This window comes from Dromiciops gliroides, chromosome 2, assembly GCF_019393635.1.
Source record: "Dromiciops gliroides isolate mDroGli1 chromosome 2, mDroGli1.pri, whole genome shotgun sequence".
Taxonomy (NCBI): domain Eukaryota; kingdom Metazoa; phylum Chordata; class Mammalia; order Microbiotheria; family Microbiotheriidae; genus Dromiciops; species Dromiciops gliroides.
Genome location: NC_057862.1, coordinates 514,988,221 through 515,060,309, shown reverse-complemented (window position 1 = coordinate 515,060,309; position 72,089 = coordinate 514,988,221).

Sequence of the window (72,089 nt, the reverse complement as noted above, 5' to 3'; positions counted from 1 at the left end):
AACATCTCAAATTGGAGGTCCTATAGACAACATAAGCTTAACATGTCAAAAATGTAACTCATATTTCCTTTCAAATTCTTCTCTCTTCTTAACTTCCCTATTACTGAATATATACCACTATCCTCCTACTCACCCAGGATCATAACTTAGGTGTCATCATATATCTCTTACTATCTCTCAACAACCAATCAAATCTTTTGCTAAGTCCTGTCCATTTTATTTTTGTAACATCTTCTCTCCTCTGGCACTGTCGTCATTATCATAGCGCAGGTTCTCATTACCTCACAGATAATTTCAATGCAAATTTTGTTAATCTCCTTGCTTTATGTCTCTCTTTACTTTAGTCCTTCTTTTTTGTGAGGCAATTTGGGTTAAGTGACCTGCCCAGGGTCACACAGCTAGTAAGTGTTAAGTGTCTGAGGCCAGATTTGAACTCAGGTCCTCCTGAATCCAGGGCCAGTGCTCTATCCACTGCACCAGCTAGCTGCCCCTAGTCCTTCTTTTAATTCTGTCATCCATATGTTCTTCCTAAACATCAGGGTAGTCAATGATGTCCACCTATTCAATAAATTCCAATGACTCCCTATCACTTCTAGGTTAAAATATCAAACACTCTTTAACATTCTCATAGCTTATTCAGCCTTACATATGCTTTGGAATCTAATGACACTGGGCTCCTTGCTATTTCTCAAGCAGGAAACTCCATCTCCCAACTCCTGCTACTTTTTACTAGTAGTTTCTTTTGCCTGGAATTATCTCCCTCTTTTTGTCCTCCTCCTGGCTTTCTAGGCTTCTTTTATGTCCTACCTAAAATGCCATCTTCTAAAAGACTTTTCCATATTGATATTAGTTCCTTCTCTATCTTATCTCTTAGTTATCCTGCACATAATTTGTTTTTGCATGGTTGTTTGTGTCTTGGCTTTCCAATTATACTATGAGATATTTGAGAACAGGGAATACCCTTGGCTTTCCTTTGTTTCTGCCATGCTTAGCCCCATGCTTGGCACAAATAAGAACTTAATAAATAATTATTGATTGCTAACTGGACAACAATGGGATCAATGAGAATCTTATGAAAATGCAACTATTCGTGCATGTTCAATGTATTTCTTATTTTTTTCTTACTAGATGGAAGATGACTTCATGATCCACAAGCCAAGCACCTGGGGAAGACAAAAAAAGATGTCAATTTAGTCAGTCTCCATGTATCTGAAGGTACTAGATAACTTAAGGGGAGATAAATCTATTTAATTATTTCAGGAGAGCCACTTTTTATGATATTTGGCCAAAGGCCATTCCAGATGAGTAAAGGCTTAGACAGAGCCTCCAAACAATGTAAAAATTTTGCTTACGTTTGAAGAGCATAGAAATTCATGACAAGAAGCTCACTTCCAGGTAATCAAATCTAATGAGCATTTACCAATTGCTTTCTATGTGTCAGGATTGACTGAAGAGTGGCTTAACAAAAACTTGACAATTAATGTGATAGGACATTAATACATTATAAGAAAGGACAAGGATGAAGAAAAAAAAACTTGAGAAAATTGGTATTAACTGATCCAAAGTGAATTAAATGGAACTAAGAGTCTAATTTGCATAATTTTCTTAGTAATGAAAAGTAAAACAACACTGAGATATATCTGAATTCTGATTAGAAAAATAACTAAGCTTGAATTTATAAGAATAAATGTGAAAGATATATCCTATAATGCAGGATAATGATCATTGGGCACTATGGATATGGGGACCTAGGTTGTCAGATATAGCCAAAACATTAGATTTATTTTTGTTATTTGTTAAAAGTGTTGGAGTTCTATAGTGTGGAGGATTAGTGGGAAGTGACAGAATTAAAAAAAAGAGATCATTAAATTTACTTTAAAGTATAAGTGAAATATAGGGAATATTATCAACCATAGACTTTGTAAACAACTAATAAAAAGGTTTAAATTCAATTCTAATCAACTATATTCATAGCTATGCACCAGATCATAATTTCTAGAGTACAAAAGTTTAAAGAGAAAAAAAAAAGAGATTTCTTGTCCTTAGGAATTTTATAAGTATTCTAAGTCCAAAGCCCTAATTAGACAATGAGATGTAAACAATAAGAAAGCTCAGTGTTTGCCATCAAGGAGTTTACAACCTAGTAGGTGAGATAAGAAATGTAAACAAACAAAAAATAACCTAAAAATCTATTTAAAAATAATATGCTAAAATAGTAAGGCCAAGTCACTGTGTTTAGGGAGCTAACAATCTAATAGGAGAGATAAGACATATAAACCAATAATCATAAAACAAATTTAAAATGACAAGTGCAAAGGAGAAGTACATACAAAGTATACCACTAGTGTTTCCATGAAGAAAAATATAGGAAAACCTCCATAGAAGAGGTAACACCAAAGTGTGTGTTACAACAGGAAGTGGGGATGTCAATAGGAAGAAATGAGGAGACAATTCCACTCAAGATTTATACAAGAACATTTCATAAACAAAGGTATAGAAAGAAGAGAGGCCAGGAAGAAATCCAGGGAAAAGGAGAATAAAGGAGCAAAGTTTGGTAGGAGTATAGCATACATGAATATAAATAAGTTGAGATAGAAGTAGAAATTTAGTCTGAACTGACAAAGTTAGTAGAATACCTTGCTTGGTAGCTGTTTAGGCTATATTCTCATAGGTTAGATGAATATAAGTACAGAGAGGAAATGAATTTCAAAGGTCTCTAACAGTCCTAGGAGTCTAAGATTACATCTGTTTACATATGCAAGTATGTAAATCCAACAAGTTGTTATTTTTTTTTTCCTACCTGCTTCCCACTTGCCATAGAGTATGATGACAGCTTTGACTGATGTTAATTTACCAGTTGTTTCTGATTAGGTGGATTGCATTCTGAATGTATTTAAGTGTAATTTATTTCTAGTAAAACTACTCATTAACATTAGTGAGATCAGCACTTCCAATTTCATAACCTTTTTTGGAGTGGGTGGAGGTGACATCTATGTTCCGGGTGGTTGTTGCCAATTGGGGAGCCACGAGTAATTTTTGAGTCTGGCTCATTGTTCTAAGGATGGTAGTAAGAGTCCACTGACACTGGATCAGATACTCTTTAAATACAGTGTTGTGTTTTTGTTTTGTTTTTCTTCCAATAAATCAGAAGTAAAACAGTGAAGAGCTTACCTAGTATATACTTATAATAGCATTGCTGCATTGTTTTATGAAGCCATAACCCACCTCCTTGGTGTATTAACTGTGAACTTGATGGCTGACTTTTCAGCACTACGTTACCAAGTTATTGTGCCATAAAGTAGTGTAACAGTGCAGTTATTGGCAATATCTGATGCCCTTGGAAAACAATTTTAACCTGAGTATTTAAAAAAAGAGTTTTCAAGAGAATGATACAGAGCAGGAAGGCAAGTATATATGAAAAATGAGATCAAGGTATTTTGGAGGAGTGGGAGAATTTCAAAGGCTCAAAGTCAGTGTTTTGCAATCATTGATTGCTTTGTAATCACATTTTTATATTTCACTTTAGAGGGATTCCAGACCAATGGATCAAGATCTACTTGCTGCCACATCAGAGTTTAGGAACCAGGATTGAATCCTGGCCTTGCTTTTTACTACTTGTCTAGCTTCAGGCAAGACACATTCCCCTTTTATTCATGTTTTCACTTTTATAAATATTTAAAGTAGACATTCCATAAAATTCCTTACATCATTAAATCCCATCAATCTAGGTGTAGTTGCTATGGTGCCCCCCATATTCTTTCTTGCTCATCTCTCTTTCCCTGGTTTTCTAGGATTTTCACATCAGTACAATATTTCTGGCTTAGCATAGCTCATAGGTTCTCCTTTTGGAACCTCTGTCCTTCAAATTTCCTCCTATCTTCTTCTTCCCCATCCTTCTACCCTCTAGGATATTATGGGGACCAATTTTTGATTGGGGAGTGTTAGCTAAGTGGCTCACCACAATATAGGGGCAAGGAAGGAGACCAGCAGCCTCCCTCAAAACAGAATAGGATTTATTTTAACAAGAATGAACTTAAAAAAAAACACAAATAGGATCAGTAGGATCAAGGGAAAGGAAATAAAATGGGGAAAGGGAAATCATAAAACCTGAAGAAATACCACCGCCCAGGAATCAGCTGAGAATACACAGCAGAGCTCTTGTCACCTTCCAGTGTCCAGCTAGAATGGCGAATTCTTCTCCCCCAATCCCAGAAACCCCATAGCCCCCAGGTAATTGGATGGCCACTCTGACAGTCACATGACTGCCCTCACTAGGCTTCCAATCATTATAATTTTGCCAGGCCCATGTAGGCATGGGCGAATAGTGATGATGTGAGGTGCCAGTGCTATGGCAACGGCTACAACCAGTGGGTGAAGCAACATGTGGTTTGCGGAGCCCCAGGCTAGTGTGCACGGGGGCATAAAAACCTCAAATAACAATTAATTCTTTACAATATCAAGGGTATGGGGAAGGGGGAAATAGTGGCTATTTATACAAAGTTTAGGGACTTATCCTGATCAAGGAAGTGCTCACTAGTGACTTGTTATATCAATTACTCACATCTTTGAGATGAATTTATGGTTTTGCTTATTTTGATTGTGAATTCTGTATTTGTTTGTTACAAATGTTCTAATCAGAGCTACCATATTTTCTTTTCTAAAGGGCAGTCTAAAATGGAGTCAGGAGCAATTGGGTTAAGTTCCTACCCTTGATACATACTAGCTGTGTGTTCCTTACTGGATAATATAACATCTAAGTGATCTTCTATGAATATAAATTATGAAGGAGCTAGATGAAGGGAATTCTCATAATGGAAATAACTACATTAAGGAAATCATAGGATTACAGATTTAGAAATAGGAATCATTTTTGCATTCACCTAGTTCAAATTCTACTTTTACAGATGAGGAAACTGAGACACAGACTTGCCCAAGGTCATATAAGGACAGAAGCATCATAGATGGGATATGAATGAATACCATCTATTTCCAAACATGTATTAAAAAAATCAGGAAGAAAGATGATTAAGTATTTTTAACTTGAAACTGTTAACAAACATGGAAATTTCATGTTATGAGAAAAATGATTTTATATGAAGACCCAAATTTCTATTCCATACACCTTTTATAAAGTATAAAATTCAATACATTAATTTCGAATCCATCCAGCTTGTCTCCATCTCCATGTGAACATCCTTTGCTTTTGTAAATTTTAAAATACTTCAAGAGCATTTCTTTTCTTCTTCCACCTCTCCCTCTCCTACTCCTCCTCTTCCTCCTCCTCCTCATCTCTTTCTCTCTCTTTCTCTCTGTCTCTGTCTCTCTGTGTGTCTCTGTGTCTCTTTCTCTCTCTTCCTTCTATTACCATAGTTTCTCTATATGTATCTGTATAAGTGGCCTCTCAGATCTTTTATATATGTTTAATTATTTGTAATGTATCTCTTCTCACTTGGTAATTTTCATAATATGCAAAGAAAAATGCTAATGTTTTATGTTAGCTTAAGTGTATATTTTTATATTTTATTGGTTTATTTCATATCTTTCTATTTTTCTGAAGCATTAATAGCTCCATTTAATTTTAGTTGAATTCTAATGTACCCTAAATAGACCCCTATATCATCTGTGAAAAGAATTTTTTAAAACGAGTTTCCCTGTTGCTTATGATTATTCTGTCAGTTGCTTTGTTTTCTCTTATTGTTGTAGGTAGCCTTTCTAGAACTATACATCTTTCTAGAACTGTACAACTTCCCTTAATCTTATTGGAAAATTTTTTAGTGTTCCTTCACTGCATATAATGTTGAATCTTGGTTTTATTCAGCTATTATTTACCATATTAAGGAAAAATAAACTAATTCTTCTGCTTTTCATTTTTTTTCTCCTCAGCAATGTGTAGTACTTTGTCAAAAGAATTTTCTGAATCTGTTTTTGAGGGTAGTATTTATTTTTACAATATTTAAATACTTGTTTGAATTCATTTGTGAATACATCTAGTCCTGTATTTTTTTTTAATTCTCTTTTGGAGTTCATTTCTTTTTTGCTTGTTCAATTTCTTTTTTTCTGAGATGGGAATTTTGTTCCTGGGTCAGGCTATCTCCTTTCTTTCAGTGTTGGATGCTGTGGTTAGTTCCTACTTGGTTCTGAAGTGAATTTTCTAGGCTCCTGATAATAACTCTTCTTTTTCTGTAGTCTTGAGCTTTTGATGAAGGTTCATTTTGGAGATTCTTTTTGGACTTTCTGATCAATATGGAATCTCCTGGTATTTTATAGATCTTTGCCAAAGTAGGTTCATCTGTGAACTTTCATTGCTACCTTATTGACAAGAAATGTGGAGTGATAGGTATTAATAATAAATAGTTTTGAAATGGGCATTCTAACATAATAATTAAAATAACAATTTTATTTCCTCTATTACTTTTTTATATTTTTGCAACAGTGACTCTGCAAAATAGGTTAATATAAGTATTTTAATTTTATACATGAGGAAAACCTAACTTAAAATCTTGCCCAATACCATATACCTAAAAAGTGTTGGAGTCAGAATCTGAAACACCTCTGTATTTATGTCCACGTACTTTTCACTATGCTGTTCTCTGTTATGCTGAGCTACTGCTTAGCAATATTGAAATCAAGCTTCTGGTCCTGTGTCGGCTACTCTATAATGTGACTTTAGTCATTTTACCTTTGGAACCTTCAGTTTTATCGCCTATAAAATGATGGTTTTAGATAAGATGACTTGTAAAGTTCCTGTCAACTTTAACATTCTGTTTCTAAATATCCATTACAATCTGCTAGATTATGAAAAGTGAAACAAATTATAATATTTTTCCTTGTGTTTTTTTTACCTTAGGAACTCTGAGAAGATCATGAAGTTTCATCACCATAATTTTCCTCCTGTGAGGTCAAAAATATTCTAACTACCATTCTGTAATTAGGTTCAGATGCATCAAAATATGTTAAAAGGAATGCCAAAGATCACTGGGTAAACTCTAAGAATCATATTTATAGAGCCCAAAAGGGCTTCAGAGGTAGTTGAGTTCACTTTTTTTTTTCCAGATGAAGAAACCAAGGCCTAGGGAAGTTAAGGATTTTGCTCAATGTTACATGTGTTGTGGTATCAGAGTCAGGATTGGAAAACAAATCCTCTGATTTCTAGAATCATAATCTTTTCCTACTGTACTACATTGTCTCCAAATCATACCTTGAAGAATTATTCTCTTTTCTTGGAAGTTTTTACCTACTTAGAATATTTGTTTGAATGTCCCAACTACCAAAGAGGACAATGTAATATCATGCCTGATGTCACCTAATGTGGGAGTAGTTCAGAATTAATCCTAGAATTATTCATTATCATAATGGAGAAAAACTTTTTACCCACCAACCAAAACAAATCTTTTATGGACATAGCAAACCAAACCTTCCACTCAAGTTCTCATTCTCACATGAAGACGGCCTCAGGTTCACTAAGACTGAGCACTGACACTGGAAAGGAAGAATCAACTGAAAAAGTTTCCAGTATTGATGAAATGTTTCCAAAGACCACAAATATAAAGCTCAAAGGGCCCTGAGAGTGTTTTTACTCCAATTTTCTTATTTTAAATTTAAGGACAAAACCCAAGGATATTAATTAAATTACCCTAGATCACAAGAGTATAACAGGAAAAAAAAATTGCACTCAGGTACTTCAGCTTCAGGACTGGCTTTCTTTTTGTGTATTCCACTCATTTATCTTGTGCCAGTACGAGCCAAGCAAAATTTGGAATTTTTTATAACAATTGTAACCTAACATTAATGATTTTTAGATTAAGAACCAAAGAGATTTGTGATCTATATCAGTGGAAGAAATAAAGACAGAAAGGAAATCATAAGCATTGAATCACTGAATAAGAGTTTGGTATGTTTTTTTGACAGTGGCATGGAAAGACTGGGTTACAGGAGGGGGCGCACATTTTCCAAAGTATTGTTTCAAAGATTAAAAACATCTGACCAACCACATGCAATTTCATTTGTCTAAATGACATCCCATTTTGGTGCCTTTTCAACTCTTTTTTTTAATGGAATCCTTAATAAATCTCTTTTATTTTTGAACCTGATTTTATAATGTAACTGGAAGTCAACTAGTGTAAAATCAGAAGAGAGCTAGGGAAAACTGAAAAATATTCCAAGATTCAAAGGAATTAAAATTCTAACATGGGTATTTCAAGCACCATAGAAGTTGTGTATGTGGGGGTGAGCATATATGTGTAGTTGTGAAGCAGTTAGAGTGAGTGTAGAATGAAAGGTATTTTGTGACTAATAGCTGTTCCCATCAAACCTACTCTTAAGTGGTCACTCTGCTTACCTGTAACAAAATGGTATTTACATGGGATTTTCTTGGGTTTCTAATGAAGTGATAAAGTAATGAAGTCAATCAAATAAGAAAAGTACTTATTTAGTATTTACTTTGTACCAAGCTCACTGTACATACAAAGGGAAAAACCTTCTTTGCAATTTATGGTATTAGAGTTACCTTGACTCTAGATCCTAAAGGATTTATCCAGGCTCACAAATCCAGTCAGGTCTTCCTGGCTTTCATACCACCACATTATTCACTGTGCCACACTATATCTTTTTTTTTTCTTATTGGTTGTAATTTTTCAGGAAGTCGTCATTTCCCTTATACATATAGCTAGTGCATAGTTTGTCTTGATAAAGACCAGGCGAGTGGTTGTGTTAATAATTGGTATATCATGATGGACAAATCAGTAGTGAACAAACATATGTGCTACAGAATCTTGAAGGAGAGAAAACTAAGGTTGCACATCTCATGTAAAATGTTTGAGACTATACTGTGCAAGACATTTATAAAAAATGATTGGTGTTGATGGTATTCAACTCATAGAGCTCCTCTCCTACCCATTCTCAGACATTAAAAAATCATTTATTAAGCAATATGCTGGGCACTGAGGAGATAAATAGATATGCAGATATATACCTTATGTAGATGTATACATATATGTATATATACAATGCACATATACTTATATGTGAAGTATATTGTATATGTACAGATATACATGCACAGAAATTCATTTATGTGAACATATATGCATATGTGCATGTATACACAAATAAATTAATTCATATTTATACATACATATACACACCCACATGAAGAAATTCATTTCATACATTGGAAACTAAATTTCATGCTAACTTGGGATCTCTATCACATTGTTATTTTCAGTTGTTACTTTTTATATTTTCCATCTGTTTCAGTCATTAACTTTATCAATAAATAATTATTTTTAAGCATCTGGTACATATCAGGTGCTGAGCTAGGTGATGAGAATATGAAAACATAGAATGATAGCACCCACATTTTAATAAGGGAAATAATAAATACATATACAAGTATATACAGAATAATTAGAAACCAAATAAAAATAAATACAAAGTAGTGAAATACAAAGTAATTTGGAAGAGGGTTTGTAGAGTAAAGAAAGGATTCTTACATGATGTTTGAGCTGTATCTTGAAGGAAATAGGGATTCTTTGAAGCATAAGTGGTAAGGAGGGAGTATATATGTAATATATAATATTATATACATATACACATACATGTACTTACAAATATGTGTTTGGATGCATGCATGCATATATACATGTGTGTATGTATATATGAGATCTAGTCTCACCCACTCTGTGTAACTGATGTCCATGTGTTTCCATAAGTTTGACTCATTGCTTTCTCTTAACATTTTAAGGATATCAAGGGAGCATTTGGGTTGACTATCATCCCTCCAGGTAGCCAGCCTATGCATTCTTCCAGGTATAAATTTTCCTGATAATATATTTTTGTACTTCTTTAAAGTTTGTCTTTGATTATGTACTATAAAATATTTTTCACTTTGCATAAATGAAGTATCTGCCAACTGGGGTAGGGCCATGCTACCAGGAGCTGGGGAGGTGGAGAGAGTTGTGAACCTACTCTAGAGCTGGCTTGAATTTAGAGGTAGTCCATTACCATGGAGATCTTTTCAGGGAAATATGAACTGAAGTTATAGACAAGAGAAAAAGAAACATTCTATAGTGAAAAAACCCAAAACATTCAAAGTGATAAAATAGAAAGATTTGAGTTTGACCAAAATCACTTTCCTTCTTGGGGCATCATTTCCTTTTTCTGTACAATAAGGTGATATAGAAGCTAGAGGACCTATAAATTTCCATCCAGCTCTAAATACTATAGAGCCAAATCTAAGAATCATTCCCAGGGAAAATCAAAGGGAACTTGTATGGTGTGAGCTGAAGTTTGGAAGCGTAAGGAATTAATTGTTATTTGGGGTTTCTATGACTCATCTTTGGCTAAAATTAGAAACCCCGGTGCATGCCCAAGCGAGCTGACCTCATGTTGGACACCCACATGCATACATGGGACTGGCTAAATTATAATGACGACAAGTCAGGTGGTCTTTGGCATCTGGAAGCTGGCCACCTTGAAGCTGTAGAACTGCCTGCTAGTTTTGCCAATCAAAGTTGCCAGCCAATTAGAGAGCTCACTCCTCCCTGGCTTTCTCCCCAAATCTCCACAAACCCAGAAAACAGGGCCTACTACACACACAGCCCCAAGCTAATTGGCTGGCAACTTTGATGGGTTTCTATGACCCAAAGATGGGTCATAGAAACCCCAAATCACAATTCCCTACAGAAGACAATTTACAGTTATTAACATGTGGTAATTAATATGTGCATTTCCTTATGCTGTTCTTCCATTGTTAAACCACTTATATGAAACTTGCCCACCAAAATCGAAGATACCTAGGTCAACTTATCCACCCATGACCTTTTGCCCAAACTCTATCAAGTGCCTTGTATTGAAAATCTCCTTTGGGATGTCCCCTAGGTATTTCAAGATTAAGATGTCTAAGACATTTAATATGAATGTTAATACAGTATTTTTTGACAAACCATGTCCTCTCCTGCACTTTTTGCCTGAGAAAGGGAGCACTGTCCTTCTGATTACTCAGGTTCTTAAACTCACAGTTATACTTGATTCCTCTCTCTCTTTCTCTTGATTCCTTTCAATTAGAGTTTGCAATTGATTGGATATGAAGTATTCTTCATATCCAATCAATTGTCAAGTCTTGTTGATATTACCATCACAATATCACTCATATCTATCACTTCTCACCATTCTCATTAACAGCATTCCAAACCCTTATCTCTTCATTCCTAGATTATTGCAGCCACTTTTAGTTAGTTTCCATACCTCAAATATTTTACCTTCCAAACTTTAATATAGCTGTTGAATTGAAATCCCTAAAATATTGCTTTGAGTATTTCAATCCCTGGCTCACAAATCTCTACTAGGTCCCTATAGCATCTAAGATAAAATGTAAACTCTTCTGTTTGGCATTCAAAATCCTTTATAACCTAGTTCCATTTTTTCAGTTTTATTGAATATTATGGTATTTTCCACACTTTAAAGTTTCAGTTAACACGGTCGGTTGCTGTTTTTTTTTTTGTTTTTGTTTTGTGTTGTTGTTGGTGGTGGTTTTTGTTTGTTTGGTTGTTTTTGTTTGCAGGGCAATGAGGGTTAAGTGACTTGCCCAGGGTCACACAGCTAATTACGTGTCAAGTGTCTGAGGCTGGATTTGAACTCAGGTCCTCCTGAATCCAAGGCCAGTGCTTTATCCACTGTGCCACCTAGCTATCCCCGATTGCTGTTTTTCATGCACAATATTCTATGCCTTGCCTTTGGGCCTTTTCTTAGGTTGTTCCCTATTCCAGGAACAAACTCCCTGCTCATTTTCACTTTGGAAAATCCCTAAATTCCAGAACAAGCTCAAAAAATCTACTAACTCTCTCTCTCTCTCTCTCTCTCTGCCTCTCACTCTCCCCCATACATAGATACACACACATCACTATATGTATGTATACAATATGTATTCATTTACCAAATATTTATTACTAATTTATTGTTGAAAGAAATTATTGTTTTGCTATTATATTAACAACTAATTATTATTATTTTTATTTCCTTTATTTCCTCATTCAGGAACCAACCCCTGTAGGTTAATAAGCCAGTCACTGAAGGATATGGCTGAACAGATGGGACTTCACTAATCTTCTAGGTTCCTTGATCTTGGGCAGGTCCCCATCCAAGAGAACTAACTTCTGTTTAGAATTTAAATGAAATCCAGTCTAGTTAAATGCTTGCCCTTAGGAAATAAGTTGATTTCATTGCATCTGTCCATTAAAGTTTAGGTTGATCCAGTATGAGAAATAATTATTTTGGACCCCTACTCTATTGCAATCAGTATTAATGAGTTTGAAATGGTTCTGTAGGGGTAGTTATTATGAGGTATATATATTAGGCCCCAGAGCTGTGAATTGCAGTTTGTAAGTTCACTTGCAGGACAATAAATAAAGGTCTTCCACCTCTGTTTTTCCTTGTTATGGTGACCAAGCCCAGTGTGGTGGAGGTGACTCAATAAGGTGGAAAATCCTCCAACTTATTTTTGTACCTCTGGACCACTCTCTCTTGTCCAACATAAGAAAGTATCATCTCATGGTCATGAGGCTATCTAACCAATAGATAACCAATTTCCTGTTTCTTCCCAAACCCTGCTGTCTTACCATTTTTGTTTATTTTTGCTTATATGGCATATGTCAACCAATGTAATTCTATGCTTTGTATAGTCAAGTAATAGATCTGGTATAAAATTTTATAAGGTCCTGGAAGAAGGGGCATTTCACATTGTGCAGAAAATCTGAGGTCCACTTCATTGGAGGGAACCATGGACCTTTAATAAGGTTCCATTGGCTCAGAGACCTGTCTCAGTCTCTTTTATGGTATGCTGGACATTTTTTATCTCCATACCAGCTCATGAAGGAGAAAACCAGAGTGGTCTGGGTGGAGATGAATTGCTCTTTCCAGATTACAAGAAGCAGCTGAGTCTCATGATGAAGCCATGTTCTCAAATGGAGGAACTGAAGAATTTTAGCCCACCTCCTCATTTAAATGTTCACCAATCAGGTTTGAGTTCTTCTGAAAGGAGCATATTATAAATTACAAAATATTTTGTATAATGTATAATTTAAATGATATAATTATAAATTATAAATTGTTTTATTATAAATATGTAATTGATATACTTTATTTTTATAGACTATGTAGAAATTATAAATCCACATATAAATTTTAATTTATAGTTTTGTATGTTATAACATATGTAACTAGTTTTAAGTACTCATGTTGTTTTCAGTGAATACAAAATAGACTTCTCTGGGTCAAGGAGTGTGCATAGCACACAATAGGTACTCGACTGGTGTTTGATTAATTGTATATTTAAAAAATGAATTTTGAATACAACAAACTCTACTGAGATGAAAGCCATTAGAGAGAATATATGTTCTGATGGTAAAAAGGAAGAAAAGAAGGAAGCAATGAATGAAGAAAGGAAACATTTACCATGTACGTACTATGTACCAAGCACAGTGCTAAGTCCAGGGGATAAAAATACAAGCAAAAAGAAACAGTCATTGCCTCAAGGAGCTTACATTCTAATGGGGAAAGAGGAACCTACAACTGAGCTCTTCCCATAGTCTCCCTCCTCTTCTCTAGTGATAACCTCACTTCTTACCTGAATATCTTTGATCAATGTATAGAGATCAGATCCTTTCAAATGTTGCTTGGTGGGGTGTAGAATTTCAGAGGTTCCAGAGCTAAGTAACAGTGGTGGGGGAAGAAAAATTGTAAACAGCTGCTATTGTTTGTATTGGGAAAAGAGATCCTCTTGATTTAGGATAGATAATGTGATGTTTTTCTCTCATTCTAACTCAGGAAGCCTCTGCCTCAAATGGAATTCTTCTGGCCTTCTGGCCTTCTCTAGCAGATGTCCCAGTTCCTGGCTGTGCTCCTTGTCTCGGGGTGCTTAGCTTTGGGCCTGGCACAGGGAGACCACAGTTTCCAACACCACTTCAATGACTTTCACCTGTAAATCTCTCCTTTAGATCTTATGTTGCAGGGTTTGCTCCTACCTAGGGCCGGAAGCCTCTTCTGTGCACCCCTTCTGGACCAGTTGAACTGCCTTCAGCTGAATCCCAACCTGACCCAATGATTCCTGGGTCTTTTCCATCTACTGCCTCAACTGCCAGGCCTCCTCACTCAGTGGAATCTACTCTGCCTCCCCTTATTACCACATCCTCTTGAATGAACCTCAGTTGTAGCTCTTTATCTAAACTGTTCCTTTATTCTCTTAGTTTCTACAAGATGTAAAGGGGGACAGAACAGGTAGAGAAGGTAACATGTATGTCCACTTGCTGGTTCTAACCTTTGGGGTACATCTGGCTTGATGTCTGTGAATTTCCTTACCCTAAATAATGAAGGCTATAGTAGGGAAAAATAAGGAAACACAACGCATAACAGGCAGAAGGAAAGTGAAGTGAGGGGGAAGGAAGGGAAAATGAAAGTACCTTGCACTTATATAATGTTTAAAATCCAGAAATTCAGGAAGAGATGGGAGGAAAATGAAGGCAAGCCAACCTGGTCTTCTCCACAAATTTGAGGTTTAAGGAGAAATTAAGCAATAGGAGACCTGTGGCAGGTTTTGCAGAGGGATAGTTCAGGGTAATCAGGCAATAGTGTTGATGGGTTGTTCTAGATTTAAGAGGACTCAGGGTCTGAGGGAAATCCTAGAATAAATCAGCAGTAGAGATGACATGATTTTGAAATCAGGAGAATTCAGGAATGAAGCAAGTGAACATGGGGTCAGAATTACCTGGCTTCCAGTCACCATTCCAGCACTTTCTAGTTATAAATATTGATAATTAATCCATTTTCTCTCTGTAAGCCTTTATTTTTTCATTTGAAGAATTAATACTACCCATACTACCTCCATCATTTCAAGGTGAGTTAAAGAAGTCACTGAAAGAATTATACAGATGAAAATTATTATTCAGTATGAATTTCTATCCCATAGAATTTGCATTATATAATAAAATCTGTTAATATTACTTTATATATTTAGTTCACATATTTAACTATTTCTTTTCCTGAATATTTGCCTTTCTCAATCCTTCTTATAAATGGTGCAGCTACTAGATTTCCCTATCTTCCTTCTTTACATAGACTTTACATGCATTTACATAGATTTTACATGCCTTTATATAGATTAGTATATTATATTCCTTAATTTTACAAAAAGAAATAAACTGATTTTACCAAAGTTTTCAAATCCCCCAAAAGTCATATAACTTATGAGCATTTTTGATAAAAGACCACTGTATTTTCAGTGCACAATACCATCTGCAGCATGATTTGGTGGATGTGTTATCACTATTTCCCTCAAACTCTCTTGGGACCACTCAAGAAGGGTTTATGTCAACTCGAATCTGGAGCTCTTCCCAAGCTCATTAGCTTCCCCTCAGTTTTGATTTAAAGAAAAAAACTGCTCTCACTGCTGCCTTTACATTGTTTCTAGGTTTATAAATCCCATAGAGCATCTCAAGAATTTCCTCTGATGACTTAAACCATGGATTATGCCACACAGTGTGGAACCAACTTTTAAAAAGGTGATTTGTATCTCAAATATACTAAAAATTGTATGATAAAAGGAAAAGTTTAAACCAATTGCCAAAGAAACAATCTCCACTCCCAAAGGAATTCAATACAGTACAGACTTCAATTTTTATTCCATTCCATTTATGTATAAAGCTTGATATTTTCACAATTCAACTTTTCATTTCTGTGCTAGTCCCTCTTTCCCCTGCTTTTTTTTTTTTTGCTTATGTTTAGGACCCAATACCAATGAACAATATTTATTGAATAGCTCCCGAATAATAATAATAATAATAATGATAGTTATTGTAAATAGTAATAATATCTAATTGATACATAGTGCTTTTCAATTGAAATGGATCCTCTATTATATAATTTCATCCTCAAAATGACCTGATGAGATAGTGAGCTTTTATAGATCAGCAAACTAAGGCTCAGAGGGGTGATGCATCTCAGTGTGAGAATCAGGGAGCCACCCCACTGCTGGGAAAGACATTGTGAGTACCAGGGCAGTGCCACCCCAAGGAGAAAGCATATGACTAGTATCTGGAAGTTACATCTCTTCAAAGAACCACCTGTAAGTCATGTTAATCAATGCTACCAGCCAATTAGCTTGGAGTTGTGTTTGGGGACCACCCCTCTCATGGTCCCAGGGGGAGCTTCCACTCTAGGAGAACAGGGGATCTTTCTTTTTCTGTTGGAGGTCATGGGAGTGGCTGCAGGGTCAAAGTATCTAGGCTTTTTCTTTCTGACCTCCATGTTTTCTTCCTCTCTCTTTTGCTAACTTCTCATATACTTTAAAAAATGCTTGGGGCAGCTAGGTGGCGCAGTGGATAGAGCACCAGCCCTGGATTCAGGAGTACCTGAGTTCAAATCTGGCCTCAGACACTTAACACTTACTAGCTGTGTGACCCTGGGCAAGTCACTTAACCCCAACTGCCTCACTAAAAAAAAAAAAAACAAACCAAACAAAGATGCTTAATCCCCAAAGACTGGTGCTATGAGCTTCTAATTTAAGGTGACCACACATTACATTTTAGTCATAACAGTTAGATTTTTAAACATCACATCATCCACCCACAGGCAAGGCTCATTGTTGTTTGTTTTGTTTTTGTTTTACTTATCATAGTGCACACTTAGTAAGTGCTTAATAAATGCTTATGGACTAAATGACCCAAAGTCAAAAAAGTTGTAGTGGCAATGCTAAGACAAGGACATACAACCACATACACAGAGAGAGGGGAAGGAAGGAAGGAAGGAAGGAAGGAAGGAAGGAAGGAAGGAAGGAAGGAAGGAAGGAAGGAAGGAAGGAAGGAAGGAAGGAAGGAAGGAAGGAAGGAAGGAAGGAAGGAAGGAAGGAAGGAAGAGAGGGAAGGAGGAGATTTATTAAAAATTTAATATGTACAAGGCACTGTATTAATTCCAGAGGAAACAAATACTGGCAAAAAAAGAAAGTCATTGTTCCCAAGGAGCTTACATTATAATTTGGGAAGACAACACATAAAAAGGAGCTGAAAATTGAGGGGAGAGGGAGAGGAAGGAAAATGAAGGTACCAAGCACTAAGGTATGATTTTGAATCCCTGTAATTCATCAACAGGAATAGGAGCAAAATGAAAGCAGGGCAGCCTGGGTCCCCTTAAAAAAACAAAAAAACAAACAAAAAAAAACAGTGCTAAAGGTAAATTTGCCTTCTGTCTTTGTGCCTGTCTCTTTCTCTCTCTCATATACACACATATACATACACAGAGAGTGCAGTTTTCCGATGTCCTCATTGCAGCAAGAGCTGCAGATCCCGTATCGGACTGCACAGCCACACTGTGTCCTGCGGCTCTTCAATGTGCTGGTCCATGGTCGTCCGCTTCTGGTGGAAGCCTACTATACATACACATATACACCCATACACATGGGTATATAATTACATTTATGCACTTATATTTCTATATCTATCTATAAACATATCTATATATCACTCCCCTTCTAAGTCTAAGATGCTAGACTTGGAATATTTTATATATAATTTTATCCATTCATAAAACTATTTATTATAAATGTAATACTTTCCAGTATTTCATATCTTTCTAGATAGCTTTCCCTGATTGCCCCCAGGAAAAACATTATAATGCAATGGATTTAGAGTGAGAGGAACTGGGTTCAAATCTCAGTTCTGTTGCTCACTTTCTGTGTGATCCTGGTTAAGTCAATCAATCATTATGTGCCTCAGTGTTTTTGGCTACAAAATGAGGGCATTGGATGAAATGATTTCTTACCTCTTTCTCCTATCTACATTACTACAAATTGAATTCAGCTTTTAACCAAATGTGGTAAGCCCTCCCTTCACCCGACATCATGAGAGAACAAAATGGGTAGAAGATGGTATTGTCCCACACCTTAAACATTTTTTTCTTAATCCATTTCTCTGTTGATTTTTCTCATTGGTCCTACAAACAACTTAGAAACATTGTTATTCTCATTTGTACTTCACTCTACCAATTTGGCTATATTTTAATACAATCTCAATGAAAGTTCTCCACAGAATTACTTTATTTATTTATTTACTTGCTTGCTTGTTTATCTATCTATCTATCTATCTATCTATCTATCTATCTATCTATCTATCTATCTATCTATCTATCTATCCATTCATTCATTCATTTATTTTAGTACAATAAGGATAAGTGGTGATGAAGCAGGATGCTCAAGCTCTTCACCCAGCTTCCAAAGGGCTCTGGTTGTTGATGAGCCAGCTCCAGTAGGAAATCATTTACTTCTAAAGATAGTCTCAGCAGCAGTTTTCAGCGAGCTGAAGCCTGTATACCTTCTGCTATCCAAATTTCTTATGAGGAAAAGGATGGGTAGAGAAGTGAGTGCTCAGAGACTGTAAGTAATTGGTCCGAAGTTATGCAGAATCCAGTTTAGAGCCAGAAATAGAAGTCCTGACTCAAGTCCATTGTTCAAACCATTAGACTCAGTGTTCATAGTCTCTAAGGGACCAGCTGTTCTAAGACAAGACTTTAAGTTGGGATATAGAACTCCTTGACACCTACCATCAGACAGTGCAAAATTCTCCAGGCATCTTCATATTAAGGGCTGGACATCAAAGAAATCAAGCTATACACCTGGGAGAATTATAATAAAAGTGGAATTGGCAAAAGGGCAATGAGGAGCGATTCTAGCACCTGGGACCAATTCAGCTTGAGTGAGAAGGTAGAGTGGTATTTAAGGTATGGCTTCTCCTATGTTTGAGTGAATATACTGGGGAAAGAGCCTTTAGAAATTGAAGGAAATAAAGAACTGGGAGGCTAGGTTGAGTGAAGGGAGCTGGGCTTGAGGCAAGAAGATGAGTTGGAAAGTTGAGTGACATGGTGATCCATAGATGACATTAGAAAAGATCTGGAAAGGGTGAGGAAAACATTAAAGAAAGAGAGGTAATTGATGAAAAATGAGGGCAAAATATTCTTAAAGTGTCAGTGGGAAACAAGTAATATGCTTATTCCTTCTGGCTCTGTGTGAAAGGAGAGAGGTGGGGGGGGGAGAGAGAGAGAGAGAGAGAGAGAGAGAGAGAGAGAGAGAGAGAGAGAGAGAGAGAGAGAGAGAAGCAATTAAAATACATTTTGTGTGTGGTACTGTGCTAAGACCTGGGAATACAAAATAATCAAAGAAAGGCAGTCCTTACCCTCAAGGACCTTACATTCTCATGGGAGAAGATGGCACATAGATGGGAACTGGAAGGCAGGAAATGTGGAACATACCCATGTGAGCATGATAGAAGGAGAAACAGAAATAAATTTGCCAACAAAAAAAAATTAATAGTTCCCTAGGCTCCCATGAATAGTGGCATTGAAATTACTATTTTCTATGTCATTTTGAAATCAGGCATTATTATGAAACACTATGATTATGTCATAAAATATTTTATCCTTCATTTCAAGGGATGAGCATACTTATTGTTGTTCAATCACATCCAACTCTTCCTAACCCCATTGAGAGTTCTCTTATTAAATATACTGGAAATGTTTGATATTTCCTTCTCTAGCTCATATTACAGGTGAAGAAACTGAAGTAAACAGGGTTAAGTGATTTGTCTAGGGTCTCACAGATAATAAGTGTCTGAGACAAGATTTTAACTCAGGAAGATGAGTCTTCTTGACTGCAAGTCCAATAGTATCCACTGTGCCTCCTAGCTTCCCCTTCCTTAAAAATAAAAATAAAAACACAACAATTTTAAAATACTCAACATTTATTCCATGGTTTTAGCTTCTTTTCTAGACAGTGATTCTATTCTTAATCACCTATTCTTAGGATCTTGAGTTGGTGCTGGATGCTTTGGAGCACATAGGAGATTATGATCAAGATTATGGCTATGCCTATTATGCAGAAAATCACAGCATGAAAGAAAATACATATTCAACCATCAGGGTTTCCTTGGGTTGTAGCTGCCACTGCTTGAATTAAGTACAGGACCAGTGTACAGTGTTTTTGGCTTAGAATACTGTGAATGGAATTGGCCTGTCCTGAAGGCCACATCATCTTGAAACAATGGTTATACCTCATCAAGGACTGAAGGAAATTTCCCCAAAATTTTTACCATCTGAAAAAAGGGGAGGGCATTACTTCCTACCAGGTTTCTGTTTAATTGGCCCGATTTTTTTTATTAGGATTTTTCATTTTGCTGCTTTAAGGGGCAAAATTTTACTATCATATCATTAATGTTATTTCTTTCCCTTAACATCAATTTTCTCAGTATTTAGAATTTATTTGTGAATGTTTCAATTCTTATTTTCTTATGGTGAGGAATAGAGGTGCTTGGCATAGACTCCTAATAAGAAGGCAATATGATTTATTGAAAAGAGACCTGCCCTTTGACCCAGTACTACCCCACTACTAGTTCTCTATCTCAAAGAGATCATAAAAAAGTTTTCCCTTTTCCGGCCCCACGTGTACAAAAAATATTTAAAGCAGTTCTTTTTGTGGTGGCAAATAATTAAAAATTGAGGGGAAGCCTATTAATTGTGGAATGGCTGAACAAGTTGTGGTATATGAATGTAATGGAATACTATTATACTATAAGAAATGATGAGCAGGCAGATTTCAGAAAAACCTGAAAGGACTGAAGTGATCCGATGCTGAGTGAAGTGAGCAGAACCAGGATAAAATTGTACATAATAACAGCAACATTCTAAGATGGTCAAATGTGATAGACTTAGCTCTTCTCAGCTATTGCTGATCCAATGATCAGCAATTACAAAGGACTCATGATGGAAAATGCTATCCACATCCAGAAAAAAGAACTGTGTAATCTGAATGCAGATTGAACCTTATTATTTCTACTTTTGAGGGTTTTTTTGTGGTTTTCCTTTGTGTTCTAATTCTTTTTTCACAATATCACTAATGCATAAATAAGTTAAGTGTGATTATACATGTATAACCTATATCAGATTACTTTCTATCTTGGGGAAGATGGAAGGGAAGGAGAAAAATTTGGAACTCAAAATGTTCTAAAAACAAATGTTGGACTCTATCTTTGCATGTAACTGGAAAAAACAAAATAGTGTTGATTGAAAAAAAAGAAAATAAGACAGCCCTAAACTTGACTTCAGTTATGTTCCTTATTAGTTATGTAATCTTCCACAATCACTTGACCTCTGTGGAGCTTAGATTCCTAGATTCGTCATCTATAAAATATTGGTAATATTATTTAATTGATCTACCTAAAAGGTGCTGTGAGGAAAGCATTGTGACTCTTTTTCAAAGGCAATGAGGGTTAAGTGACTTGCCCAGGTCACACAGCTAGTAATTGTCAAGTTTCCAAGACCAGATTGGAACTCAGGTCCTCCTGATCACAAGGCCATTGCTTTAACCACTGCACCACCTAGTTGCCCTAGCACTGTGACTCTTAATGAGATGTGTAAATGTCAGTTGGTGCTGATGACAATGGTGACAATAATAATAACATTTGCAAATTGCCAAAGAAGAAGAATGCAGCCCTTTTCTTCTATATCCTGGTATTCCTTTCAAATAGCCAAAATATTTTTTTTCTGTTTTCATTTGAGTTCATGATATGTGAGGATTTATTTTTATTAAACTTAAAATTATTCCTTGCAAATCCTTGCTGGGATTGCAAAGACATAGGCCTAGGGAAGAAGCTTCTTTCTTTAATCATTTTGGAAACTCTTCAACTGACCACTACGCAATTATATTGTACATTCACATGTCTACAAAATTTAAGTTCTAGGATATTTCTTTATATTTCTTTTGAGTCTTAAGCTGGGTACTAGATGAAATGTCATGTCTGATTTAGTTTAAATTGGCTCTTATACGTACCTTCTTTAACATGTAAGTGTTACATGACTAATTTTACAATTATGTTAAATACATTCATTCAAAATAGAACCCATATTAAAATACAAATTCATTCATATTTATGAAAATCTTAGAATGATACAAAAGGAAAAACAAAAGTTGATTACAATTTGCCACCATGCCCTTATAAAATATTGTCATGGCAAATCATTTGCTCATTTGAAAAATGGTTATAAAGAAATCTATGCAGAACAGAAAGCAATGCTCTTAGGAACCTTTGCCCTCAAAGAACTTAGAATCTAATACTGAAGAATCAATAAATACAGACATAATTCTGATAAAATATAATAAGTATATTATCCCTGTCATTTAGCACAGTGACTGACACATAGTAGATACTTCATTATTGTATGATCAGTTGTGTGCATAAGGATTAGTGAATTGAAACAACCTCTAGGAATAGTTAAACTTTCAAGTGTGCTGATAATGTATTAAACATTACCAGACCTTCATATCAGTTTTTTCAACAAATAATGGTGACTTTTTTTGGCTTTATTTAAATTCAATACAGATTAAATTCAACTGATTAAATTAAGACACAAAACTATCTCTAAAAGTAATTAGATTATTATTTTTTTCTTTTTCTCTGGGTATTTGAGGATAGGCAAAATATGTGGATTAATTACAGCAAATTTTGTGCAATATAATGAAAGAAAAATACTTTCTAGGTACAATCAATACTAGGGTTAGTGATATCCAATAGTTGTACAATTTTCTTTAATAATGAAAACACATAGCTACTCCCACAAATCTTAGATTATTAAAAATAATTCCTAAGATACTATTTCAGTCTTAATGCTTTTTTTTCTCTCTGTTGTCTGCCCTTCCTTTTCATTTATTACTGCAGTTCATGGTCACTAGAAAATTTTCTTGTTTTAACAGCTATTTTCAGTTGAAGAGCAATGTCTTATTGTTCTAAGAAATAAAGTCATTTCTCTAGTAGGCTCAGCATTAAAATGCAAAAATCTACTTTGTTATTAGTGAGATTGTTCATAATGCCCTATATCTTTGTGGAGGAAAAGGCAAAGAAAAAGAAAATGCATATAATCTTTCATGTTTGTTTCTTTATAAAAAGCAATTAAATATATGAATATATATTTCTGTGTGTAGCATCTATACATTGTGTAAGATCTATTATATATGTGTGTGTGTGTATATATATATACATATATACATATATATATGTGTATATATATATATATTTGTGTATGTGTATAGGTATAGGCATAGGTATAGGTGCTCATATAGGTTTAGGTATAGGTATGTATTCAAATATGTACCTATGTATACTCTCCATATCATAGATTTTAACATGGATTCTGCCAGGATATTCCAGCATAGCACAAACTTTAACAAGTTCTACCAAATTGGTAAGGCTTCACACATATATTGAGTGATAGGTTCTATGTCTCTTGACCAAAAACTAGCCACACTACATTTAGAAATGTTCATCACCTCTAGTGTTTATCCAGCATATAATGAACACTTTGGTCATGTTAACAATTGAAGAAAAGAAAAATGTGCTTTTATAGTGCAAGTGAAAGAGTGATATGCAAAGGAGCAAGGGGATTCTAAGAATCACTATTTGTAGGAAATCTATAAGTGGGAATTTGTATTTCAACATTTTGATAGAAAACCTTATCCATAGAAGACTTGGTAAAGAATTTGCGCACCTTTAGTAGAGCTGCCAGAAAGTTTGCCCAGCTTCAGTACCTATGGGAAGCAAGGGATTCCATTGCAGTAAGCAGCTTGTCCTGGAAAATGTCTGTGTATACTTGTGCAACAAGAGTAATAACAACTTTAGTGACCACACAGGAATGATTGTGCAAAGGAGAGGAATGGACAATAGACACTGAAAGTTTTATTTTTCCAGACCCTGAATATATTAACACTCTTATACAAATCCATTCGCTTCCCTAGAGTAACGAACCCCATGTGACCCTCAAAATCTGGGACACTTATTATGATTGTTTATTAGACACAGGAGCCTCTAAATCAGTCTTAGTGAGTAAACCAGACCCTTGATGCAATGCTATTGGATCTTTAAATGAGGCAGGAGCCACTGTACAAGCTGGTCCTTTAGATTTTTCCTTGCATGATTTAAGTCCTGGAGACAATGTATATTAAAATTTGGTAGCGGACCAGTAGAACCCAGCCTGCTTGGAAGGGACCTTTTCAGGTACTATTGAAAGCTCCTACTGCTATTAAAATTGGAGGAAAAAAATCTTGGATTCATTGTTCCCATGTAAAGCCTGAACCACTTGTAGGTAAAGAAATTTCAGATAAAACTAAACAAGCAGCTAAAGAGCAAAGAAACCAAATGGAGCCTATAGTAATAGACAGTTCAAATATGCAAATCTTATCACTCAGTTGCAAACTCTGGGACTCAAACTTTGTAAGTATCAGGAGATGGAAACTGTCTCTTCAGAACCCTTAGAGACTAGTTAGAAGATCATTCAAAAAACCATATCAAACACAGACAAGAAACTGCTAATTATATGCTCAGTCATATAAAAAGACTTTGACCCTTTTACAGAAAATTATATTCCCTTTGAAAAATATGTTACTGATTTGAAAAAAAAAAGCTGGTACTTTTGTTGGGAATGACGCAATTGTAGCCTTTGCAAAACATAGCCAACTGAATGTAATTATTCATCAGCTCAATAAACCCCTGTGGAAAATTTGTGGTACAGACAAAGCCAATGCTAAAGAACTCCATATTTCCTATCATAACAATCATTTTGACAGCATTAGAAGAATCAATGATAATTCAGAAACCCCTGCCACTTTAGCATACAGAGAATTGGGGAACCAATTAAAAAAAATGTGATGTACCCCAAATTCTAGCAATACAAGCTCTTACGTTTAACAAGCTTTTCCTTCTACAGGTTAAAAAAAAAAAACTCCACCAAGAGCACATGGCTCTTTCACTGTTTGAGGTTTTATTTCCTTTTGATAACTTGATTATCACTTCAAGTATCTGTCATTGTCATTGTACTAGATGGAGAATTCATGGACAAGATGATGTGGTTTACTATCTTAATGAAGATTCTGTAATAATGTTTAATATTATCAACCATTTACTTTCATTTATCATTGTGACTATGTATACTCTAGGTATAGTTTGGGATTATTGCGTATATTACAAGTATATCCTCAGTTATGAAGCCTAACACACATTTTTGCCATCATATTGTCTTTGGTGAAATTAATGTGAGATCTATGAATTATGGAAACTCACCATTTAAGAGACTAATTGCTCTTACACTGAGCTTAACAGAGATGGTTCAACTCCATGATGCAGGCCCTGAAGAGGATATATGTACAACAGGAGGAGTGGAGAGATACAGGTAAGATGCCCTGATGGAGACTAAGAAAACATCCTTTCAGTGAAACCTGGAGGTGGGATTCTCTTAGTCCAAATCCATTCAGGAAGTCCATGGTTTGCTGATGATAGTGGCTATGTAGAGTACAATCACTGGACATAGTCCATCTTCTTCCTCTCTCCCTCCAAAAGTGGCCTGGTGTCATGGAAACTCCAACACATGCATCTGGTTCAACTTGACATAGCTTCTTCACTCTATCTGGTGGCATGGTCAGAATCCATCCACCTGGGGGCCTAGCACAATTACTGGATGTCTATGGTACCACAGCATGTAGTATGGTAACCTTCCCATAACATTTTCAGGTGTCATCATGGACATAATACTAAACTTGGCCTTGATCCAGACACATGGTGGTAAAAAGTGTTAAAAAACCAGGATATAAACCTTTGTCTTAATTGGTATCATAACTGCCTCAACTCTGTATTGCATATAGGTATAAGTATTCTCCAAGGGGGGGGAATATAATATGCTTTATGTATGAAAGTTTAATTTTATCCTATATGGGTTATATTTTGAAGAACTCTCACTGTTTAATTTGATCACTGACAATGCTATACTAAAGATTACTGGAAATCCAGCAGTAAAATAGCTAAAGAAGTAAAAGTATCCAGAGACAACCAGAATCCAGACCAGAATCCAGACTCCCTGATGGAATCTTAACACTCAACAAAGAGAAGATTTCAAGGACTCCAAATGAACATTTTTGTTTTTTTCCTTCTGTTACTATATACACCATCTGTAATATGTATCTTCTGCAGAGGCTTTCCCTCTGTAGACATTGTCAAAACGAGAATCCATGAGGAACTGCCCCTCCCCGCCTCCCAGGCAAAATTTTTCCTTCCTCCCTTTCCTATATTGATATTAGCATATTGTTTGTTAGCATAGGTTATCTTATTCTGTTATTTTTTACTGCTTCATCAAGGAAACACCCCATGTTTTTAATGAAGCACAGGGGGGAATGTAAGGAATTAATTGTGATTTGGAGTTTTTATAACCCCATCTTTGCTTCATCATGGTCAGACAGAAAAGATGCAAGCTTTAAAAGCCTAAGTGAAGATGGGTTTGTACTTTAAGATATTATGGAACAAACAACACAAAGAATATTTATTGAGTCAAAGTAACAAACTAAAGTACCTAAGCCCCACTTAGGAGTTCCCCCACTCCCACATGGGCCTGGCCAAATTATAGTGGGGACAGCCCAGGGGGTATGTTAAACCAATTGGAGACTCAGCATTGATATAGAACCACCGTGCCAGTGAGAGAGGCAGGAAGGGGAAAGAAAGTAGTACTCAGAGATAGTGAAGAAAGAGAGAGAGAGGAGCTGGTGTTTGTGGTTTTCAGACCTAACCAGGAGACACTGCAAAGCTGGTTCTTCTTAGAACTGCAGATCTCAGGTAGTGTTGCATTTGTGTTCCTTGCAGTGAGTCTGGTGCATTAATCCAGCTGAGATAGAAGCAAGTTTAGTGTTTGAGTTAGTTTTTGCCAGACCCAAGTTTTTCTGAGTAGCCTAGGAAGTAAAGCTTACTCAAGGTACCTGGGGCCTTTTTACCCTAGAGATTATATTCTAATTTTCTCTATCCCCTTTCTCATTATACCTGGTTTTATTAACTTCACTTCTGTTGTAAATTTTGTAACCATTAATAAAACCTGATTTGTTTGTGAAAAAGAGGCTGTTAATCTCCTTTCATATTAGTCTGGGAGACATATCTAAAAAACAGGCAGTTTGGACAAGGGGAAACTCTGGACCTAGAGGTCCCCCCATTATTTTCTGAACCCTAATTTTATGGTGACCCACCCAATTAACTCTCTCCATACTGAATTTGGCCCTTACGAGAGTAAGTTGATTTTTTGTTTTTTACCATTAGGTAAATATAACTTTAAACTTAGTAAATCCAATGTTAAGATGGATAAAGTGGAGGGCAGCAGAAAGATAAGTGAATACATAAATTTAACAAATGAATAAGTTGGAGAAATATGAATTTGAGATAAAAAATCAAGAGGAAAAAGGCTTACAGAATACATGCAAGCCTCACAGTTTTATATAATGAATATTTTTATTAATCAGTCAACAAGAATTTATTATGTGACAAGCAATGGCTAGACCTTTGGGATCCCAAGATAAAAGTAAAATAGATCTTATCCTTAGGGAGCTATTATTTTATAAGAGAACTGGGGAAAATGAAACTAGTGGAAACTGAACACCATCAATTAAAATTACAATGATTATAACTTAATGGATGAAAAAGGCATAATAACTAAAGTGGAAGTCATTTCTGAATTAATCATATGTGTATAGTTGGGAAATGGATTCCTTAGATCCAAGATAAAATCAGACCAAAGAAGAAGATCAAGTTGATTAAAATGTACCTTTACTTAATTACAATAGTCATAAACAGAACATTTTTTAAAAACCAATTTTATTTGAAAAATGGGAAATGAATAAAAGAAAACACATTTACTCTTTTTATTTTTTCTTTGCCTCTTATTTTTTTTGGTGGGGCAATCAGGGTTAAGTGACTTGTCCAGGGTCACACAGCTAGTAAGTGTCAAGTGTCTGAGGTCATGTTTGAACACAGGTCCTCTTGAATCCAGGGCTGGTGCTTTATTCACCGTGCCATCTAGCTGCCCCCCAGATTTACTCTTAATTTTTCTTAGAGAAGCAGAGTGCTACAATTGTCATGAAAATCAAAGACCAGCATACCTTAAACTGTATTGTTTTCAATATGAATTTATACCATATACACTCAGATATATATGTTATATATAACATATATGCACATACATATATTTACATATAATAAGAGCTACATGTACATATACATATATATACATACATATATATATGTATACACACACATGTAGCTCTTATTGGCTTCATTGTTTCAACCACTTTTTCAACATATTTATATCATACAGAAGGTACCAGGATGCTGATTTCAAATTTAGTGCTTTTGTAATGTTTCATAATGATAATTATACTACAGAAATAAATGCACATATACATGTGTATGCTTGCTTATGTGTATATGGGAAGTGTTTGAGAGGGAACTTCTTCACAAGCTGGGAAGTTGAACTAAATGATCATTCTGTTACTAAATGATCAGTCTATTACAACTCCAAAATTCTTTAATTATACTCTATTCCAAAATTAGAAAACATATTTTCAGTTCATTAGCTTTAATTTTTTGACCATGCCACCTCTGAATATAATATCTGTCTGCTAAACTTCCAGGACTCCATAATAATTACTCTTTTGCTGAAATTAATGTTACTTACATGATAAAAGTAGAGACTTATTTGAGCTTGTTAATATAATTGAAAAAGAATTCAGTAAATATGGTTTAGAATTATATGCACTGCTTATGAGGTTTGAGAGAACATTTCTATGCAAGTGTCATGAAACTGGAGTGAATGATGAAGGATTATATCTATAAAACATAATTTAGGAGGAACGACAATAACAACAAATCTTGGCTTCTGCTATTCCACCAGGAGAATTCATGTCTACCATTGTAAAATTCAATAATTTCATCACAACAAAATTCTTTTGAATTGGGTAGCCATCTGCCTTTGTGGAAAGAATAATGAATTTAGAATCAGAAGACTGGGATTGCAATCTTTGATCTGCTCCTTACTAACTCTGAAACTGAATGCTACTTAGTTTATATGAGCCTCACTTCATTGCTCTCTTCAATCCCTTCTAATTTTAAATTAACGATCCCTCCAAATGTATATCTTTATGATTTTTGTGGTGCATGCTAATTGTAGCTCCTTGATAATGGGCATTATATGTATGTCTATGTCCTAAAATTAATAGTAACATTTATTTAGCACATTAAGGCTTTCAAGGTGCTTTGCATGTACTTTGCAGCTCATTCGATCCTCATATTTTTGTTAAGTAAGCAATAAGATACTATTTCCCCTATTTTACAGGTAAGGAAACTGAGAATCAGAGAAGCTAGGTAATGTTCATGGTCATACAAATACTAAGTGTTGGAAAACACCTGAATATACATCTTTCCTGGCTCCAAGTCCAGAATTCTTTTGACCTAACCACTTTGCATCTCATCTAGGAACCATGGTGCTTTTTAAAACTAGGATTAAAACCAATTAATAGTAAAGAATTAATGACTTAATTCAACATTTGAAAGCACATGCTTTATGTGCAATAAAATGTGTTAGCCTCTGGTGTTACCAGGATCACATACATATTTTGGTCTGAAAGAGTTGGTAGTTTAAGGGAAATAAGAAAATAATAAAAAGTTAAAAGTTGTTTTACTTATGCTAAATGCATCAGAAGGGATCACATTAAATGTTATGAGATATTTTAAAAAGTTCACTTACATTGGAAAAATCAGGTAAAACTCAGTAATTGAGGTACACTAAGTCTAGATATTAAAATAAAAGAATAGGTAAGATCTGAGGAGACAATTTTAGGATGAGACTATTTTTGTCTGGATGGGTGAAGAGTATATATACAAGTCATTCCCCCATTGAGAAATGGTCAAAGGGTATGAACAGAGAGTTTTCAGATGAAGAAATTAAATCTATCTACATATCTGCAGCCATATGTCAAAAAAAATTTTCAATCACTAATGATTAGAGGAATGCAGATTAAAACTACTCTGATGTACCACCTCAGTCCTATCCAACTGGCTAATGATAAATTTTGGAGAAGATGTGGGAAAATTGGAACACTAATGCACTGTTGGTGGAACTGTGAATTGATCAAACCATTCTGGACAGTGATTTGGAACCATGCCAAAAAGACTATGAAAATGTGCATAACCTTTGACCCAGCAATACCACTACTAGGTCTATATCCCAAAGAGATCATAAAAAAGGGAAAAAGACTCACAGGAACAAAAAGTATTTATAACTGTATTTTTTTGTTGTGTCAAAGAATTGGTAATTGAGGGAATGCCCATCAATTGGGGAATGGAAGAACAAGTCGTGGTATATGAATGTAATGTAATATTATTGTGCTATAACAAACAATAACCAAATGAAGTTCAGAGAATACCTGGAAAGACCTACATAAATTGATGATGAGTGAAATGACAAGAACCAAGAGAACATTGTACACAATATTATCAACATTGTGTGATGATCAACTTAATTCTTTTCAGCAATACAATTGTCAAAGACAATGCCAAAAGACTCATGGTGGAAAATGTTCTCCACATTCAGAAAAAAAGCACTATGTAGTCTGAGTGTTTATTGAAGCAGAACATTTTCACTTTTGTTGTTACTTTTGTTGTTGTTGTTTAATTCTTTCTTCTGTTTTTTTTCCTTTTGTTCTGATTGTTCTCTTACAACATGACTAAAGCAAAAATGTATTTAACATGACTGTAATGTATAACCTATATCAGAGTGAATGCTGGCTTCAGGAGGGGGGAGGTAAGGGAGGGTTGGAAAATTTTGCAACTCAAAAAAAATCTGTATATGTAACTTAAAAAATAAATGTAAAATAAAATTAGCTTGTTAAAAGGGGAGGGGGAAGTTTCCTTCCTTATAATTTCCAATTGATCCAGTGCCTATTATTCTGTACATCCCTTTTCCTTACTGTTGGTAGTAAGGCTTTCTACAAAGTAAGTTTTAATAAAAATTTTACTTGTCTTCAACTTTTTGGATGTCTCTCACATAGGAGAAATAGTAGACATGTTTCAATTTTCTTTACTCCAGAGGTCAGATCTGGGAGAAATGGTTGGAAGATGCAGAAAGCACATTTTATGTAAGGAACAACTTACATTAGAGCTAGTCAAAAGTAGAATGGCTAACCTTGGGAGGATAGTGGCTTTTCTCTTACTGAATGACTTCAGGCAAAAGATGGATTAATATTTATTAGAGATGTTATAAAATAAATTAATTTACAAGTAGAGTTGGAAGACATAGTCTCTGATATCCAGCTCTGAGACTCTATATGTATCTTTGGAAATATTGAAAAAAAGAACTAGCAGATCAATAAAGTGTGTCAATACCTTTGTTCTAGTATCTACTTTAAAACTCAATTGACAACTTTTATGTTTAAATTTCTATCCCTTAGAGATGGGTAACAGTGTTTACCATTCACTATTGTGTCTGATAAATTAATATTCTACTTCTTGCCAAATGATATTCAATTATTTTGTTATAAATTTGATAATCAAGAGCTGTATTAAATTGTCATAGCGAGGAAGGTACATAACATTCTTAAAGAAATAAGTATTATAGTAAATAACTGATTTTTATGATACTCACAAAAGGAGTGGTGTTTGTGTGTGTTTGTGTGTCTTTGTGTACATTAATACACATAAGTTCACTTTTAAAATTTTTTTTTCACATTAGTCAGGTTGTGAAAGAAAACAGAGACAAAAAATACTTTAGAAAAAGAAACTTAAAAAAAATGCTTCAATTTGCATTCAGACACCATAATTTCTTTCTCTGGAGATGGACTGCATTTTTCATAATTCCTTCAGAGTTGTGTTGGATCATTGTATTGCTGAAAATAGCTAAATCCTTCACAGCTGATCATCTTAAAATATTGCTGCTTTTATGTATATGTTTCCTTTCACTTTGCATCAGCAAATGTAAGTCTTTCCAGGTTTTTCTGGTAGCATCCTGCTCATCATTTCTTATAGTACAATAGTGTCCCATCATAATTTCATCACAAAATTTGTTCAGTCATTTCCCAATTAATGTACATATACTCAATTTTGAATACAACTTTTTGTTTTTTATCTCTTTTGGATACCAACCTAGTAGTCTTACTAGGTCAAAGAGAATGCATGGTGTTATATCCCTTTGGCAATAATTCCAAATTGCTGTAGAGAATTGAGTTAGAGTATATTTTTTCATATGTCTATAGGGAGCTTTGGTTATTTCATTTGAAAAATTCATATCTTTTGTTCATCTATCAGTTGGGGAATGGCTCTTATTTTAATGAATTTGACTCAGTTCTCTTTGTGTTTGAGAAATGAGGCCTTTCAGACAAACTTGTTTCATTTTTTTCATAATTACTATTGATAACTGTATTTCCCTCCCTCCTATTCCATTCCAATGCCATTTACTCTATTTCTATCTTCTTTCACCCTGTCCCTCCTCAAAAGTATTTTGCTTTTGACTGCCCCCTCCCTGAAACTGCCCTCCCTTCTATCAACCCCATTTCCCCTTATCTCCTTCCCGTACTACTTTTCAGCAAGGTAAAATATAGTAATATATCCAATTGAGTGTATTTCAGCCAGTTTTGATGAGAGCAAGGTTCACTCATTCCCCAGGCCCTCCTCCATGTTGCCCTCCACTGTATAAGCTTTTTCTTATTTATTTTATGTGAGCTACTTTACCCCTTTCCACCTCCTATGTTCCCTTTCTCCCAGTGTATTACTCTCTTCCATTGATTTTATTTTGTTAAAGATATCATCCCTTCATATTCAACTCACATTTGTGCCCTCTGTCTAAAAATACTGCATCCTGGTACCCTAATTATGAGAAAGTTCTTATGAGCTACAAGAATCATCTTCCCATGTAGGATTGTAAACAGTTTAAACTTTTAATATCCCTTATGGTGTTTTTTTCCTGTTTACCTTTTTATGCTTTTCTAGGGTATTATATTTGAAAGTCAAATTTTCTATTCAGCTCAGGCATTTTCACCAAGAATGCCTGAAAGTCCTCTCTTTCATTGAATTCCCATTTTTCCCCCAGAGGGACTATACTTGAGTTTGCTGGGTAGAAGATTCTTGGTTGTAATACCAGTTCCTTTGCCCTCTCGAATATCATATTCCAAGTCTTTTGATCCTTTAATGTAGAAACTGCTAGATTTTTGTGTTATCATGAGTGTGGCTCCAAGATACTTGAATTGCTTCTTTCTGGCTGCTTGCAATATTTTCTCTTTGATATGGGAACTATGGAATTTGGCTATAATATTCCTGGGAATTTATATTTTGGGATCTCTTTCAGGAGGTGATCAATGGATTCTTTCAATTTGTATTTCACCTTCTGCTTCTAGAATATCAGGGCAATTTTCCTGACAATTTCTTGTAATATGTTATCTAAGTTCTTTTTTTTTTTTATCATGGCTTTCAGGTTGTGCAATAATTTTCAAATTATCTCTCCTGGATGTATTTTCCAAGTCAGTTGTTTTTCCAATGAGATATTTGACATTGCCTTCCATTTGTTCATTCTTTTGGCTTTACTTAATTTGCCTGATTTCTCATAAAGTCATTAGCTTTCTTTGCTCAATCCAAATTTTTAAGGAATTCTTTTCTTCAGAGAACTTTTGTACCTCCTTTACCATTAGGTGAATTCAGCTTTTTAACTTGTTGACATTTTTTCATCAGTTTTTTTTTTGTATCACTCTCATTTCTCTTTCCATTTTTTCCTCTATCTCTCTTACTTTATTTTTAAAGTCCTTTTTGAGCCATTCTATGGTCTGAGACCAATTCCTATTTTTCTTGCGAGTTTTGCATTTTGGAGCATTGACTTTGTTATCTTCTTCTGAGGGTATATTTTGATACTCCTTGTCACCACAGAAACTTGCTAGGGCCAGCATTTTTTTTTGTTTGCTCATTTTCCCAGTCTATTTCTTGAAGTTTAACTCTTTGTTAAAGTGGGACACTGCTTCCAGGGTGGACGGCACACTATCCCAAGCTTCAGGAGGTTTGAGCAGCTGTTTTCAGAGATACTACTAGGAATTTGTAAGTCCTTAGTTCTTCCAAGGTGGTATGATTTAAGGAGAGGTATGTTTACCATTATTATGGCATGTGCTCTTGTCTGCAAACAATCATAGGCCTGCTTTTCTACCTTGAAACTATGAGCAGTCTCCTGCTCCACTATTGATGCAAACTCCGGTGTGCTTGTGCTCCTCCTTGCCTGGAACCACGTACCCCCAAGACTGTGACTTGAATCTGAGTATGGCCCAAAGAACAAAGTCCTGCCCCAGTGCTAGCAGAGAGACCCATGTAATCTCCCTCTCAATCTGCTCAACCCCCTTAGTATCTGTGGGATGAGTTCCATAAGCAATTACTGCCACTGTTTATTCACAGGCTCTGGAGGTCTGTTCCAGTCTTGCTGGGGCTGGGGCTGCACCAGTGCGGCCTACACTGGTCTGCACTCCACTCTCACCTTGGTACAACAGACCTTTCCTGCTGACTTTCTAAGTTGTCTTTGACTGCAAAATGATTTCACTCTGTGCTTTTGTGGGCTCTGTTGCTCCAGGAATTGCCTTATGGCATTCTTTGAATGTATTTGGAGGGATCTTTGGTAGAGCTCAATCAAGTCATTGCATTTCCTCCATTATCTTTGCTCCACCTCTATTAAATATTTGTGAATGGGTCTGAAGGCTTCACCAGGCAGCTAGGTGGCACAGTGGATAGAGCACTGGCCCTGGATTCAGGAGGACCTGAGTTCAAATCCGGCCTCAGAAACTTGACAAATTACTAGCTGTGTGATCCTGGGCAAGACATGTAACCCCAATTGCCACACACACACACAAAAAAAACCCTGGTCTAAAGTCACTCCTTCTTTCATCTCTGGACACCCACTCCTGACTCTCCATTCTTCCCACAATTTCCCCAGATGGGTAAATTTTCTCCCCACCATTAATTTTCATCTTTTTCTGTAAAAAAAAAATGTATTATCTCTCCATTAGAATATATAGAATTGAATGAAAGTTTCTTGAATGCAGAGACAACCTTTCTTTTTTGCTTCTAATGGTATTCTTAGAATTTAGCACAGTATCGGGCAATACTGAATGCTAAATAAATGCTTTTCAATGGAATTGATTGATTTGGTTATTTGGCTGAAATGTTTACACATTTGCTTTAAATATCTAGGTTTGACACCTTATAACTGACTTTAAATACTTTGGAATGATTTGACATATTTTCTCCTTAGACCTCTACCCTTCATATATTGTGCTTATCCTGATATTCTGACATAAGATATATAATATGACAGAGTAAATGCAAACAGCAATAATAATGACAATAACAAATCATAATTATATCACACGTTTATGTTGGAAAAGTGTATTCCTCATGATTTGATGGGTAGGTATAATGAATATATTTATTTAAATAAAGTCTTACAAACAATATTTAGGTCATGCTTCTATAAAGTCTTTTGGATAATAAAGTACTTTCTTCATATAATCCAAACAATTCTACATGGGAATTCTAGGGAAAAAAAGGAAGCCTGCTTGAGCAGCACACAAGGAAAAAGCCTATTCTCCTCCTCAGATACAGTCTCCTCATCATGTTGGCAGGTGGGATGAATCCTTTGTACTATACATTCCACAAAGATAGTGTTGGTTGTTAAAGTAGACAATTAAACAGAAACACATAATATACAGATTTGAGGAAGATGACCCTTTCTTTGTTCCTGAGGTTTCTAGTAAATAGTCCCAAATTGTGTTTAATAAAAACCTTGCTTCTTATTTGTCTTATAGGAGTATGACTTAGCATGGACTGAAGGTGTCCTGGAGTCATAGTCCTTTATTATAATAGCTTCCAATTTCACTGTCTTCTGTTTTTCTTTTGAATTCTTCTCCCTGTGTCAATGCACAAAACAGATATGGTGCCAGTCAGTACCTTATTTTTCTCAGGCCCTTGTTTGATTTGTAAGCATTCCTGATGATTCCGTTCAGCATCCATTTGGGACACCGAATCAGTTGTATTGATTTTCTCATTGTGTAAATTTTTTTGGTCAGCAGGGCTTCTGTGAGGCCCAGTTTAACTTTCTCTTTTACTTAGCTTCTGACTTACCATCAATCTTTTCAGAGAAACTGGTGCATGAGAGTGCTGAATTGTGATACTGATATGCATTTTCCTCTCTCTCTCTCTCTCTCTCTCTCTCTCTCTCTCTCTCTCTCTCTCTCTCTCTCTCTCTCCCTCCCTCCCTACCAACAAAATAAAATATTTTTTTGCCAAAACACTTCATTTACAACGAAGGCAATAATAAAAAGCAATAAGGCAATGTTCTTTAAAGATTAAAAAAGTCTTCCTGTGCCAGGATGGCTGAGGGAGGAAGCAGCCCACTGAAATTATCCCAGATTACCCCTCAAAACTAACATAAAACTGCCTCTAAAGCATCCCAGGAAGAAGGAGGGGAGAAATTGAATGGGGTGAATTGTCCCCCTCACACACACACACACACACACACACACACACACAGAAATAAAAGAACTATCATAATGGAGGGGAAGATGGGGGGGCATGAGGAAAAAGTAAACCTTATTCTCATCAAAATCAAATAACAAACACATTCAGTCAGATATAGACATTGATCTCACCTTGTAAGGAATTTTAAAAAGGGATGGTGTTAATAGAAGGGGATACAATGGAGGAGATATTGAGGAAGGCAGGGATCACAAGTAAAACAGTTGTGAGGAGAGGGTAGGGGTCATATTAGGGAAATAAATAGGTTGAAAATAACGTGGAGAGAAATAAGCAGTTTGTCATCATAACTATTAATGTGAATGGAATGAACTCACACACTAAATGCAAGGAGATGGAATGGATTAAAAACCAAAATCTTAGAATATGTTGTTTAAAAGAAACTCATTCAAAGCAGAGAGATACACACAGGGTACATTTAAGGGGCTGGAACAGAATCTTTTATGTTTCAATTGAAGCAAAGAAAGCAGGGATAGCAATTACGATTCCAGACAAAGCAATAGCCAAAATGGATCTGGTTAAAAGAGATAAATAAGGAAACGATATCTTGCTGAAAGGTACCATAGAGAATGAAGTCATATCAATAGTAAACATATATGCACCAAATGGTATAGCATCTACATTTTTGAAAAAGTAGAATGAGTTACAGGATGAAATAGATAATAAAACTATCCTAAAGGGGACCTTAACCTTCACCTCTCAGACCTGGATAAATCTAACCAAAAAGTAATCAAGAAAGAAGTTAAAGAAATTAATAAAATTCTTTAAAACTTAAATATGATAGATTTCTGGAGAAAATTGAATGAGAATATAAAGGAATATACCTTCTCAGCAGCACATTGGACTTAGATAAAAACTGACCATGTACCAGACCATAAAAACTTTACAAACAAATGCAGAAATGTAGAAATGATAAACATATTTTTTCAGATCATAATGCAATAAAAATTACATTTAATAATGGGTAATCAAAATAGAGATTAAATACCAGTTGGAAATTAAATAATCTGATCCTAAAAAACAAGTGTGTCAGAACAAATCATAGAAACAATTGATGATTTCATTTAAAAAATAACAATGATGAGACAACATATCAAAATTTATGGGATGGAGAGAAAGCAATTCTTATGGCAAAATTTATATCCCTAACTGCTTACATCAATACAAAGAGAAAAAGAAGATCAATGATTTAGGCATGCAACCAAAAAAAAAAAACAATAGAAAATGAACAAATTAAAAATTACCAACTAAAAACCAAATTGGAAATCCTGAAAATAAAAGGAGAGATTAATAAAATTGAAAGTAAGAAAACCATTGAATTCATAAATAAAACTAGAACCTGGTTTTATGAAAAAAAATGCAATGAAATAGATAAACCATTGGTTAATTTTATCAAAGAAAGGAAAGAACAATTTTGCCCAATTATATGCCAAAAAATTGGACAATGTAAATAAAATGGATGAATATCTAGAAAAATAAAAATTGCCCAAATTACCACTTTAATAAATAAAATATTTAAATAATCAAATTTTAGAAAACTAAATTGAAAAAGCCTTTAATGAATTTCCTAAGAAAAAATCCCCAGGACCAGGTGGATTCACAAGTGAATTCTTCCAAACATTTAAAAAAAATTAATCCCAATACTATATAAAGTATTTGAAAAAATAAGTGAAGAAGGGCTATCAAATACTTTTTATGATAGAAATATAGTGCTGATACCCAAAGCAGGAAGAGCCAAAACAGAGTAAGAAAATTACAAGCCAATCACCCTAATGAATATTGATGAAAAAATTTTAAATAAAATACTAGCAAATAATTTACAGAAATATATTACAAGGATCCTACACTATGACTAGATGGGATTTATACCAGGAATGTAGGCCTGGTTCAATATAAGGGGAACCATCAGAAGAATTGACTTAATGATTTTATAAATGTTGTTTTTGTTCTGTTTTTTTTGTTTTTTGTTTTTTTGGTGGGGCAATGAGTGTTAAGTGCCTTGCCCAGGGTCATACAGCTAGTGAGTGTCTGAGGTCAGTTTTGAACTCAGGTCCTCCTGAAACCAGGGCTGGTGCTTTATTCACTGTGCCACCTAGCTGCCCCCCAAAAATGTTGTTTTAATATAGCCTTTCAACAATCTTGGATGTAATTCTTAAGAGCAATTTGGAAATACATCCAAAAGGCTATGGGACTGTACATAACATTTGATCCAGTAATACAACTACTAATTCTGTATCCCAAAGAGATCATAGAAAAGGGAAAAGGACACATTTGTACACAAATATTTATAGACACTCTCTTTGTGGTGGCAAAGAATTGGAAATTGAGGGAAAGCCTATCAATTTGGGAATACCTGAACAAGTTGTGTTATATCTGTGCAATGGAATACTATTGTGTTGCAAGAAATGATGAGCAGGCAGATTTCAGAAAAACCTGGAAAGACTTCAGTGGATGATGCTGAGTTGAGTAAAGTGAAAAGAACCATGAGAACATTGTATACAGTAACATCAAGATTGTGTGATTATTAGCTGTGATAGACGTTGCTCTTCTTAGCAGTGCAATGATCCAAGACTATTTCACAGAACTCATGATGGAAAATGTTCTCCACATCCAGAAAAAAGAACTGTGAATTCTGAATGCTGATTGAAACATATGGTTTCTACTTTTTTTTTCTTTTTTGAGTTCTGATTTTTTGTGTTCTGATTCTTCTTTCACAATATGACTCATGCAGAAATATGTTTAATGTGATTGTACATATATAACCTATTTCAGATTATTTTCTGTCTTGGGCAGGGGGTAAGGAAGGAACGAAGGGAGAGAAATTTGGAAAAAAAATCTTATGAAAAATGTTTAAAACTATATATGTAAATGGAAAATAATAAAATACTTTTATGATTTAAAAATAAAATAAAAACAAATTTAAAAAAACAATGTACACTGGACAAAAACAAACAAACATAAAAACAATCCTGGATGTAGGTGCTATTATTATCCCTATTTCATAGATGAAAAAATTGAGGCAGACAGAAGTTAAGTGATTTGCCAAGGATTATGGAGCTAGTTTTATCTGAGGCTAGATTTGACCTCAGGTCTTCTCGATTCCCAATCCAAGGCTCTTATCCACAATGCCACCTAGCTGCCTTATTACTTCTATAGTATATTTAATATCCAGCCTCTTCACCTTGTATAGGCTGTCTGCTATTCCTAGAAATCTCTTTCTCCTTACCTCTACTTTTAGACTCCCTAGTTTTCTTCAGGTAAGATCTTATGTCTTCTCTGAAGGCTTTCTTTCTTCCTTATCCTACTTTCTCTTTATGTATCTCTCAAATATCAGTTTGCATTTAATTTGAATGTATACTATATTTACTTATTGTTGAACATCTTGCATCCCCCTAGAGTAAGTACTTTGACAGTAAGGGTTATTATATTTTGGGTATTTTTACTACCTAATAGCTTAGATAGTAAAACACATAATAATATGGGTGTTTAATAAATGCTTGTTGAATTAAATTGCCATGGGGAAAAACAAAACAAAATTATGAATTAAACAGTGAACTGTCAGAAATATTCCAAATACACGCATACTAATAAAAAAACCAGTTAAACCTAGGTGATATTTTGATAGATGGAGGGAGAGTGCATTTGAACTTGTTATCTGCAAAAAATATTTCACCGATATAGATGGGTAACTCTGTAAACTACAGTCTTAGGGAGCATCCTGGAGAACTGAAAGTCCAAATTAGAAGTATTAACAGGTTAATCTCAGGCAAGGGTCACAGTGACACATCAACCAGATTCAAATGTATTTGGGAAATATCTGACAAAATAAATAAAAATACAATAAAATATAGATAACATTATGTTTTAAAACTAAGTCAAAATGTGGCCTACAAGGATCCTAATGTACAGATTAGTGGCTTCTGTTTCTATTTTAATTTGACACCACTAGTCTAAGGATATATAATGTGTCAGAAGTGGCACATGAATATGTTTTCTTGATTCCAATGTCTTCCCTCATCTATTCCTGACACTTAAGAGACTTAAAAGTTCTGCTGAACTTTCCCCAAACATATGACAGAGTAAAAGATAGAAAATTTGTTCCAAAGTTTACACACACACATTATATGTATATGTATATGTATATGTATATGTATATGTATATGTATATGTATATGTATATGTATATGTATATGTATATGTATGTGTATGTGTATATGTATATGTATATGTAGTTGGAAAATAATAAAATAACAATTTTATGATTTTTTCAAAAGTATATATGTGTGTGTGTATTTATTTATTTATTAAAGAGGCAATGTAGTATAATGGACAAAACTGTAATGTAAGATAGGAATACTTAGATTTAATTCCCAACTCTAACACAGATTTGTATGACTCTAGGCTTGTCATTTAACTTATCAATATCCCAGATAATACTAAAAGAGTATAACCTGCAGTGCAAAAACATATCATTGCCTCTTTGCTACAAGTGTTCATATTCCTTGAAGTTGTATCCTGCTTTGAAAATTACCTGACTTGAGCACAGGAATTCTTAGCTATTGAAAAGTCCCTGGAAGGATGACCAACTTAGACCTACCAGTTCTAAGCTTCCCATCTATTTTCAACTAGAGAAACTTTTTTCAGTATGTTTTTGTACATCATTATTATACTAATGGCTAATTACTTCTGCTGCATGCCCTCATTTTCTGTTACGAGATTAACTGAATTGGTGGGGAGGGAGAATAAATCTCTACCATTACACTAGCAAAACATTAATGAGATAAGCGCCAAAAAAAAAAAAAAGGTTCAGGCAATTTATTAATTAGAAAGTTGAGGATTGAGAGATCATTTTCTATTGGGGCTTGTGGTAAAACTTCAAGTAATGATCTCCATACCATGAAGGAAGGAAAGGACTTCAATGTAGGGAGATATAAAAGTCCATTTGGGGATTTTTACTTTAATTTTATGACTTTTACAAAGCAGAGACAAAAAGACAGAAACATGGGAAGAAGACAGACTGAGAATATGAGACTGAGTAGTGTTAGGCACATTGAATGGAATGGGGAACTTAGAATACAAGGAGAAAAGATGAAGCATGTGTGATGTACTAGAAAGCACACAGGATATGGTATAGTGCACCTGGACTTAAATTGCAACCTGACAGTACTATTCACTAGCTGTGTGACCTTTCATGAGTAATTTTTGCTCCTTTATTGTAAGTGTTTCCTTCTGTTTCAATGAATTAAAAAAATATTCAGCATGTGTTATGTGCCAGGCACTGTACTAAGCACTAAAGATGCAAAAAGATGCAAAAGATTGATCCTGTGGGGCCAGTTTTCAGATAAGACATGAGGTTCTCAAAAAATACAATTATGAGAAAACTCCTTACATCAGTTTTGGATCTGATCAGGTTCCTGGTCAGCCCAAACTAGTTCCTTAGTTAAGGGTCACTAAGCAGCAGGTATGGTGGTCTACCTTCTCAACTGTGCAGAGCTAGGTTTCAACAGTGCAAAAAGGGTTTCTCCTAACTAATACAATTTAATAAGGTTTTCTCAGAATGCAGAAATTGAACTAGACCCACAATTAAATAGAAAGGGAACTGAGTTAACTCCAGAACTAAATAACAAGATGGAGTCAGTGTGGTTCACTCAATTTCCACAATTGGCTACTTGTGTTAATCCACTCAATTTCCTCAAACAGAAGAGGACCCAGGGAAGAACAAGGGAAGGACATAAATGATTAGAGGCTGTGATATGGAGGAAGATCCAGAGGAGGAGACAGAGAAGGAACTGTGAGATAGTAGAAGAAAAACCAATACAGAGTAGTATCCTGAAAACCTAGAAATTATGAAGTAGGAGAGAATGATCAGTAGTGACAAAGCAACAGAGAAGTCAAGAGAAATGAGGACTAAGACTATTCCATGGGATTTAGCAACTAAAATATCATTAGTAACTTTGAACCAAGCAGTTTGCCTGAAATTATAAGGTTGGGGTGGGGCAGCTAGGTGGCACAGTGTATAAAGCACTGGCTCTGGATTCAGGAGGACCTGAGTTCAAATCTGGCCTCAGACACATGACACTTACTAGTTGTGTGACCCTGGGCAAGTCACTTAACCCCCATTGCCTTGAAAAAAAAATATATATACATATAAAGTTGGAAGCCAGATTATAGCAGGTTAAACAGTGAGTGAAATGGAGAAAAATGTAGATTTAGGGCACTGAACTTCAACTCTGTGACATGGGTTTCATTCTTGAATTTGCTCCTTATTAATAGTGTGACTGCAAGTTATTTGACATTTCTGGAGTTCAGTTTCTCCATGCAAAAAAAAAAAAAAAGAGAGAGAGAGGTTAACTAAGGCTTTCCATGATCCATCAAAACTCAAAATTTATTATCTATGTTAAACTGTAACATATTATAGAATCAAGTGATATATTTTGTACTTGTTTAACTCCAAATATATCTTAATATATATTTTTAAATTTCATATTAATTTCTGATTTACTGGGATATAATTTAAATCTTCCATTAAGGTCCTATCTCGGTGCCTCATATGTTTCTATTAGGCCATCTTTTTTCCATATATCTCTATATCCATATGCTTATCAGCTGAGTATAATCATCTCTATGATGATGACTTTCAGTTAAATTATCTTCCTTGTCACATCACCAATTACCGGAGACATTTCAAGTTAGATATTTCCAAAACAAATCAAACGCATGATATCTGAAATAGAACTCATAGTATTTTCCCCCAACTATTCTCCTTTTCCAAAATTTCTTATTCTGTTTAAGGAACCATCATCTTTTCAGTCTCCATGGTTCATAAAATTGGGATTATTCTCAAATCCTCTTTCTTCCTTATCCTGCACGACCAATCAGTTGACAAGTCATGTCATTTCTACATCCACCACATCTCTGTTATCTTATGTCTTCCATTAATTCACACATCTATCACCTTGATTTATCTATTATCATTTTTCACTTTTAGTTTTGTAACATCTTCTTAATTAGTCTCCTTGTCTCAAAGATCTTCCCATTTTATTCCATCCTACAATTTCCAAAGTGATTTTCTTTATGCACAAACCTAACATTAATTTCAGTCAACCAACTGCAGTAACTCCTTTTAGCTTATAGGGTCCAATAAAAAACTCCTTGTTTTGCTTTTAAATCTCTTCTTAAACTAGCCTAAGACATTTTTAATGATATTATATTATAATAATATTTATAATATTATATAATAATAATATATATATTATAATATTACCTCTCCCATGCTTTGCAATCTAACCAAAATGAACTTTTCTCTGTTCTTCAAATATTATATTCTGTCCCATACCTGTTTCTTTGGATCTTCAATGCCTAGAATGTTGTCTTTCATTTACATTTTAAAGAATATTAACCTTCCTTCAAGATATGGTTCAAGCACCACCAATTATGAGAAGCCTCTCCTCACTCCTCCAACTCTTAAGAACCCCCCCCTCAAATTACTTTTGCATAATTTGTATTTGTTTATATCACATATATTTGTATACATTCTTGCCCTCTTCCACCATTATTATATGTATTCCTTAGGAGTATAGGAGTAGGAACTGTTTCATTCTTTATAATGCTATTTCCGGGGCCAGGCCTATAGAAGACACTTGATCAATACTTGCCACTTGATTATCTGGAGATGATCCTGGGTTCTCAAAGGCTACCTAATTGGACCAAAATATTTGGTAGTTCATTTCATACAAAGCTAGAAAATAATTGATATGGATCTCCTCCTCCTGCTCATTATCTCCTCCTCTATTATCCTTGCTAATTTGGAGAATTTCATAAATAGACTGATAAAAGTGTAATAAATTTTCCAGCCATGGGAGTGCTTGATGACAACCTACTAAGATATAGATGCCTTTATATTTGTATCAGTAAAAGAAGCATATAATATCATAAAATAATGGAGCTTTTAAATTTTGAAGAAGTTTTGAGTAATGTTATTCATACTTGAGCTCACTTTCACTTGGCTTGAATTGGAACATTTCAGGAAGTTTTCTTGGGCCCAGGGGATATATACTTCATTCATGTCAGTAGAGAGGTGTATTCTAAGAGTGTTATTTAGTGAATTCATTTCACTACATAGCCAAAATAAAGAAAATTAAATAACAATTTCCCTAATTGATGCCAAAATCTTAAATAAGATATTAGCAAGAAGGTTACAACAAGTGATCACCAGGGTAATACACTATGACCAGGTGGGATTTATACCAGGAATGAAGGGCTGGTTCATCATTAGGAAAACTATCAACATAATCAACCACATCAATGAGAAAACTAACCAGAATCATATGATTATCTCAATAGATGCAAAAAAAAAAAAGCTTTTGATAAAATACAGCACCCATTCCTAATAAAAACACTAGAGAGCTTAGAGATAGGTGAAGTTTTCCTAAAATAATAAGCAGTATCTACCTAAAACCATCAGCAAGCATTATATGTAATGGAGATAATTTAGAGAGCTTCCCAATAAGATCAGGGGTGAAACAGGGGTGTCTATGATCACCTCTATTATTTAATATTGTACTAGAAATGTTAACTTTAGCAATAAGCAAAGACAAAGGAATTAACAGAATTAGAATAGGCAAAGAGGAAACAAAACTATCATTCTTTTCAGATGATATGGTGGTATACTTAGAGAATACTAGAGAATCAACTAAAAATTACTTGAAACAATGAACAACTTCAGCAAAGTTTTAGGATATAAAAAAAAATCCACACAAATCATCAGCATTTCCATACATGACCAACAAAGTCCAGCGACAAGAGATAGAAAGAGGGATTCCATTTAAAATAATGGTAGACAATATAAAATATTTGGGAGTCTACTTGCCAGGACAAACCCAGGAACTCTATGAACACAATTACCAAACACTTTTCACACAAATCAAATCAGATCTAAATAATTGAAAAGATATCAATTGTTCATGGATAGGCAGAGCAAATATAGTAAAAATGACAATTCTACCTAAATTAATTTACTTATTCAGTGCCATACCAATCAAACTAGCTAAAAATTATTTTATAGAGCTAGAAAAATTAATAACAATATTCATCTGGAAAACCAAAACAACAAAAATATCAAGGGAATTAATGAAGAATTCTGCAGGAAGGTGGGCTAGCTGTACCAAATTTGAACCTTTAGTATAAAGTGGCAGTCATAAACACTATTTGGTACTGATAAAGAGAGTGGAGGATCAATGGGACAGGTGAGACACATGAGGCATATTAGTAAATGACTTTGGTAATGTACTGTTTGATAAACCCAAAGACCCCAGCTTCTGGGATAGGAATTCAGTATTTGACAAAAACTGCTGGGAAAATGGAAAGACAGTATGCCGGCAACTAGGCATAGACCAACAACTTACACCTTATACAAAAATAAGGTCAAGGGGGCAGCTAGGTGGCAAGATGGATAAAGCACTGGCCCTGGATTCAGGAGAATCTGAGTTCAAATCAGACCTTGGACACTTGATACTTACTAGCTGTGTAACCTTGGGAAGTCACTTAACCCTCACTGTCCTGAAAAAACAAATAAAGTCAAAATGGGTACATGATTTAGACATAAAAGGTGATACTATAGGTAAATTAGGAGAGGAAATAATAGTTTACCTCCTATATCTTTGGAAAGAAAAACAGTTTATTACTAAACAAGTAATAGAGACTATCAGGAAATGCAAAATGGATGATTTTGATTAAATTTAAAAGTATTTGTACAAAGAGAAACAATCCATCCAAAATTAGAAGGCTGACAGAAACCTGGGAAACAATTTCTATAGCCAGTTCTCCTGATAAAGGCCTCAATTCTAAAATATATCAGGAAGTAAATCAAATTTATAAGAATGAAAGTCATTCCCCAATTGAGAAATGATCAAAGGATATGAACAGGTAGTTTTCTGATGGAGAAATCAAAGCTATCTATTCCCATATGAAAAAAAAATGCTCTAAATCACCATTGATTATAGAAATGGAAATTAAAACAAATCTGAGGTACCACCTGACACCTGTCAGATTGGCTAATATAACAAAAGAAAAAGGAAAATAATAAATGTTGGAGAAGCTGTGGGAAAATTGGAACGCTAATGTATTGTTGGTGGAGCTGTGAACTGATCCAACCATTCTCAAAAGCAGTTTGAAACTATGCCCACAGGGCTATAAAGCTGTGCATACCCTTTGACCCAGCAATGCCACTATTAGGTCTTTTCCCCAAAGAGATCCTAAAAAAGGGAAAAGGACCCACATATACAAAAAATATTTATAGCTGCTCTTTTTGTGGTGGGAAGGAATTGGAAATTGAGGGGATGCCCATCAATTAAGGAGTGGCTGAACAAATTGTGATATATGAATGTAATGGAACAATATTGTACTGTAAGAAACAATGAGCAAGCAGATTTCAAAGAAACCTCAAAGGACTTTAAATGAACTTTCTCAAGGTTTAACTTACCTAAGGGTGAAGTGTTTCATCACCTATAGAATGAATTTTTTGGTGCTTCTACATCAGTAGAGGAAAATTAAATAACAGCTTGTTCCCCAGTCCTTTCATTTCTGTAGTGATGTTGGCAGTAAAGGGTATTGAGTATTATATAGTTTTTTAACTCATTTATAAATATTTATTTAACTACTTTCTAATGCTTTATTAAGATAAAGTGTACATTTAGCTGGAGAAATGGTTTATTTCAATAATGATAACCTCATTAAAATGAAAAAGAAGACAAAAGGAAGTTGAAGCTAGATGGAAATATGGTCCTTAAGTTCTCCATCAAGAGGCAGATAAAGAAATTCTAGAATAGATTTTATCAAACTTCCAAAGGCAATGATTATAAGCATTTGATAGGATCTTTGCCTCTCTTGTATTACAGGGCTTATGATTAGCATTTGTAAAAGGATCTCCATGGAGATAACTACACCACGAATGCAAACATCTGTTGCAGAGGCTGAGTACACTAATAAATTATATGAAGAGCTTAATGGCTCCTGAAATAAAATCAACATGTATGTTAAAAATCAGTAAATTTGAGGCAGAGCCAAGATACTGAAGAAAAGCCAGGAAGTTGCCTGTGCTCTCCTGAGTTTCCCTCAGAAACAACATTAAATTAAGCTTCTAAGTGGATTCTGGAGCTACAGATCCTCCAAAAAGACTGAGAAACAATCTTCCTATTTGTGATAATTTAGAAACCTTCAAGAAAGGTCTCTTACTTGGGAAAAGGGGAGCTCAGCACAGCTCAGCACAGCACAGAGAGTGTCTGGGCAGGTCAACAGGAAGTTCTTATTCACAGCAGAGATCAGCAGCTGAGGCCACTTTGTCCTGGCTCGGCAGGCTGGTGATGCTACAGGCCAGTAGTGAGACACCCCTCACCCTAAGTCCTAGTGAGGAGGGCAAATTCTCAGCTAGAGAAACACCTACAGGACAGGCACAATTAGGCCAAGTCAAGACAGCACAGGAAGCAGGCCCACAGAAGTAAGCCCAAGAGACCAAAGAGCAGAAACCCAGTGACCCAGCCCCTATTCCCCAGCAAAAGAAGCTTGCAAAAGTGGCCTCTGATCCCAAGGCACAGACCTCAATTTTTAAAGTCACAAAATAGGCTAAAACATGAGTAAGAAATAGAAAAGGATGCTTAGTATTGAGAGCTTCTTTTGTGACAGGGAAAACCCAAACACAAACTCAGATGAGGAAAAAACTGTCAAAATGGCTACATGTGAAACCTCAAGGGGGAAGATGAATTGGTCTCAGTAACAAAAATACTTCATGAAAAGGCTCAAAAAAGGATTTTAAAAATTGAATAATAGACTTAGAAGAAAAAATTGGAAAAGAAATTATAGAAATGAGAGTTACGAAAGAAAATTATTTTTAAAAGTCAACAGCTTAGAAAAGAAAGAACTAAAATTGACTGAAGAAAACAATTCCTTAAAAAATACAACTGGCCCAATTGGAAAAAAAAAGGCCAAATGGAAAAGGAGGTGCAAAAACATCCTGAACAAAATAATGTCTTAAAGATTAGAACTGGGCAGGTAGAAGCTATGACTCTATGAGACATCAAGAATCAGTCGAACAGAATCAAAAGAAAGAAAAAAAATAAAGAAAAAATGAAATACCTCATCCTAATGACAACTGACCTAGAAAACAGGTCCAGGAAAAATAGTTTAATAATTATTGGACTACCTGAATACCATTATCACAATATTCCAGGAAATTGTCAAGGAGAACTTTCCTGATATTTTAGAATCAGGAGATAAAATAGTCATTAAAAGAATCCACCAATCACCTCCTGAAAGAGACCCCAAAAATAAAAAATAAAAAACTCCACAGAACATTGTAGTCAAATTCTAGAATTATCTGGTGAAGGATAAAATATTGCAAGCAGCCAGAAATAAAGAATTTAAATATTATGGAGCCACAGTCAGGATTACACAGGACCTGACAGGTTCAATATTAAATTATTGAAAGGCGTGGAATATGATATTCCAGAAGGGAAAGGAGCCTGGATTGCAACCAAGAATCAACTACCAATCAAAACTGAGCATTATTTTTCAGGGAAAAAGATGAACATTCAATGAAATTGGGGGTTTTTGGATTTTCCTGATGAAAAGATCAGAACTGAACAGAAAAATTGATGTTCAAATGCAAGACTCAAGAGAAGTATAAAAAAGGTAAATGGGAAAAAGAGTTATTCAATAAGGTTAAACTGTTTACATCCCTAGAACTGAAAATAATACTTGTAAATCTTGAGAACTGTATCTCTATATGGAGCAAATATAAGTTGCATGCATAGAGAATATAGGTATAAATTGACATTGAGGTGATGATATAAGAAATAAGGGGTGAAAAGGGAGTATACGGGAAAAGAGGAACAGGGAATTGGAAGAGGTGAAAAAATATTACCATAGAATGAAAGAAGGGAGGAGTGGAAATTGTTTCAACCTTACATTCATCAGATTTGACTCAAAGAGGGAATAACATAAATACTTATTTGGATAAAGAAATGTAGCTTACCTTTAGAATAGTAAAAGGGTAAGGGCAAAAACGAGCTACTGATAGAAAGGAGGGCAAGAAGCAGGCGAGGAAAGAGGGGGTGATCAAAGGGACTGCAGATTGAGGGAGAGAGTGGTCAGAATCAAAACACTGGTAAGGAGGAGTAGGATGAAAGCAAAAAATAAAAGTACAAAGGGAAAAATTGGATAGAGGGAAATACACATTTAGAAATCATAACTGTGAATGTGAATAGAATGAACTCTCCCATAAAATGATAGCCAACAGCCGAGTGGATCAAATACCAGAATCCTAAAATATGTTGTTTACAAGAAACACATTTGAAGCAGAGAGATACACATGGAGTAAAGTTAAAAGGTTGGAGCACAATATATTGTGCTTTAGCTGAAGTCAACACAGCAGGGGTAGTAACCCTTATCTTGGACAAAGCAAAAGCAAAATATATATCTTATTAAAAAACATAAGGAGGGAAACTATATGTCAGTAAAAGCTACAATAGACAATGAAATAATATCAATACTAAACATATATGCAACAAGTGGTACAGCATCCAAATTCTTAGAGGAGAAATTAAGTGAGTTACAAGAGGTACTAGAGAGCAAAATTGTACTAGTTGGGGATTTTAACTTCCCCCTCTCAGAACTAGATAAATCTAACCACAAAATAAATATGAAAGAGGTTAAAGAGGTGAATACAATTTTAAGAAAAATAGATATGATAAAACTCTTGAGAAAATTGAATGGAGATAGAAAAGAACATGCCTTTTTTCTCAGTGATACATGGCAGTACACAAAAACTGACCATGTATTAGGGCAGAAAATCCTCACAGTCAAATGTAGAAAGGGAAAAATAAGCAATGCAAAATTAAATGTAAAAAAGACATAGAAAGATAGACTGAAAATTAATTGGGAATTTAATAATTTCATCATAAAGAATGAGTAGGTCAAACAACAAATCATAGAAACAATTGATAACTTCATGCATGAGAATGGCAATAATGAGACAGCATACCAAAACTTATGGGATGCAGCCAATGCAGTTCTTAGGGGAAATTTTATACTTCAGAATGCTTACATGAATAACATAGAGAAAGAGGAGATTGGGCATGCAATTTAAAAAGCTAAGAAAAGAACCAATTTTAAAATTCCAAATTAAATACTAAATTATAAATCCTGAAAATCAAATAAGAGATTAATGAAACTGAAAGTAAGAAAACTATAGAATTAATAAATAGGGGCGGCTAGGTGGCGCAGTGGATAGAGCACTGGCCCTGGAGTCAGGAGTACCTGAGTTCAAATCTGGCCTCAGACACTTAACACTTACTAGCTGTGTGACCCTAGGCAAGTCACTTAACCCCAACTGCCTCAATAAAAAAAAAAGAATTAATAAATAAAGTTAAAAGCTGATTTTGTGAAAAAAATCAATAAAATAGATAAAGTTTGGTTAATTTGATTTGTGTGTGTGTGTGTGTGTGTGTGTGAGAGAGAGAGAGAGAGAGAGAGAGAGAGAGAGAGAGAGAGAGAGAGAGAGAGAGAGAGGGAGGGAGAGAGGGAGGCAATTGAGGTTAAGTGACTTGCCTAGGGTCACACAGCTAGTAATCGTTAAGTCTCTGAGGCCGGATTTGAACTCATGTCCTCCTGAATCCAGGGCCAGTGCTCTATCCCCTATGCCATCTATCTGCCCCTTTTTAAGTTTTTGGGGGTTTTTTGGGGGGTGAGGCAGTTGGGGTTAAGGGATTTTCCCAGGGTCACACAGCTAGTTAGTGTTAAGTGTCTGAGGCCAGATTTGAACTCAGGTCCTCCTGACTCCAGGGCAGGTGCTTTATCCACTGCACCACCTAGCTTTCCCCAAATTTGGTTTTTTAAAGAAGAAGAAAACCAAATTGCCAGTATCAAAAATGAAAGGAGTGAATTCATCACTAATGAAGTGGAAATTAAAGCAATAATTAGGAGTTATTTTGCCCAATGGTATGCCAATAAATTTGACAATCAAAAGGAAATGGATTGAGACAGCTAGGTGGTCCAGTGGATAGAGCACCAGCCCTGGAGTCAGGAGAACCTGAGTTCAAATCCAGGCTCAGACACTTAACACTTAGTAGCTAGGGGTGGCTAGGTGGCGCAGTGGATAAAGCACTGGCCCTGGATTCAGGCGTACCTGAGTTCAAATCTGGCCTCAGACACTTGACACTAGCTGTGTGACCCTGGGCAAGTCACTTAACCCCCATTGCCCCGCAAAAACAAACAAAAACAAAAAAACACTTGGTAGCTGTGTGACCCTGGGCAAGCCACTTAACCCCAATTGCCTCACAAAAAAAAAAAAAAAATAAAAAAAAGGAAATAGATGGATATTTAGAAAAATATAAATTCACAGATTAAGAGAATGGGAAATAAAAGACCAGAAGAGTCCCCTTTTTGAAAAATAAATTTTGAAAATCCATCAATGAACTCCCTAAAAAAAAAATCTCCAGGGCCAGATGGGTTTACAAGTAAATTCACTTAAACATTTAAAGAACAAATAATCCTGATACTATGTAAATTATTTGGAAAAAAATATGTGAAGGAGTTCTATCAAATTCCTTTTATGACCCAAATATGGTGTTGATACTTAGACGAGGCAGAGTCAAAACAGAGAAAGAAAATTATAGACCAATTTCCCTAATGAATATCGATTTAAAAATCTTAAATAAAATTTTAGCAAGGACATTGCAGGAATTTATCACCAGGATAATACACTACAACCAGGTGGGATTTATACCAGGAATGCAAGGTTATTTCAAATATTAGGAAAACTATCATGTTAATGGACCACATCAATAACAAAACTAACCAAAATCGTATGATTATCTCAATAGTTGCAGAAAAAATATTTTGACAAATTATATAGCACTCATTACTATTAAAAACACTAGAGAGCATAGAAATAAATGGAGCTTTCCTTACAATGATAAATAGTATCTACTTAAAACCTTCAGCAAATTTTTTCTTTTGTAATTTGGATAAGTTAGAGGCATTCCCTACATGATCAGGGGTGAAAGAGTGAAGTGCATTATTGGCTCTATTATTTAATATTGTACTATAAATATTAGCTTTGTCAATGAGAGAAAAAAAGGAATTGAAAGAATTAGAATATGCAAGAAGGAAACAAAACTATCACTTCTGAAGATTATATCATGGTATACTTAGAGAATTCTAAAGAACCAACTAAAAATTACTTGAAAAAATGAACAACTTTAGAAAAGTTGCAGGATATAAAATAAATCAACATAAATCATCAGCATTTCTATGCATGACCAACAAAGTAAAGCAGCAAGAGATAGAAAGACAAATTCCTTTTTAAAATAACTATAGGTAATATAAAAAATTGGGGAGTCTACCTGCCAAGACAAACCAAGGAACTCTATGAACATAAATAAAATAATATTTTTCACACAAATAAAATGATATCTAAATAAGTAGAAAAATGTCAACTGCTCATGGATAGGCTGATTCTACCTAAATTATTTTATTATTCAGTGCCATAGTAATCTGTCTACCTAAACATCATTATTTTATAGAACCAGCAAAATAATAACAACATTCATTTGGAAGAAAAAAAATTTAAGATCATAAAAAAAAAAACTAAGGGAAAAAAATTCACAGAAAGGTGTGCTAGCCATACCAAATCTGAACCTTTAGTATAAAGCAACTGTCATCAAAACTATTTGGCATTGGCTAAGAAATAGAGTGGTGGATCAGTAAAATAGTTTAGGCAAAAGAGACACAATAGTAAAGGCCTATGGCAATCTACTGTTTGATAAATCCAATGACTCCAGGTTCTGAGATAAAAACTCACTATTTGACAAAAAATGCTGGGAAAACTGGAATACAGTATGGCAGAAACTAGGCATAGATGAACATCTTACACTGTATACCTAAACAACATCAAAAAGGGTACATGATTTAGACATAAAGGTAAAATAGGAGAGGAAGGAATAGTCTATCTCTCAGATCTATGGAGAGAAGAATTTATGACCAAACAAGAGATAGAGAATGTCATGAAAAGCAAAATGGATCATTTTTTCACATTAAATTTAAAAGTACAAAAAGAAATAATGAAGCCAAGATTAGAAGAAAAACAGAAAGGTGGGGAAAAAAATTTTTACAGTCAGTATTTCTGATAAAGAAAAGAAGAAAACAACATTTAAATAAATAAACTAATAAGTAAATTAATGAACAAATGGTTAGATTGATAGATGAATGAATGAATGAATGAATGAATGAATGAATGAATGAATGAATGAATGAAATCGTAGCAGTTATCCAATTTTCATATGACAAGTTTAATTCACAGATCATTTCTATTATTTAAATGTGAATATAACATGTAATGTCAAGGAAACAAAAAGATCATAACTGTTTTCTTCTTGTTATTTGTTGGGGTCTTCAAATGTGTCCTTACACTCCTGGTAATTTTTTTTTTTTTTGCAGGGCAAAGAGGGTTGTGACTTGCCCAGGGTCACACACCTAGTAAGTGTCAAGTGTCTGAGGCCAAATTTGAAGTCAGGTCCTCCTGAATCCAGGGCCGGTGCTTTATCTACTTCACCACCTAGCTGTCCCCACTCCTGGTAATTTTTTGAAATATTACTGTCCATGGAAGAACTTCAACCCATGTTACTTACTATATTCAACAAAATACCTCACAGAAGAATCAATAGTTTTGACACTTTGATATAAATTCACATAAAAATAGAAACTGTATAAAGAGTACAGGTGCCTTCAATTACCCAGCTTGAGAAGCAGAGAGAGATAAGTATAATGTATCAGTTCACAAGTATTTTTAAGGACAGCTATATGAGAAAATACTCCAATTTGTCATAAACAGTCTGAATTTAGAGATGACAGGTAATTAAAGCCCAGTTGGGCTAGTAATTAGTCTCCTAATCATCCTCAATTCATTTGACCTTTGGATCTTATTTTCTCCCCCCACAAATCAAGGAAACTGGATTAGATTTCTTCTCATGTCCCTTTCAGGTTGATACAGTCATTAAATAATTTAATCATGTTTGCTTATATGTACAAGAAAATATTTTTTCTTCAAATTGGGTATTTCCTATGGATCTATTTATTCCAATGATTTGGACTACTGTTTCAAATATTTTATGGATCTTCATCTTTAGAAAGTGCCATCATATCCAGCTTATGGTCAAGTGAATAGTACAATATTTGGACAAGAAATTTATTAAAAGGTTTTGCTCAAAATCATTTTAGATTCTAAAAGTCAAATTTACCTTGGTAGCAATTGAGGGAGGAATGAAAATACAAAATATGTAAATTTCCTTTCCTATAAAATAGGTTTCCTTTAGTTCAATAGAAAATGCATAAATATATGAAATTGTCATCAATCTATTCTATTAAGTGTGAACATAACCCAATACTCTATTCTGGTCTCTCCTCTTTTCTGTTGCTATCTTCCCTTAGTGACTATATTAGTTGTTACATTTTCAATTATCATTCCTAGGCATCTAAATCCTAGACTTATATGTACAACACTCTTTTCTCTTTTGAAATCTAGTATTAAGCTGCCAACTGGCTGTGTTTCTAATTTGGTATATGCTATAATCATTTCACACCCAACATGTCCAATATTGAAATCCAACTTATTTCCCAAAACTTACCCCTTCTCCTAAATTCTCTATTTCTATAGAGAATGCCACAATCTTTCAAGTCCCTCACATATGTAGCCTTAGAGTCATCCTTTCCTCTTTCCTCACCCTCATCCTACATATTACACATTCAACTACTCATCAAATGATTTATTTATACATCACTTATATCTCTTTTCTTGATTCACAAAGCAAGTACCTTGCTTCAGTTGAGGAAGCAAGGTAGCACAATGGATAAACCACTAGCCCTGAAGTTGGGAGGCCCTGAGTTCAAATCTCACCTCAGACACTTGCTAGTTGTGTGACCTTGGGCACATCACTTCACCACAATTGCCATCTTCAATCATCCTGATGCATATCTTGCCACTGGACCCAGATGGCTCTGGAGGAGTGATGTTGTTGACTTTGCATAACCCTCCCTCAATTACATCCAATTTACTGCAAGTCGTGACATCACCCTACTGTCACGGTTCTCTTTGAAAATGAAGGACAAAGCCAAAAAAAGAAAAGAAAATGAAGGACAAACAACAATCCTAGTTCAGCCAGGATTATTCAGTAGCCTGCTATTTTGCTAATTGCTTCTACTCTTTCCACTTTCACATCCAACTTGCATATAGCTGATAAGTTACAGTTTTAAAACTAAATCAAACCATATTATGATCCTAATAAAATAATACCAAGTGGTTCCCTATCACTTCTAGGACAAATTGTAAAAACATCAAAATAAAAATAAAACCATTTAAAATGTTTTATTGACTTATATTATTGCCTTCTACTCTCTTGTGAAAAACATGTCAGCTGCTGCCCTGCAGTCCCACCTTTTTGGTACATAAGAATTTATCATATCAAGACATCCCTAGACTTACAACCATATATCCCATCCAGCATTGCTCACACCTTCCTTTTTCCTATGTTTTTCCAACTTTTACTCTGAGAATAATAATCAAAATAACTCTACCATTCCTGAAAAGGATATCCATCAACTGCCTATGACTTCACTCACCATCTCCTTAACTTCCATAAGCAAATACCCTTCTTTGACCATGATTCTCCCATATGTGTTGTTTCCTATTCTCAATGAGCTTACATTTTATTAGGGGATATAATGAGTATAAAAGTTCCAACCTCTCAGCATTCTTATGAGAAATAGATGGGAAAATGTATGCAAAGCAGTTTGAAATCCTTGAAGCAGTGATTCTTAAACTTAGCTTGTTTTCTTTTAAAAATATTTTGATAATTGTATGTCAAAATAAATGGATTATTTTTAGTACGATATATTTAAGTATTTGAAAATAATTAGTGGGGGGCAGCTAAGTGGTGTAGTGGATAAAGCCCTGGCCTTGAATTCAAGAGTACCCAAGTTCAAATCTGGCCTCAGACACTGGACACTTACTAGCTGTGTGACCCTGGTCGAGTCACTTAACTCCCACTGCCCTACAAAACAAAACAAAACAAAAAGATTAGTGAATAAGAAAAATGTCCATCAACCTTTCTCAGATGGCCAAAAGAGTCCATGACACAAAAATGTTCAGAAACCCTGCCCTTCTGGAATGAAAGCTCCTGAATTAAGAAGTGGTAATATTTGTCTTTTTGTGTTTTTGTACATACACACATACATAAATACATAACACATACATATACACAGACACACAGAGATGCATTTAGCACAGTGCACTGAATACATTAAATACTTCATAAATTCATTTCTAAAATGTATTGACTCATCTATGCATTAATTCCTTTTCTTTCATTTACTTACTATGTCTTTGAGGTAATCTGACATGAATGCTATTTCCCATATGTTACATTGCATTTCCCACTTCCATGCATTTGATTAGTCATATCTTGAATATGCTCCCTCACCAACTCTACCTTTTAGAAGCCCTGGCTTCCTTTAAAACACTAATCACTTTCCACCTCCCTAACAATGCCTTTTTAGTGCACCCCCATTGGTTAGTGCTATTTCCTTTTAATTGAATTACATAAAAATATCTGAAGAAAAATTAAAACTTAATGTGGGAACAATTTTAAACTGTTCCTCACAATGTATGAGATTAAAACTGTAGGGGAAAGGGCAGCTAGCTGTTGCAGTGGATAAAGCACTGGCCCTGGATTCAGGAAGATCTAAGTTCAAATCTGGCTTCACTCAGACATTTGACACTTACTAGCTGTGTGACCCTGGGCAAGTCACTTAACCCTCATTGCCCTCCCAAAAAGAAATTAAAAAGTAGGGGGAATAAATAATTAAAAACTGATGAAGGATCAGTGAGACTAATACAGAAATATCATAAAGAGAAAGTGAGTTTTAACCTAAGTATTAAAGCAAGTGAATATTTTTACTTAACTCATTATAATTCTAAGGGGAACAAAACATTTTTGAGAATTAAAAAAAATTAGGGAGTCAATTTCCTAACATTAGAAGTAGTGTTAATGGACAAAATGTAACATGAAGCATGTCTTTTTTTCTTCTTGAACCAAAATTTCTTCCATTTAACATTGGTTTATCTGGATTAGATGACTACCTACCAAACCACCTGTCAGCTTGGTTGTTCTACATTCTTTTGAGTGTCAAAAGCTTATAAATCTTAAACTAATTGATGCATAAGTGCAATCGTCTTGGAAAACTAGATTCCCACCTGATAGGACATTGATTGTTTTCATTTAGAGTGATTTTCCATTTCATCATAATATTACGAACAGCTTCCTGGATTTCTTGTCCAAAGAACTGGGTTGGAGAACCATCTCTGTCAGTGCTACTATAGCAGGTATTGTGACTATGGGCAGGTCATCTGGCCTATCATAGTTTCAATTCTCTTACCTCTACAATAAGGGAATCATGGGTATAGTATCTATCTCATGTGTTGGATGTAGGGAACATATGTTTTAACTGTGAAGCTCTTTCCATGTTTGCATCATAATCATTCCAAAAGTACTTCTCCATTAATGTCTTCCTCCCCTTAATAGCCGTAATTCTATATAGCCTTATACTGTTCTTCCACTGTTCCAAATGGATTTGTCTTGTTTCCACAGGGTGTGGTCATTTAAAGAGGGGAACTAAGTCATATGATTCTTTTAAAACACCTTCCAAGAAAACAATACTGAGCCCATAATGTTCAATACAATGAATAATTGACAATCCTAATGTTTAGTGCTAGTGTAACTCTATTGACGGCAAGTTCCCCTGAGAAATGTAATTCTTACTAGCAAGAAGGAGTTTGAAATCTTAGGGGAGAAGATGAACTCCCAAGTTCAGTCCTTCCCTGTATCTACTCTCTCATGAATCTTCAGTTACTCCTTTTAGCTTGTGGAAATGACAGTTCCCAGCAAACTACTCAAAGTAACATTCACTAAAAGCATGGCTGAAAACTTGCCTCTTGGATCATGGTCAAAATAGAACAGCTGGAAAGATATGTCCTTTCTGTTGCATTGTAGCTTGTATCACTAGATGTTCTATATGGAGAAAGGCATACAAAAATCTTTAGCCTTCTACCTGTGCTGCCTTTGGTATACTATAGAATGTCGAAGGTCAAAAGGACCTTAGCCCAAGAGACAGAGGTCCAGGGGATTGATTAGTAATATTTTCCTCCACCCACCCAACACCTATATAAGTTCATATTTGTGTATGTATAATTATACATGTACACATATATGGGTATGCATTTGTGTATGTGTTAAAGTTGACAGAGAGGTTAAAGGATTTTCCCCTAATTGCTAAATCTGACTATTTTCCCCTTCTCTCTGAGAAAAGGCCAAAGAAGTGAAGGAACCAATTGTCACAACTCAAGGTTATATTTGACCCTGTGAGTCATTGATTCAGAGAATGTGCAGCCTGTGGAACATCACCATGAGGGAACCATTCTGTCATGCTCAAAGAAACATGTTGAGTAATTCAGTCCATACATACATGAAGGTCTACTTTATAGCTCCTAAGTCTAAGAAATAAGTTCACAAATGTTGATGAATATTTTAGGAATTCAGCTTTAATTAATATCACATATAAAAATACCTCTGAAGTTTTGTAAAAATGTGCTCTCCAAATAGAAAAATAAATCATATGACATTTTGTATGTAGAGTTTATGGCTAATGTGTCAAATTAAGCCTCACTAATGGAAGTGTTTTGTTCTATGAGGAAAATGTAATGCCTTCCATTCAAGAATATAGAATAATCTCTTAAAACAACTGAATTTGAGATTCAAGAACCTTTTCTATTTGATTGTGAATTTGATAGCATATACAATATTCCAACCCATTAAGCTCCACTGACATTATGTTCATTCAGTCATTCATTCAACTTTTATTTAAGTTCCTCTGAGAAAAAGCTGATGTTCACATGACTTTTAAGGATTTTAAAGCCTATTTGAGCCTCACAACAGCCTTGTGAAACAAGAAGGTATTATAAACATTAAACTCAAGGAAAAGTAGTCACCTCAGAGACTATTTAATCCAATCTCTTCATTATAAAGATAAGGAAACTGATAATGTGAGTGAGATTTTTCCCACCCCTTGGATATAAGTGATTTAACAATAGTACTAATCAGTTTATAGACTGCAAACTGTAATTTAAAATTTTTACATAATCTGTAGTGGTTTAAGTAAATGATAATGAAGTAAGTAAGATATATATTGATAGGATCAAATGCAAATGCTATATTGTCAAATTATTTACTCCATCACTTTCCTAGAATTAATCTATGCAACTTCCAATTGTAGTTAATTATAGCTACCAATCAGCTTACAGGTCAAATACCAAAAATAAAAATTTTTGAGCTGAAAGGGACCAATCAGACCTATGGAGGAGTTGGAAAATCATGCTTAAAGCAATATGGTGGAAATCTCTCATAGCAGAAAACAACTCAGAGGACTGGAGGTAAGAGATGCATTTTCTGAGATGGCAAAGACATATTCCAATAGATGGCTTCCTATTTTATGAGCCTGTTATTTAGTAATAGGACTATTTTAAGTAGGGTATATGTAATAGCAATTGAATATGACTAATGGTTCCTTTGACCTCTATTCCATACTAATTGTATATGTACTACTTGGATTATGTTAATTTGTGGAGTCATGGTGTATAAATATCCATGGATCCTGAGGCTTGGGGTCTTCGAGTGCTAGACTTGAGACCAGCTTTATTGTGAGATAGGATCCCTTTCTCAATAAATCTATTTTCTTTGACTTGGAGAAAATGTTTGTTGTTTTTTTTTTTTCCATTTGTCTAACAACGGAACTTTGAAACAAGACCTAAGAGGGATAAGTGGCTAGCCCTTTGTCACACAGATAGCTTTAAAGGCAGAATTTTCTTTTGACTCCAAAATACTCTTATTCCAAAGCCAGTGTACTTTACACTATACCAGACTTTCAATTCTCATTTTATTGATATGAGAAAAGAAGTTTAGAAAAGTTATTATTTCCTAGAATCAGATAGTATATGCCGGAGTTGAAATTTAAAATCAATTCACCTTAAATTCAAAGTCAACATTCTCTAATAAAAAGTTCTGTTTCTCACTAAATATACAAAATTCTTAAGGTGGAATGTAGGGAAAGAGGGAAAACAATATTAATTAGGCATGGCTTCTTCATTCAGAGAGTTATAATCTTGTAAAGAAAATAGAACCTAGGGTTCTTTATTTTGTTTTGTTTTTCACTCATTCAAAACATTTCCCTATTAGGTTGTGAAAGAAAAGAGACAAAAAACCTCAAGTAAAATAAAGGTAAAATATTTGTATTCTTCAACTATTATCAAGACACCATCAGTTCTTACTCTGGGGATGCATAGTATTTTTCATTATTAGTCATTCAGAGTTGTCTTGGATCATTTTAATCCTGAGAATGACCAAGTCCTTCACAACCAATCCTCTTACAATATTGCTGTTACTTTGTGCACAGTACATTTCACTTTGTATTAGCTTATTTAAGTATTTCCAGGTTTTTCTGAGACCATCCTGCTCATCATTTCTTTTCATCATAATAACATACCACAATTTGTTTAATGATTCCCCAATTAATGGATATCCCATCAACTTCTAATTTTTGCCACCAAAAAGATCTGCTATACATATTTTTGCACATATATGTCCTTTACCTTTTTGTTTTTCATCTCTTTTTTGATACAGACCTAGTAGAGGTATTGCTAGATTAAAGAGAATTCATGGTTTTATAACTATGGCCATAGTTCCAAATTACTCTACAGAACAGTTGAATTGGTTTACAACTCCACCAACAATGCATTAATGTTTCATTTTCCTCTGCAATGTATGTCCTTTTCCTGTGCTTTCCTATTATCCAATCCAATGCGTATGAGGTACTACCCCAGAATTGTTTTTATTTGCAACTTTCTAATCATAAGTGAATTAAACTTTTTTTTCATATGACTATGGATAGCTTTTGATTATTTCAGTTGAAAACTGCTCATATCTTTTTATCAATCATCAATTGGGGAATAACTCTTATTTTAATAAATTTGACTCAGTTCTTTATATGTTTGATTGAGCCCATTAACAGACAAACTTGCTTCAAAAATATTTCAGTTACTATTTCTAATTGTATTTCCCTCTATCATATTCCCTCCCCACACAATTTGCTCTCTCCTCTATCTTTTTTCACTCTGTCCCACCTCAAAAGTGTCTTGCTTCTGACTTCCTCCTCCCCCAATTTGCCCTACCTTCTATCACACATATCCCCTTATCCCCTTCTTCTCTTACTTTCCTCCAGGCTCAGATAGATTTCTTTTAATAGAAACAGTATGATTCAATCTGCATTCAGAATCCATAGCTCTTTTTTTCTTGATGTGGAGAAAATTGTCCATCATGAATTCATTGGAGGTGTCCTGGATCATTGCACTACTCAGGGGAGCTAAGACTTTCACAGTTGGTCATCACACAATGCTGCTGTTACTGTGCACAATGCTCTCCTGGTTATGCTCACTTCACCCAGCATCAGTCCACTTAATTCTTTTTTTAATTTTAATTTTAGACTTCTATTTTCCAAATTACATGTAAAAGCAAATTTTGACATCAATTTTTTTAAAAACTTTGTGTTCCAACTTCTCTTCCTGCCTCCCCTCCAACCCCCACCCCAAGAACTCAAACAATTCAACATACATTATACGTGAGTAGTCATTGGCAAACAGTTCTACCTTCTCTAGGTTGTGAGTGGAAACATATAAAAACATAACTTCAGATTAAGGTATTCTCAAAAAAAAAATGTGTTCAGTCTGTTTTCCGATAGCATCAGTTTTTCTCTGTAGATTTACAGCAACTTTCCTAGGTTCTTCAGTTATATTGGATCACTGCCTTGCTGAAAATAACCACATACTTCCCAGCAGATCATCTTACACTGTTGCTACTATTTTGTATACAGTACATTTCTCTTTGCTTAAGTTCACGTGTGTTTTTCCAAGTTTTTCTGATAGCATCCTCTTCATCACAATTTCTATATAGTACCTTGAACTTGACAGAGAATTTTCTTCACAATAGCCCAGCAGAGTAGGTACCATGTATTTTGACATTATGTTCAATCAATGTAACTATGTCCCTCCATCCCATTCCCTTCCAATGATATTTGTTCCATTGTCTTATCTTATTTTGCCCTAATCTTCCTCATAAGTGTTTTGCTACTGACTTCCCCCTCACCCCCTCTACCCACACTGCATTCACCCTTCCTTCCTTATCCTCTTCCCATCCTACAGCCAAAAGTCATGTACCCAGCAAAACTTATTATAATTTTTCAGGAGAAAAATGAAATTTCATTGAAAAAGATGACTTTCAGGCATTTGTAATGAAAAGACCTGAACTGAATAGAAAATTTTACTTTCAAATACAAGACCCTGCAGAATAATAAAAAGGTAAAAAGGAAAAAGAAACCATGAGGGACATTAAAAGATTAATCTGTTTACAGTCATAGATAAGAAAATAATACTTCCAACTCATATGAACTTTTTCAGCAAGGAATACATACAGTACACATGTCTGAAATGAATATGAAGGGATGGGATGTGTAAAGCATTTATTTTTTGTATATCCTTGTTGTTTGTGGAAGAAACAAGGTGGGTTGTCTGGTGTCTGGGGCTAGATTTGAGTTTGGGACCTCCTGGGTCCAGGGTTGGTGTTTTGTTCACTGTGCCAACTAGCTAACTCATGATTACATCTTCAAAATAAGGGTGAGGGGTAGGATTAATAGACTGGGGGAGGGGGGAGGGGAGAGGTGGAATGGGGAGAAGTAACCCATAGGATGGAAACAAGAAAAAAGGCTAGGGAGGGGAGGGGAAGAGAGGGAGTGAGTGAACTTCACTATCATGAGAATTGGCTCAAAGAGGGAATAACATACATACTCAAGCAGGTATAGTGATATATTTTTGTCCTGAGGAAAAGTGGGAGGAGAAGGAGATGGGGCTTGGGAGAAGAGGGGAAAGAGGGAAGGGAAGGTTGGGGGAGGGAGCTGTAAAAAGAACAACACTTTAGAGGAAGGTGAAGATGTTCAGCATAACACCACATGTATGACATATATTGAATTGCTTGATTTCATAGAGAGAGCTGAGGAGGGAGGGAGGGAGGAAGAAAAATTGAGAAAACAGAATTAGCTCAATGGCCATAACCTCATCACAGTGGGTTCAAGGGGGGAATAACACACACATCCAATAGAGAAGAATAATCTATTTAACATGTTCTAGGTTGTTTTGTTTTGTTTTGTTTTGAAATCAGCCTGCTCATCGTTTCTTATAGCACAATAGTATCCCATTTCATTCATATACCACAACTTGGTCAGTCATTCCCAAAATTAATGGGAATTCCCTTGATTTTCCAATTAGTTGACAACACAAAGAGAGCTGCTATAAGTATATATATTTTACAAGTGGGTCCTTTTTACTTTTCTATGATCTCTTTGGGATACATAACTAGTAGTGGTATTACTGGATCAAAGAGTATCAACAGTCCCCTAGGCCTTTGGGCATGGCTCCAAATTGCTTTACAGAATGTTTGCATCAGTTCACAACTCCACCAACAATGCATTAGTGTTCCAATTTTCCCACAGCTTTTCCAACATTTATTATTTTCCTTTTTTGTCATATTAGCCAAAATGATAGGTGTGAGGTGGTACCTCAGAGTTGTTTTAATTCACATTTCTCTAACCAATAGTGATTTAGAGCATTTTTTCTTATGTCAATAGATAGATTTGATTTCTTCATCTGAAAATTTCCTGTTCATATGCTTTGACAATTTCCCGATTGGGAAATGACTTGGATTCTTATAAATTCAATTTAATTCCCTATATATTTTAGAAATGAGACCTTTATCAGAAACACAGGTTGTAAAAACTGTTTCTCAGCTTTTTGCTTTCCTTCTAATCTTGGCTACATTGCTTCAGTTTGTACAAAAACTTTTTTAATTTAATGCAATCAGAGTGATCTATTTTGCATTTCATAATATTTTCTATCCCTTGTTTGGTTATAAATTGATATCTCCATAGTTCTGAGAGGCAAAATATTCCTTCTGTGTTGTTTAAAATCTAAATTGTGGATTCTAATCTGCTCCCCCCCCCACCCAGTTTTGAGGAAAACTGGCTAAACACTGATAAATTCAGCGAGAGTTTAGGCTTTTAAGGATTTATTGAAGATATATTATAAGACAGTCAAGAGAGAGAAAGATTGAGAACAGATTCCTTATAGCATGGGAATTCTAGCCTTCCTAGCAGCCCATGTGAAGTTCTACTGCCAAGCTGAAGTCTCAAAACAAAATAGGAAGCTCCAGTCCTCCAGCCTCAGCTTCCTACTTCCTGTCTTCCTCCCCAAAATGGTAGGTTCTTCAAGTTGATTGGTTGAGAGTGGTCTCCTCTTGATGTTGCAGTCCACAGCCTCTGAGAACATACTCTGCTCAGGGTTGGAGACATGTGGTCTCAATTTAATCAACCTTTACTAGGTTCAGCTTCTGAGAACAAAACCCTACTCAGGGGTGGCCAGGTGTGGTCCCAATTTAATCATAATTAAGTAGGTTCTCAATGTCTCAGTCTCACCTAATTCAATCAATTCCAAATCAATCTTCAGGTGGGCTCCTGGGCATCTGCAAAGTTCCATTATTTTATCACACTTCTTCTTCAAATTTACCCGGTATTACCCTTTATGTATGTCTAAACCCTCTACACATTTTGACCTTATTTTGGTATATGGTGTAACTTCTTAGTCTATCTCTAGTATCTGCCATACTATCTTCCAGTATTCACAGCAGTTTTTGTCAAGTAGTGAGTTCTTATCCCAGAAACTGGAGTCTTTGAGTATCAAACAATAGATTACAAGAGTCATTTACTACTGTGTCTGCAGTGCCTAACCTATTCCATTGATTCACCACTCTATTTCTAAGCCAGTACCAAATAGTTTTTATGAATGCCACTTTGTATTATAACTTCAGATTTGGTAAGGCTAGCCCACCATACAGTTCATTTTTTTCATTAATTTAATTTATATTTTTGACCTTTTGTTTTTCCAGATGAATTTTGTTATTATCTTTTCTAGTTCTATAAAATAATTTTAGGTATGCTGAATGATATGGCATTGAGTAAGTAAAGTAATTTATATAGAATTGTTATTTTTATTATATTAGCTTGGCCTATCCATGAGCTATTGATAATTTTCCAAATATTTAGATATGATTTTATTTGTGTGAAAAGTATTTTGCAATTGTATTTATGGAGTTCCTGGTTTTGTCGTGGCGAGTAGACTCCCAAGTTTTTTATATTGTCTGAAGTTACCTTAATGGAATTTCTCTTTCTATCTCTTGCTGCTGAGCTTTGTTGGTCAAATATAGAAATGCTGATGATTTATGTGGATTTATTTTATATCCTGCAACTTTACTAAAGTTATCAATTGTTTCAAGTAGTTTTCTAGCTGATTCTTTAGAATTCTCTAAGTATACTATCATATAATCTGCAAAGAGTAATAGTTGTATTTCCTCTTTTCCTATTCTAATTCCTTTAAATCATTTTTTTCTTATTGCTAAAGCTAACATTTATAATAAAATATTAAATAATAGAAGTGATAAGAGACATCACTATTCGCTCCTGATCTTATTGGGAATGTCTCTAACTTATCCCCATTACAAAAAAAAAAAAGTGTTTGCTGATGGTTTTAGGTAGATCTCTTTTTTAAATTTTTGGTGAGGCAATTGGGGTTATGTGACTTGCCCAGGGTCACATCGCTAGTAAGTGTCAAGTATTTGAGGCAGGATTTGAACTCAGGTCCTCCTGACTCCAGAGCTGGTGCTCTATCCAATGTGCCACCTGACTTCCCCATGGTAGATACTTATAATTTTAAAGATAGCTCCACCTATTCCTATGTTCTCTAGTGTTTCTCTTAGGACTGAGTGCTGTATTTTGTCAAAAGCTTTCTCTGTATCTATTGAGATAATCATATGATTTTGGTTAGTTTTATTATTGATGTGTTTTATTATGTTGATAGTTTTTCTACTGTTGAACCAGCCCTGCACTCCTGGTATAAATCCTACCAGATCATAGCGTATTATCCTGGTGCTAAATTGCTGTAATCTCCTTGCTAATCTTTTATGTAAGATTTGTGCATCAAAATTCATTAGGGAAATTGGTCTGCAATTTTCTTTCTCTGTTTTGGCTCTGTCTGGTTTAGGTATCAACACCATGTTAGTGTCATAAAAGGAATTTGGGTGAACTCCTTCTTCACCTATTTTTCCAAATAATTTGTATAGTATTGTAATTAATTGTTTTTTAAATGCCTGGTAGAATATATTGTAAACCAAGATAGGGGTTTTTTTTATACCCAATTGAATATGTCATCCCGCCTTTGAGCCAATTCCAATGATAGTAAGGCTCACTCCCCCAAAACTCTCCCATCTCACCCTCCATTATATCAGGGTTCTTTTTTGCTTCTTTTATGTGAGATACTTTACCCCATTCGACCTCACCCTTTCCCTTTCTCCCAGTGCATTTCACTTTCACCCCTTCATTTTACTTTTTAAGGATATCATCATTTCATATTCATCTCACACCTGTGCCTTCTGTCTAAATATATTCCATCCAGTTGCCTAATAATGAGAAAGTTCTTATGAGTTACAAGTATTATCTTCTCATGAGGAATGTAAACAATTTACCTTCCTTTTGATTTATTTCTCCTGTTTATTTTTCTGTTCAGGTCTTTTCATCAAGAATGCCTAAAAGTCCTCTCTTTCATTGAATTCCCATTTTTTCCCAGAAGGTTATACTCAGGTTTGCTGGGTAGGTAATTCTTGGCTGTAATCCCAGTTTCTTTGTCCTTTGGAATATCATGTTACAAGCCCTCTAATTCTTTAATGTAGAAGCTGTTAAATCTTTTGTTAGGCTGACTGGGTTTCCACACTACTGTATTTTTTTTCTTTCTAGATTTTTGCAGTATTTTCAACTTGGCCTGGAAGGTCGAGAATATGGCCATAATCTTCCTGGGTGTTTTCATTTTGAAATTTTTTTTTCATGAGATAATCAGTGGATTCTTTCAATCTATCTTCTAACTTCTTGTTCTATGATATGAGGACAGTTTTCCCTGAAAATTACTTGGAAGATGATGTCTAGACTCTTTTTTTGATCATGGCTTTGAGGTAGTCCAATAATTTAAAAATTATTGCTCCTGGATCTATTTTACTGGTAATTTGTTTTTGTACAATGAGATATTTCATAGTTTTCTATTTTTTTTTTCATTTTTTGGTTTTGCTTTATTGTTTCTTGATTTCTCCTAAAGTCATTAGCTTCCATATGCTCAATCCTAATTTTAAAGGAGTTATTTTCTTCAATAGGCTTTTGTACCTCATTTTCCATTTGGCCAATTCAGCTTTTCAAAGCATTCCTTTCCTCAATGACTTTTTGTACCTCTTTTACCATTTGTTCTGTCCTCTCTCTTTTTTTGTGAGGTAATTGGGGTTGTGTCTTGCCCAGGGTCACACAGCTACTAAGTGGTAAGTGTCTGAGGCTGGATTTGAACTCAGGTCCTCCTGACTCCAGGGCCAGTGCTCTATCCACTGTGCCACCTAGCTGCCCCTGTTCTGGTCTCTTTTTTTGTTTTTTGACTTTTTTTATGAGGCAATTGGGGTTAAGTCACTTTCCAAGGGTCACACAGCTAGTAAGTGTTAAGTGTCTGAGGCTGCATTTGAACTCAGGTCCTCCTGAATTCAGGGCTCATGCTCTATCCACTGCACTACCTATCTGACCCTGGTCTCTTGTTAAGGATGTTATTTTATTCTGTATTTTTTATTTCCTTTACAAAACTGTTGACATTCTTTCATAATTTTCTTGCAACACTCTCATTTCTCTTAACATTTTTACTTTACCTCTCTTACTTTATTTTCAAAGCCCTTTGTGAAAATGTCTGTGGCCTGAGACCTATTCATTTTTTTTTCTTATAAGTTTTGGATGTAGGAGCTTTGACTTTATTATATTCCTCTGAGGGTGTATTTTGATCTTCCTTATCACTATAGTAATGTTCAATGATCAGAAATTTTTTCCTACTTGTTCATTTTTCCAGCATATTTTTTTTTACTTTTAATTCTTTGTCAAAGTGGGACACTGCTTACAGGATGGAGCGTACATTTTCCCAAGCTTCAGGGGATTTGTGCAGCTATTTTCAGAGATACTTCTAGGGATTTATAAGTTTTCAGTTCTTCCAAGTTGATATGATTTAAGGAGAGTTATGTTTATTGCTCTCCTGGTCTCTACTTTGATCTTTAAGGTACCACAAGGCTGCTTTTCTGACCTGGAACTATGAGGACTCCACCTGCACTGTTGCCACAAGCTCTGGAGTGCTTGTGCTCCTCTTCTTCCTAGGACTGACACCCAAGACTGTGACCTGGATCTGAGTATGGCCAAAACAATAGAGTCCTGCCTCAGTATTAGCAAAAAGATTCTGAAATCTCCTTCTAGTCAATAGTTTGACTCCCTTACCATCTGTGGACTGAGTTCCAGAAGCTGTTGCTGCTGCTGCTGCTGATTTAGTGGCTCCCAAGACCTGCTCCTAGTTTGCTGGGGTTGGGGCTGTGCTGGTATGGCCTGGGCTGGACTGGGCTCCACTCACAGCCCAATGTGACAGAACTTTCCTTCAGACCTTTCTAAGTTGTCTTTGGCTGGAAAAGTCTTTTACCCTCTCCTTTTGTAATTTCTGTTTCTCCAGGAATTTTCTTATGGCAATAAGGTATTTTGAGTGGTCTTGGGAGAGCTCAGATAAGTCACTGACTTCCTCTGCCATCTTGGAAAAACCTACATGTCCATATAGCTGCTATCTGAAGACCAGTAATTTGAATTTAGTTGGCTATTAGTTAATATCTCTCTCTCTCTCTCTCTCTCTCTCTCTCTCTCTCTCTCTCTCTCTCTCTCTCTCTCTCTCTCTCCACACACACATGTATGTGTATGTATGTGTGTGTATGTTTATTTGGCTGTGGCAACCATGAAATGGAAAATAATTCAACTCCTAGATGCCTACTTTCTGCTTCCATAAGGAGAGCAAAAGCATATCTGAAAGGAGATAGAATGAAAAAAGGAAGGAAGGATTTATTAAGTTCTTATTATATGTCAGCAATTGTGCTAAACACTTTAAAAATGTTATCTTATTTAATTCTGATAATAATCCGGGATATATTTGAATTAAGTTTTTGATGCCAGAATCAACTCTCTACTAGCCTACCTTGCTGCCTTTGGATACACAAGTTGCTAAGAATTACATAGGTGCATGTATATTTATGATTATTTGCCCACATTTTCCAACTCCACACTAGACTGTTACATGGTCTTTGAGGACATAAACAGTGCTTAGTTATAATATCCATTATCTTTGCACATATATAGTGTTTACTCCAAAAATAGTCACTGAATAAAATTCATAGGAGAGGAAAATATTGGGGAAAACATCTGCAGTAAGACAGCATATCAATCAAAGAATAATACTTTAACTCTTTGGAGAGTGTTTCTATAGTCATAATTTAAAGAACAAATAATTTTACAACATTATATAAGTAAGCGAAACATAGGAACTTGAATAATTTCAAAGGTTTGTCTTTGACCCAATAATAATATAGGCACAATTATGAAATTTTCCTAGAGCTATACATTATGTAAGAAGTAATGGTTACCTAGATTCTCAAATAGGACAGGGTTTATAATTGTACCATTAGTACAATTATCTGTTTTTCATATAATTTTCAACTGTGTTAAAAACATTTTAAATTGCCTTTTCCAAACACCATGTGTAGTCCCAACTTGGGACTTTACTTTGGAGCTCCAGGAAAGGGCCTTTTGCCCTAAGTCCTTTCCTGAGGGAGAGAAATCTGGACACAGATTCTTGCAGGTTTAACCTTCCAGGCTGGTGAGTATCCACAAGCTGCAGATTGTGATATTCATTTTATTATTATTATTTAGTACCTTCTGATTCTAAATTAATTTTAATTGGAATTTTAAAAGGCTGTAATTCATTCTCTGCTTCCCCACAATTTCACTTATAAGGGAACTTCTGCTTTTTTACACTGTGCACTGGAAAAGAGGAAATTTTCTGTGAAACTGCACAGCACTTAATTCTGAGTTAGGAAGAAGCTAATGCTTGAGAGGATTAATTACCTCCCAAGGTAGGCTTGGGTGGGAAAGGTAATAAATCCTATGAATGCATTTTGAAAGACTGTGTTTGAGAGGTGTGTGTGTGAGATGTGCCCTAGGCACGGAGGGAGTGCGGAGACCTGAGTACGGGGTTCCAATCTCCCGCGAGGGACTCCGCTAGAAAACGGTCGAGGCGAAATGTGGTATACCTGAGCCAATAGTCTAACTCATGGTTACTGCACAAGGCCCAGTGGACTGGTTTGTTCCTGGATGACTACTCAGGGGTCCTTAAGCCAAGCAGAATCCGCAAGGTCCCCTCCCGGGACATGAGTAGACTGGTGTGTGTCTGTATATGTTTTTCTGTCTTCCCTGCCCTCGTGTGCCTATGTGGGACTAAAATTATAAAATTAGGTTTAGTAAAATAGAAAAAGAGTGTTCAGGGGACCTTAGATCTTGGTTGGCATAGGCTAACCAGAGTGATCAGGTCCGTTAGAAAGGTGTCTAGGAGGGCTTTGGATCTGGGTTAGCCCAGGCTAACCATCGTGCACATAATTGAGATCAAGCCAGTCCACCAGAGTGTAGGAGGACTAGAATCTGGTCCTGTTTGCCTAGTTCTAGCCAGATCAGTCTTCTTACCTCTGTGTGTACACCATGGGAACTAGGCTGAGTAAAACATCAATTCCTAAAGATTCTCCATTGGAAAAATTTTTGGAAAAGTGGGGCAGAGAAATTATTACAGCCAAAGAAAATAATAAGGAAACTGCTATTAAATATTGTTTTGATTGGAGCAAACATTTTAAGAATTTTTGGCCAAAATTTGGGACTTTCAGTCTCTATATTTTAGATAAGATAGAAAAAGCCTTAGAAAAACAGGAAAAATGAGATCAGCTAAAATATCTAGTTCATTGGAAATTGTTCTCCACTATGATTTCTGAGGAGAGCAAGCAGAAAGAGAGTGAGCACACTGCACTCTATCCTGTAGTCAGTGCACCATCAGCTCCTCCTTCTTATTTTGACCCTGTAGAAGGAGTGAAGGATAGGATGAGTGAGGAGAAAAAGCATGTTCCAATATCCCAGCATGCCTCAGTCTCTGCTTTTCCCTTGATAGAAAAGCCTCAGTTAAATGCTCAGGGATATTTGCTGTATATTAGAGAACATCACCCTTTCAGACCTTCTGATTCAGCTATGTGGAGGCAAAGTACTCCTCATTTTGATGATGACCCTATAGCAGTTATAGATCAGTTTAAATCTATTTTTTGTGGGCATAATCCTACCTTGACTGATGTACAAGATATGATGGATGTCCTGTTGTCAGAGGGAGAAAAAAGAGGAATTTTAGAAATGACCAATCATGTGGTGGTAGGTCCAGGAGGAGGGGGAACATGGCCCGTGCAAGATCCCGGGTGGGATCCTAATATTCTAGCA